The 72089-nt window shown below is 41.7% G+C and overlaps 1 protein-coding gene, 1 long non-coding RNA gene, 1 other non-coding gene and 1 pseudogene across 3 annotated transcripts; 3 read left to right on the forward strand and 1 right to left on the reverse strand.

Annotated features, from left to right (window-relative positions):
- The first annotated feature begins 4433 nt into the window (after positions 1-4433).
- LOC142427820 (uncharacterized) lies at positions 4434-8209 on the forward strand. Its single transcript, XR_012780099.1, has 2 exons — positions 4434-4522; positions 6459-8209. It is a non-coding gene; the product is annotated as an uncharacterized LOC142427820 (long non-coding RNA).
- A 246-nt stretch (positions 8210-8455) lies between these two features.
- On the forward strand, positions 8456-9602 carry LOC142427828 (heterogeneous nuclear ribonucleoprotein A/B pseudogene; annotated as a pseudogene).
- A 4716-nt stretch (positions 9603-14318) lies between these two features.
- On the forward strand, positions 14319-14482 carry LOC142428175 (U1 spliceosomal RNA). The gene has a single exon (XR_012780147.1). It is a non-coding gene; the product is annotated as a U1 spliceosomal RNA (small nuclear RNA).
- Positions 14483-61401: 46919 nt separating this feature from the next.
- Positions 61402-62009, reverse strand: LOC142427772 (large ribosomal subunit protein eL29-like). The gene has a single exon (XM_075532905.1). The coding sequence runs from the start codon at positions 61983-61985 to the stop codon at positions 61503-61505; it is 483 nt and encodes a 160-aa protein (XP_075389020.1). The 5' UTR covers positions 61986-62009; the 3' UTR covers positions 61402-61502.
- Positions 62010-72089: the final 10080 nt, after the last annotated feature.

Below are 72089 nucleotides of genomic sequence, written 5' to 3' on the forward strand. Positions count from 1 at the left end.
ATGGACATCCTGAAGCTCTACCTCATAGTGAAGGTCTACTGCTGGTCCTGCAAAATGAACTGTAAGATTCTTGCATCAAGAGCTGTCCAATGAAGATGACGACCAGGGCAAAGGGGACACAGTGACAGGTCCACACAGAGCTTTCCAGCCAAGATCGTGGAACAGGCCGGCAAGATCAAGAGGACAGTATCACTAAGGAGCTGATATAGATGAATTGAAAAAGATGGAACCAAGAAATGAGCTTATATTCAGAAGGCACAATGTCTGAGAGGGACAGAGAGAACAAGCCTGCTCTGAAGAAGAGCAAATCTGCCTACATGTTTCCTTAATATGAATCCCAATGTGTAGCCTATTGATTCTGTTAGCAAGTTATATTTTGTTACTTAATAAAACTTGTACCTGTGATTCTGGACTATAATTTCTATGTGGCCACTGAAAAAAAATGAATGATCTGAGAAGGAGAGAACTGTGTAAAAATAACTGCTGTCAGAACTGGAAAACCATTGGAGGGTAGATTTATGTTTAAGTTCTGCCTCATATGAATCAGGGCTAATGCTGATGGTTGGTTCTCTCTCCTACATCTATAATTAGAGGAAGTGAGAAGCCGTCAACCATTTTTAAATTAGTATTGCTACAAGGCCCATTTCAGATGCATTAATGAGAATGCTGCAGTTTGTGAGATTATTCAACACCACCTTCAGAAAGAAACATTACGGAAACTTACTCAGACAAAAAACCCATGGAATAATGGACTCTCCTAAAGAAGTGATCTTATTTCTCCTTAAAAACTGAGCATAGTGTTAAATTTGAATGATTCTCATGGGTTGGCCATAGAATAATGAATTATTAGTTGAAAGCTAATATCATCCAAAGAATCCTTAGTGATGTATTATGTTCAATGTCAGTAGTTTAGTGTTATTCCTGTGATCAACATATTCTTAATCTTCTCCATCTCAATGTTGAAGTCAGAGTCAAAGTTTATCTCTAATTTCTGCTATTTCAAATTTCCACTTTCCAAGGAACCAAATCAGTATTAACAGGCTTCTGCACTTCCAGTAGGAAATACAAAAAAGGAGAAAATGCAGCAGAATTACCTGAGCCTTGGTCATTTTCTTTGGTCCTTATAACACGGCCAGCAACTGGGATGCTCTATGCTTGTCTTAACTCTATCAGCTCCAATGATGCTCACAAATTTCAGTCTCTCATGAGGACATCCCAGAAATAATAATACCCAAACCAGGCACTTCTTCCTTCTTCCTCTAAGCTGCTGGTTGGTGAAAATCTGCAAGCTGCTACAATGCGAGAAATTTAGTTCCAGATGCTGTAAGGGTTCCTGTCCATCTTCTTAACACAGTCCCCAATACTGTTAACGATCTCCTTATTGAGTGACAGAAAACATGTTAATACCATGAGCAAGAAAAGTGAAAACTCATAATTTTCAGATCTGAGTAAAAGATGACTTTACAATAAATAGGGATTGGATAATCAAATATACATGTCAAAAAGAAGAAACAATAAATCTGGACCACTACCTCAAAGCACACAGAGAATTAATTCCTTACTGTGTGACTCTCAAGGAGAATGACAAATCAATGATGATTATGATGATTATGATTATGTTAATTAAAGCATCTGGAAAATTTGAAATGAGCTATATAACGAACTATTATAAACTGAAGATTATTTTGCTGGAGGAACTGTAAATTGTACAATCACTTTAGAAACACTTTAAAAATCACCATCAAGTAGAGTTACACATATAAGCACCCGATAGGACAAAGGAGAACGGTTCTACAGTGTTTCCAAGACTACAGAGCCACGACAGGCAGCTAATGGGTTAGCAGTCCAACACTTACCACTTGTCAAAACCACAGCTCCATATTAAACACATATATCACCTATTAGTTTGAAATTTAAATATGTATATATGAAGTAAGAAGTATACATCCCCCATAGTGAGTGCACTTTTGAACTCCAAGACAAATAACATTTTTAATGTAGCATTATTTACAATAACCCAATGCACTTAGTTTGCCTGTACGCCTTTCTAGCGATGGCCGCATAACTCCTTCCAAATGTTTAGGTGGGTGTGTCATTCGACAATGTGAATGAGGAAAAGGAGATCTGGTGGCATAGTGGTTACTGTTGGGCTTCTAACAGCAAGGTCAGCAGTTGGAAACCACCAATTTCTCCTAGAAAGAAAGATGGGGCTTTCTCCTTTCACGAGTGACATGGCTTTCTAGTCCACTAAAGAGTGACACTCTTGGAAACCCACATGGGGCAGTTGTACCCTGTCATATAGGTTTGCTATGAGTCAGTGTTAACTTGATGGCAGTGAGTTTGGTTTTTTGGTTTAAGAGAATTGTGAAAATTGCCAAACAATAGATTGGTACCCTTGAGACTTGGAGTTATGCAAATAAGCTGCCTGACAACCTAACCTGGAGCTGAGTCACACTGGACATCCTGTTAGGTTTAACTGAGACATTTCTGAGACACAAATTGGGATCTCACTACCATCCAAAAAAAAAAAAAGAGAGAGCGAGCCAGGAGTAGGGGCCTTTGGATCCCAGATTCTTGCACTGAAACTCTTCAATGTAGAAGACAGAGAGCTGTGCCACAAGAGAAGAAGTGATGGGGAGAAGCAGCAACACAGACATGGTGGCAGCAGAACCAAGAGACTGAGACAGAGCAGTGCAATTCCCAGGCCACAGAACAAGAGAGCTGAGTGCCTCTGGGCAGGAGGTTAATACATGAAGTTGTATACATCTGAGTATTTATCTGGGGAACCAGATCTGCCAACCTACACAGAGTTCCATGAGGCTAAGGGACAGAGTGGGCACTTATCTGCAGAACTAAAAGACCTTTGAAACACTTGCCCATTCAGGACAGAAGCCAAAGGGCTGCAGGGCCTGACTTTAGCTGCAGGTATGGCTGTCAAGATGCTGTCCCAAAGTAGAACTGTATCTTGAGTCATTTAGGATCCAAATTGTGTGTTAGGGTACAAAAGTTAACCCTATGCCAAATATAACTTAAGGAGAACATTTATTGAACTTTAAGAGAAAACAAAAGACAAACACACACCGTATGGATAAGTGAGACCATTAGCACGAGGTCAAAATAACAACTGAGTATTCACAGCCTGGGCCCTGGGTAACAGGGCAGAGAACAAAAGGCATGTCCCAGATCATGACTGGTGGCAGATCAATACATCACAGGTACAGGTGGGACTTCAGCAGCAGGAAAGGGACCATAATTAGGACGTGCACCTTATTCAATAGAAGAGCTTACAAGACTGGTCCAGGACCTTCATACACAAGCAATCAAGGCAAGACTCATGACAATGCCCCTTGTTCTGTCCTCAGTAAGGTGACCTCCATCAAGCATACACCTAGGCAGGCCCATGGAGAGGGCTGGCTGCAAAAGAGTGCAGGCAATCTACTTTCTCATGCATTCTCCCGGAGGGGGAGATGCTCTGTATCATTGGTTAATGATCAGAGAGAATTTAATGGCGGCTTAATCAAAGTGGGGACGCAGCAAATGGACACTGAGGTATCACTGTCGTCAGTAACCCAAACCTAAAACCCCACTCACTGCCATCGAGTGGATTCCGATTACAGCGCCCCTTTAGGAGAAGTTGGAACTGCCCCAGGTGGGTTCCCGAAAGTGTAACTCTTTACAAGGGTAGAAACCCTGCTTTTCTGTCCAGGTGTGACTTGTAATTCCGAACTGCTGACCTTGCAGTTAGCAGCCCAATCTGTAACCACTTAGGCCACCACTTTTTGCAAATTGTAGGGCTCAGAACTTAAGAAGCTCTAATACAATTATAAACGGTTGTCCATCCAGTGAATTCTGTCATTCAGGGAGAGGCGCAAAGCCCTCTGGCCCTGACGGGCAGGGCACCCTGGGTGATTGTGTGTGGGCGCTCTCCCCGTCGGACCCCAGAAACCATGGCTCCCGCCTGCTGCCCCCCCCCCCCCAGCTCCTCTGCCCCGCCTCGCCCTCAGGAGCCCGGGTCCTGACGCCGCACGTCCGCGCGTCGCTCGCCCTGTTTCAGAGGCAGACACGCACTTGTTCTCCTCACTTACCGTCGTCCCGACAACTTACACTACTTCCCAAAGGCTCCACCGCGCCGCCGGTGCGCAGGATCCTCCTCAAACTCCCGCCGCAGCTCCCGGCGCGACGGGGACGCTGTGCGTGACTATGGCGGCCGCCAAAGGCCAAAATACTCGCCAGATGCTGGCGACACGCACTTCCGGCCCCGCCCTTCACAGACTTGGTGGAGGGCGCCCTGCTTAGATACTTGCTGTACAAGAGGAAAGAGTGAGTGAGTGAGTGAGTGAGTGAGTGAGTGAGTGAGTGAGTGAGTGAGTGAGTGAGTGAGTGAGTGAGTGAGTGTGTCCCACTTGTTCTAATTTCATACACCTTATTTGCAGGGCCTTACCTATTCTTTGGTTGGGAAGGACAAAGCAGTGGACAGAAAGGCCATATAAAAGCAATCCATCACTCCACTCTGGTTCATGAGGTTAGTCACTCACTTTCAAATACATATATATTTTTTCTGCTGTGAAATATCAACTAGTTTTGGAATTTTATTGTTTGGGATCATTTAAATGATGTTTTCACTGACTTTCATATATTTTTTCAACATATATATGTACATATATGTACACACTATACTTTACATTTCTCATTATACAGTCATAGCTATAAAACAGGAAGTCTTGGTCATTATCTCTGATGTTCAATTTGGTAGGGTGGTAACACATGTCTAGCTAACACATGAAATGTGATCAATATAAATAAAAAACTGGATTGTAAATTTTAAGGTTTGTTTTTTGAATCGTCACAAAGTAGTGCCATCATGTTATTGCTAATTTATTTATGAATTAAAAACTCATAAAAAATTTAAGGATTGTTTAATAACCTGTGGGGAGATACGCGTTTATGGTGTAGTTTAATTATTTGAATAATTCACAGTGGAGTAGATTTGCAATCAGCATAAAGGTGAGTACTATAAGCTGGAGGTCAGATATACACTACCGTTCTCCAACTCCTTCACCATTTCTAAACCCATCAATTCTCTGTGCTTCACTCCCTGCTCAGCTGGGTTTGACAAATCCATCCACTAGCTGCACAGACTCACACCACACTCACAGGTATGTAGTTAATTGGAGGTTGAAAACAGGTTATACATTGGGATGAAACTTAATTTGAAATCAGGGGCTCGAGTGGGAAAAGAATACTTTGAAAATGATGATGGTGGCATATGTGCAAATGTGCTTGACACATGTGAGGAACATATGGATTGTGATAAGAGATGTAAGAGCCCCCAAAAAAGGTATTTTTTTAAAGAAAAATAAAAATTTGAAAGTAACAAGATACAAATTGTATGTAGTTGGCTAACCAGGGGAGCTTTCGAAGCAGATAAACCTTGGAACAAAAATATTCCCTGTTGATACAATTCTTGATCAGAGCATCGGACAGTTCTCTACCAGTGGGGTCTCTCTGCTGCTCACTGGTCTAACTCCAGGTCAGTACAGAAGTTCTGCATTCGGTCTCTGCACTAGCAACCTCTCTACTGCTATGTGACCTAGCTCACAGGCAGTGGATAGCAGGTTTCTCAGCCCTTTCCTGATATCTACATTGGGTAGCTCAGGTGCCAGAATCCCTGCCATCAGATTCTCTGTTACTAACTGACCTGGAAGATCTTCTAGTTAGACCTCTCCACTGTACTGCCACTTGACTCACTACCTTCCTGCAATCACGGGATCACATCCTAAACAATAAAGTTTACAGACACGGTATCACATTTGTGACCATTCTGCTTACACATGGCTCTGCATTATGGTCAACCTACTTCCCAGCCAGTATGCTTTCTGTCATCCAAATGACTCAACCACAACCATCACCCATTTGTTGTTGTTACCTGCCATCCAGTTGGTTACAACCCCATAGGGAACTGTACACAACAGAACAAAGCACAGCACGGTCCTGTGCTTTCTTTAACATTGCTCCCATGCTTCAGCCCATTGTTGTAGACACTGTCAGTCCAGTTCCTTGAAGGCCTTCTTCTTTCCATACCCCTTCACTTCACTCCAAGTTAGTTTGTCCTTTGAGCAATCCCAGGTACTTTCAACTGTCTTCTTCAGGACCACAGTTCAAATGGATAGATTTTTTTGGTCTTACTTTTTCAACGCCAAACTTTTAAAACTCACATGCAAATAATTTTTCAGGCACTAAGTTAAAATTTCGCTTTTGGGCACTGAAAGTTGTCAGTTCTCAGCAGAACTCTAGGTCTCTTGGCAAAGCAGAGCTGTGGTCTAAAGATGCTTTTGCTCTGTGTTCTCCTGTGCCAAGTGACAGTTCCCTAAGGTGGGAGATTCAGATATCTGACCTGGGTCTACAGGGATGGTTGTAACTGCAAGTGATTGACAGAGACCAATTATCTTTATTTACAGGAGTGCAGCCTCAGCAGTCGAGAACAAGACTGGTGAAGCCCTCCCAGAAGCAGTCCCTCACCTGCACTGTCTCAGTTTTCTCCATCACCAGAATTTCCTGCTGGAACTGGATCTGCCAGACCTCAAAAAAGGGACTGCAGTGGATGTGAGCGATATGCTATGGAGTAGTACAAGTTATAACCCATCCTTCCAAAGCCAGAGACACACTAGGAATCAGTTCTTCCTGCAGTTGCACTCCATAAACACTCAGGACACGGCCATGGATTACTGTGCAAGGAGCACAGTGAGGGGATGTCAGTGTGAGCTCAGACACAAACCTCCCCTGCAGGGGAGACATGGGCAGCAGGGGGCACACAGGACCCACTGAGCACAGACGTGTTAGAATGAGCACTTCCTCTCTTAGCTCTCAGCATCCCCCGGATAGTTTTTCTCTAAATTTCTCCTCACTGCAGGCTTAATAGGAGAAACTAGCATTCTCTGTTAGTAGTCCAAATATTAAAAGTGACCCCGACCCTTCATTGGCATCCCATATGATCAATTTTCCTTCTTGGCATACAGATTATCATGATTATTATCATTTATCTGTTCGTCAAAACTTGTTGAAGGGTCAGGTGTCTGACTGCTTTGCTCCCTCTGCAATGTGAGTAGTGACTGGCTGATTTTCTATGTCTGAGATAATTACTGTGGGGACACCTGGGGCTGAACTTGTGACATGTCATTAGTGATGCTTGCTACTCATTGTCTCGGTTTATGCAGACACAAGTGTTCCAGGCAGAGAGAGATCTCTAACATAGGAAACAGGGGAACTGGAATGACCCGTCTGGTTGGAGGTGTCATTTTTGAGATTACTCTTTGGAGCATAATGAAGCAAACATTCAATGGAAGGAAACTTTAATTTTAAAAATAGCAAATTTGCCACAAGAGGAAGAAATTGCAGACTAACATCTCAGAATGCTCTTTAGAATTGAGAATAGTGGGACTTCTCACATATTTTGAACCTGCGATCAGAGAATCCAGTTCCTAGAGAAGGACATCCTGCTTGACAGAATGTCAGCAAAATAGGGGAAAATGCTTAATTAGATATACAGAGAGTGGCTACAAAATTGTTCTCTAGGAATAAGTGGGGACAGTCCAAGATGTGGCAGTTTATGTTTTTTTTCTGATGTACATAGAACCATGATGATCAAAGCTGACACCAAAGCACCCAACAACATCTCTGATGAAGTGTGGTGCAGAATGTTTAGATTAATGCTGTTTAGTCAAGTAATTACCTAAATTAAGAATATATTATAGTTTTTTACATTCACAAAGTGTTAAATTGTTTAATGTTTAACATTCAGTATACATACCACTCCTTATTCAGTTTACCTGTATGGCTATTAATCAGGAAAACTATGTGCAATAAATACATAATAAATGTGATATACAAATGAATACAATTGGGGACTCCACTATCATCCACAGTTTCCTGCAAAACAGAATCTCACCATTTAGACAAATGCAGTCCCTCCTCCTCTTACTTTCCAGGCATCTTTGGGAAATGATTCACTAGACCTTACTCTCAGGTATCTCTGGGTGAGTGTGAATCACCTGTTATATGGTGAGCAGAATAGAGTGTAATCCTTCACAGAGGGACTCCACATAGACCAATGGAGTAAATTTTAAAGTAAAAATTATATGCTTATACAACTGAGGTAAACTTATTTTATATAAGAGTATTAATCCCTAATAAAATGTAAAAAAAGAAAAGAGGAGAAAAAAATGATTAGGGCAAAGACTGTACAGATGTGCTTTATACAATTGATGTATGTATATGTATGAACTGTGATAAGAATTGTATGAGCCCCTAATAAATTGTTAAAATTAATAAAAAAAGAGTATTAAATCCTCTTAAGTGAAGTAACCATTAAATAAATGATTCTGTAAGAATTAGATTTCCAAGGCGGCGGAACTACGCGGGCCGGAGGGAAGCTGAGCCGCAGCGCACCGGCCTAGCTATGTCGGAAACGGGTGACGAGCAGCCAATGGAGACGACCGGCGCCACGGAAAACGGGCACGAGGCCGCCCCAGAGGGCGAGTCGCCAGCCCGGTCCGGCACCGCGACCACGACCACGACGGCGACTGCGACTGTAGCCACCACGGCGACCACCGCCACCCCGGCCGGCAATCAGAATGGCGCCGAGGGAGACCAGATCAACGCCAGCAAGAACGAGGAGGACGCGGGAAAAATGTTTGTTGGTGGCTTGAGCTGGGATACCAGCAAAAAGGATCTGAAAGACTATTTTACCAAATTTGGAGAGGTCGTTGACTGTTCAATAAAAATGGATCCTAACACTGGACGGTCAAGAGGGTTTGGGTTCATCCTCTTCAAAGATGCGACCAGCGTGGAGAAGGTACTAGACCAGAAGGAGCACCGGCTGGATGGTCGGGTTATTGACCCTAAAAAGGCCATGGCCATGAAAAAGGATCCGGTGAAGAAAATCTTCGTTGGGGGTCTGAATCCTGAGGCCACTGAGGAGAAGATTAGGGAGTACTTTGGCAAATTTGGAGAGATTGAGGCCATTGAGCTTCCCATGGATCCAAAGTCTAACAAAAGACGAGGCTTTGTTTTTATCACCTATAAAGAAGAGGAACCTGTGAAGAAGGTTCTGGAGAAAAAGTTTCACACTGTCAGTGGAAGCAAGTGTGAAATCCAGGTGGCCCAGCCCAAAGAGGTCTACCAGCAGCAGCAGTACGGCTCTGGGGGCCGTGGAAACCGCAACCGAGGGAACCGAGGCAGTGGTGGTGGTGGTGGAAGTGGAGGTCAGAGTCAGAGTTGGAATCAGGGCTACGGCAACTACTGGAACCAGGGCTACGGCTACCAGCAGGGCTACGGGCCCGGCTATGGCGGCTACGACTATTCGCCCTATGGCTATTACGGCTACGGCTACGACTACAGTCAGGGTAGTACAAATTACGGGAAGAGCCAGCGACGCGGTGGCCACCAGAATAACTACAAGCCATACTGAGGCCGTGGCAGGCACGACAGCTGACCGCGCCGCTCCGTTTGGATATCAGTGAACACAATTATGTACCAAATTTAACTTGGCAAACTTTCTATGGCCTGTCCCATGTGCATCTTATTTAAAATTTTCCCCCTGGAAATCACTCTCCTGTTTACTATTTCCAGAGCTAGTTGTGTTAGCAGCGTGTGGTGTATCAGAGGCCGAGCAGCATCGTGGGCCTAATTTAACACCAGGTTCCCCCAAACCCGAGGGGTGGGTGTGCGCCCTGCTGCTGCTCTGTATCCTGGGCCTGCAGGCCCTGGTGGGTAAAGAGTAAACTTGTATCTTAGGAAACCAGTGTCACCTTTTTTCACCTTTTAATTTTATATTATTTGTGTCATACATTTCCTGTTAACGGAAGTGTTAATTTTACTGTATTTTTTGGTACCTTTTTGGGAATCTAGTGTATTGTAAGGTATTTTACACGTGTCCTGATTTTGCCACGACCTGGATATTGAAGCTATCCAAGCTTTTGAAATAAAAATTTAAACTCCCCCCTAAAAAAAGAATTAGATTTCCACGTGCAGAAGAATGAATCCGTGTATCAGATCATGTCCCCCACCCGCCACACACAGGCATACAACTAAAAATATCCAAAGATCTAAGCATGAACAATAAAGTCATTTTTAAGTAAGTATAAGAGTGTGATTTAAAATTTTTATTTAATGAGAAATAACCATATGACAGCAGAAGCAAGAAGCATAAACGACAAAGTAGGTTAAAGTCTGTCTTATCACAAAACTGGCTTGTGACCCAAGACCAGAGGCACAAGTGTGGGTAAAAATACTAATAATTATGGCTAACGGGGGCTGTATAATCTATCTGTGGGGTCAGTTAAATTAAAGACATAAAAGTTAACTCAGAAGCTTATGATGAGTAAATTTTGTTATCAAATTGTTAATCTTCAAAGACTTTTTTTAAACTAAGGAAATAGAACATGGAACACATTATGAACTCTGAACACAATGGAAACCTGCAATGATGGGCACATGTGTGGATAGAAGAACTGAGGAACTGTTCCCCATTGGGACATTGTGCTCACCTATTCTTTTAGGTATGAAGAGTTGTCCTCTGATAGTTTCATAGGAAAATCTTACAAATTTCACACTATAGCATTGAAGTAGCCTACCTCAAATTCTTTGTTTTTTCCCCCTAAGAGCTCAAAGAACATGGTCAAAGAGCATGAGGTGAGTCTCTGGGGGATACACAGCTGAAATTTTAAGAATTCCATTTGTAGTTTTACACCTATAAAGTTAAGATGGTAATGGTGCCTCTACCCACATTTGTGTATTTATTCAAAAATGCAATAAAGTGCTGTGTTCTCTCCATTTAGTATAGTAAAATTATACATACCTTACTTTACCCAGAATGCAGTGTCCTTCCAAAAGCACATCCAAAAAGCATCAGTGCCATTGAGTCATTTCCTCTCAAAGACACAAGGGGCCAGAGTAGCACTTCCCCTGTAGGAGTGTTAAGTTGCAAATCTCAGTGGGAGTGGAAAGCCTCATCTTCCTCCCAATGAACCACTGGTGGTTCAAACTGCTGACTTTGTAATTAGCAGCCCCACTCATCATAAACAACACGCCTGAGACTCCCTATGATACTTAGGACATTCTTATCTGCTCTTGTGATGACCTTCTCAGCAGTCATGCACTTCACTTACTGGTGTCAACCCTTCCTTCTGCTGATAAAACAACCCAGCCCTGGGAGAAGTGCCTCAACTCTGGAATTCCCAGGTGTCCAAATTCAATTATCAGGACTGAACACAAGTCACCTTTGAGTGCTGATCCGGGTTTTCCTTGTTACTATGTTAAAAAGTGATTTTACAGAGAAAAAGCAAGCGTGAATGTGCATGGTGGAGAGACACAGTGGATGTGTGTGAGGGTTTTGCTGACTGGAATGTCCCTATGTTTGCAGGTGTCCAGTGTGAGATGCAACTGGTGAAGGCTGCGAGAAGCTGGAGGCAAACTCTTGGGGGGAAAAACTGTCTACTTCTTGGACTAGTGGGGCAGGATCATCACTTCCTTCAGCTGAGGCAGGGCCCCATGGAAGGGTGCTGACAGCTCAAGGAGCGGATGCAACAAGTGTCGTGTCCTTCACCTAAGGGACAGTTGACAGTTCCCCCCTTGTTCCCTGTAACATCGCTGAAGCAGGATGACCTGCAAATCAGCTATGCTCCTTCTTCCCAGCTTCCGACTCCCCTCGACTAGCCATGAAATTCCTTATGCCATGCCCGTATAAATTAATGCGCTGCAGTTGCTGGGAAGCCTCCTTCCTCATCAGGGAACAGGCTCCACCTGCCTCAGCTTCTTGTATCAGGTCTCCTGTCTTTCTTCCATCCCCCACCATCCTCCTTCCTGTGCTCCTGGTCGCTGCAACCCTTGTGGATTTCCAAATGTAAACTTTGAGCAACAGGTTGGCCCCAATTTGACCCAACATGTTGTTGGCAGTAGCCTGGTTTCTATCTAATAAAGTCACTATTACTTACAGATCCTAAGCCAAACATCACAAAGAGGTGAATTCATTTCAAATAGAGATACCATCCCAAATGGACACTTTCTTATGTCTTTTTGAAAAATTGGTTGTTAGGACAGGGGCTCAAACTCACACTCAGATGTGTGACAATTTCCCCCTGAAAGCATTTTATTGGAGCTCTTACAGAAATCATACCAATTCACGCCGGTCTTTTCTTTCTTTCCAACTATTTGTATTTTTATCTCTGTAATATTATATTATCCTTGCAATTGAACTTTTTCTCTTTATACTGCTTCTGTTTGTTTTCCAGGTTGCTAAGCACAGAAGGAATAGGAGCACAAACATAAGAACTACTGCAAGGGTTTATAGGGGATGGAGAGGTTAGGGCGGGAGTTAGGGAGAGTAGGTTTGAGGGAGCAAATGATGCACGTGGGATGGGGAGGGAGCACTCTTTAGAACTGATGATGATTACACAACTCATTTTAAAAGTGCTTTAACCATGGAGGCAGGAGTGAACGTTCAAAAATAATTTGATTGGGCAATGAGTGTACAACTCTTATTATGATTGAACTACTGAACTGTGTGATATGTGGATTACATGCCTATAACACTATTAAATTGTTTCGAATGAATAAAACCATAAAAATAAATCCACAGATGATCATGTACTGTAGTTAGGAGGCTAGAACATAATATGTCAATAGTATTTTTTTTCTTTTTCTTTATTGTCTTTTATAATAACCCCTTACTGTATTGCTTGCCTCTCAATACATGATATTCTAGATATTATCCCAGTCATCAGATTTCCTGTAATTAGTGTTCAATGCATCGAGTCTGGTCTTCAGATGTTTTTGAGGTTCAAGTGGGATAGACTCAAAGGTTGTACTTTGGCTCTCCTGGACTTGTTTTCATTTGATTCCGTTTCAACCTGAATTTACTTATAAGGCCTGTCCCACAGTCAACATGGGCCTGGTTTTAGCTGCTGATAGTGAGCATGTCCATTGTCTCTTCTCACAGATGGAGTCAGTCTGTGCATTCCATCTGGAGAAGGTCATGTTATAGTCGCCTTTTGTGTTGTTGGCAAAAGGTATTTGCAATAAAGAAGTTGTTGATCTTGCAAAGTTCTGTCGTGTGATTTCCAGCTACATTTCTATCACCAAGATCATATTTTCCAATTACTCTTCCTTCCTTTTTCTTTCCAATTGTCAACAATTATCAAAGTATCTTGATTGCATGTGTGATTTCAGACTGCACACATTGGCAGAATTCTTCAATTTCTGCATCAGTAAATTTAGTAATTGATGCATAAATTTTAATGGAAGTTGTATTGATTGGAGTTTCTTATATCTGGATAGACATTATCCTATCACAGACAGCATTGTTCTTCAAGATAAAATTTGAAATACCATTTTTAATAATTAATGCAATGCCATTCCTCTTGACTTTGTAATTCCTGGCATAATTAAACTGTATGATTTTCTGATTCAAAATGGCAAATACAGACTATTGTAGTTCATTAATGCCTAGGTATCTGCCTTTATGTACACCATTTCGTTTTTGATGACTTCTAATTGTCTTAGGTCCATACTCTGTACACTCCAAGTTTCAATGACTAAATGATATTTTCAGTGGTTTCTTCTTATTTTGAATCCTGCCCCATCAGCAAATGAGGATTCTGAAGGCTTTCCTCCCTCAGGCTTTATCGATCGACAGCATTATGGTCCACAGTGCTTTGAGAAGGCACTTCTTCCTCAGTCGTGTTTTGAGTGTCTTCCAGCCTGAGGGGCTCGTCTCTCGGCACTATCTTTGACAATGCTCTTGTTCTATGCATGCAGATTTCAGTATCGCACACGGTTTCATAGCTATCCATATGTTTCCCTTGGCTAATTTATATGAAAGGGAAAACTTACTCCTTGTTTGCAGTCTGGAAGCTCTGTTGAAACCTGTTCCCTTGGTTACTTTGCTGGTACTTGAAATACCAGTGGCATAGCTTCCAGCATCACAACAACACACAAGGCGCCACAGGATGACAAACCGACAGGAAAGTGATGCCCCAGTGAGGGTCGCAGCAGTACATCAGTGCAATACCATGTGGAGTGTTTCCACAAGCTGCTGAAGCACGCATCTATGCCAAGAAGTTTGGAAGACAGTGACTCATCCAACTGACTGGAAAAGAGCCATGTTTGCACTCATTTCAAAGAAAGGTTATCCAACAGAAGGTGAAAATTATTTTTAAAATCACTGACATCAAATGCAAATACATTAACAGGAAACTCTCAGAGATTCAGGCTTGATTTAGAAGAGGTTGTGGAGCAAGGGACACCATTGCAGATCTCAGGTGGGTCTTGGCTGGCAGGGGAGAGATCATGATCACGAAGGTGATTTTCCCAGGGCGAGGCTTATCCATTGCACTCCGGATGTGCTGACCCCTGCGATTTCCCCAAATGTGGGAAACGCGACTGCATAATTTGTGGTAGTGGGGGACTGCGGTCACGCTCTTCCTTTGGTCATGCTTCAGAGCAGACCTGTCCTTGGAGAGGGATCTTACGCTTGGTTAAGGAGAGGGCCATAAACAAAGACCCTGGAAAAGATGGATTGACGCAGTGAATGCCGTCAATAGTATGTTTTATTGAATAAAATAGAGGGAAGGTTTGCGGGGGTGGGGAGAGGATAGGTGATTTGTTCTTCAGGAGAAAGGACTAAAATATTTCACAGGTTTAATATGGGGAGATTCCAGTAGATGAAATGTCACACTTCTCATTTACAGAGCTAAGGCACAGATTCAAGAGATAAGTGGATAACAATTTGGGGCCAAGTTGAGACCCAACAAAATAAAACCAGGGTCTTTAAGGTCAAGACTTCTGAGTACGCACTGTTGTATCTGAAAAGTTTGACCCTAATTATCCACTATTGATAAGTGCCAATTGGACAAGGCCACATAGACTTTCCCTGGTACCTAGAGAGTAAAGCTACTTCAAACATGTTAGGAAACTGAGAGCTACAGGCCTAAGTACTATGAGACCCACTGGATCAGATACAAATGTCCTCAGGAATTGTGGTTTCAAGGAGTCATAGCCATATCCTTTACATGGAAAACCTTATGTGTCCTTGTTTCAGACCAGGCTGCTAGTGGTGCCATTGACGAGTCACAATACATTGATCATAGTTCTAGTTAAGATTTCTAGAAATAATTTCATCACCTCAATATGTATGCGGTTCCTTGTGCAGTTAACAGCTACCAAATGCTCTGTCTCACGTCTCACTATCACTTACCAAAAACGTATTTAGTGTTCCTCCTGAAAGGAGTCTCTGCTCTTCCTTCAGAATGTACATTGAAATATTACTCATGGGGTCACAAAATGCCTCAAGCCCACAAAATGCCACAGGCCCTTAAAAACAAGTTGACACATTCTTTTTTTTCAAATCGTCTTATTAGGGACTCATACAACTCTTATCACAATCAATACACACATCAATTGTGTAAAGCACATATGTAAATTCATTGTCCTCATCATTCTCATAACATTTGCTCTCCACTTAAGGCCCTGGCATCAGGTCCTCATTCTTTCCCCTCCCTCCACACTCGCTCATGAACCCTTGATAATTTATAAATTATTATTTTGTCATGAATTTCCCTATCCGATGTCTCCCTTCACCACTTTTCTGTTGTCCGTCACCCAGGGAGGAGGTCACATGTAGATCCTTGTAATCAGTTCTAACTTTCCAACCCACTCTCTCCCTCTACACTCCCAGTATCACCACTCACACCACTGGTCCTGAATGGATCATCCACCCTGGATCCCCTGTGTTTCTGGTTCCTATCTGTACCACAGTACATCCTCTGGTCTAGCCAGACTTGCAAGGTAGAATTGGGATCATGATAGTGGGGTGAGGAGGAAGCATTTAGGAACTAGAGGAAAGTTGTATTTTTCATCATTGCTACATCACACCCTGAGTCTCCTCCCCGAAACCCTTCTGTAAGGGGATCTCCAGTAGCCTACAAATGGGCTTTGGGCCTCCACTCCACACTCCCCCCCCCCCCGCCCTTAGTCACTATGGTAAGATTTTTTGTTCTGATGATGCCTGATACCTGATCCCTTCGACACCTCGTGATCGAACATGCTGGTGTACTTCTTCCATGTGGGCTTTGTTGATTCTGAGCTAGAAGGCCGCTTGTTTACCTTTAAGCCTTTAAGAACCCAGACGCTATTTCTTTTGATAGCCGGGCACCATCAGCTTTCTTCGCCACATTTGCTTATTCACCCGCTTTTTCTTCAGCGGTTGTGTTGGTAAGGTGAGCATCATAGAATGCCAATGTAATAGAAGAAAGTATTCCTGCATTGAGGGAGTACTTGAGTTGGGGCCCAAGGTCCTTCCTCCACCTTAAACTAAACCTATAAATATATGCACATAGATCTATTTCTGCATCCTCATATATAAATATATATGCATATGTACATGTTTTTATCTAGGCCTCTATAAATGCCCTTTGCCTCCCAGCTCATTCCTCTATTTCCTTTGACTTTCCTCCTGTCCCACCATCATGCTCAGTCCCCACCAGGGCTTCAGCAATTCCTCTTGGTTACATTACCCTTGATCATGCCCTACCAGGCCTCCCACACTCTCCTCACCACTGACTTGGATCACTTGTTGTTCCCTTGTCCCTGGCTTTGTTAACACTACTGCCTTTCCCCCAACCTTCTCCTCTCCCATGTCCCCCGGAATTGTCAGTCCCATTGTTTTCTCCTCGAGATTGTTTGTCCAGCCTATCTTATTTAGACAGACCTGAGAAGATAATAACATGCACAAAAACAAGACAGAGCAAAACCAAGCAACAATATACAACAAAACAACAACAACAAAATAATGACAAAAAACAACAACAAAGTATAACAAGAAAGAAAAGCTTGTAGTTAGTCCAAGAATCGTTTGTTAGCCTTTAGGACTGTTTTCCAGTCCAGTCTGCTGGTACGCCATGCCCTGGCCCCAAAGTCCACCTTCAGCATTCCCTGGGGACCTCGTTGTTCCATTCCCTTGCTGCTCTGTTGCACCCCCTTAGTATTTTGCCTAGGTGTGGTGGGATCAGGTCAGGTGCAATTCCCACACTGTGTCTCCGGTGTTGTCCCCTGTAGGGCTATGGGTCAGTGAGGGGCGTCATGTCTCATAGTGGGACTGGCCAAGTGGTCCTTTCTGTGGACTGGCTGTTCTAGTTGGGAACATCGTCCTCATGCCAGATGTGAGGCCAGATGTGCTCCACTTTCTCCTCCTCCCACTTCATCTGCTCCCCTGTGCTCTGATTAGATATGTCCGACTCCGAAAGCTGCAGATTCAATGCCAACCTTTGAAATAAATTGTTCTGGTGAGTGGGTCAGGTGTCCACTTAGTAGTTGAGATTGGGGCTGGATCCCCAGACTTCTCCACTGGTTCCCTGCTCCAACGCCGACATGTTGCATTCAAATCTTGGAGCACTGGGTTGAAGTCTGGTTCCTCTTTCCCTGTGGAGATTTAAACAATACCCTCTCTTTGGGTGGGTTAGTGCCCTGTGCCCCCACTAACCATTTCTTTTTTATTACTCTTTTTTCCTTTTGCCCAGCTATTTTTTAGGTGTCTGTCATGTGTATCCCTGTATTTGGTCTGGTCCCTGCCATATTACCTGGTCCTCACCCCCCAGGAATGTTTGTATACAGTAGCTTTTTCCCTATGCCTTAAAAAAATTTTTTAAAGCTTACCTCAGCAGACTCATGTGGTACTTGTCCTTTTGTGCTTGACTTACTTGGCTTAGCATTATTTCCTCCAGTACTTCCCATGCAGCATTGTGCTTCATACGTTCATCACTGCTTCTTAGCGATGCATAGTATTCCTTTGTATGTATATACCACAGTTTTTTAATCCAATCATCAGTTGATGGAAATTTGGGTTGTTTCCAACTCTTTGCAATTGTGAACGGTGCCACAATGAATATTGGAGCACAGATGTCTGGCCTTGGTTTGTTTCTTGCCTCTTCTGGGTATATGCCCAGTAGGGGGATTGCTGGGTCATATGGTAGCTTGATTTCCATCTATTTAGATATGGCCAAATCGATTTCCATAGGGGCTGTACATCTTTACAGGTCCACCAGAAGTGGATGAGAGTTTCTGTTGCCCCACAGTCCCTCCAACACTTGTTGCTTTCTGATTTTTTTAATTGGGCTACCTTTGAGGGTGTTAGATGGTACCTCATTGTTGTTTTAATTTGCATTTCCCTTATGGCTAAAGATCGGGAACATTTTCTCACATGTTTGTTGGCCATTCAGATTTCTGCCCCCTGTGAAACTTCTGTTCAAGTCCTTTGCCCAGCTCTCAAGTGGGCAATCAATTTTGGGGGGTTTTTTTGGGAAGCAAGCAGAGTATTATAGATTTTAGTAATAAGGCCTTTGTCTGATGTGTCATTGCTTAAGATATTTTCCCAGTCCGTGGACTCTCTTATTATGCTCTTGGTGAATTCTTTCGATGTACACAGGTGTTTTATCTTCAGTATATCCCATTTGTCAATGTGTGCATCCTCTGTGTTTGTGTCCTTCCGTATTTCTTTTTTTTTTAATATAGTTAAAGTTTATTTTTTTAACAATTTATTAGGGGCTCATACAACTCTTATCACAGTTCATACATATACATACATCAATTGTATAAAGCACATCTGTACAGTCTTTGCCCTAATCATTTTTTTCTCCGCTTTTCTTTTTTTACATTTTATTAGTGACTCATACAACTCTTATCACAATCCATACATATACATATATCAATTGTATAAAGCACATCCGTACATTCCCTGCCCCAATCATTCTCAAAGCATTTGCTCTCCACTTAAGCCCTTTGCATCAGGTCATCTTTTTTTTTCCCTCCCTCCTCTTTCCCTCTCCCTCATGTGCCCTTGGTAATTTATACATCGTTATTTTGTTATATCTTGCCCTATCCGAAGTCTCCCTTCCCCCAGTCCTTCCGTATTTCTAATAGCCTGTGTATTCCCTGTGCCAAATTCTTAAGTTGGTCCCAAATCCCGCATTGATGGCCCTAATAGTTTGGGGTTTAACTTCAAGGTCTGTGATCCACCTTGAGCTTGGAGTGAGATAAGGGTCTTGCTTCATCTTTCTGCAGGTAAATATCCATTTTTTTCTGTTAAAGAGGGCATCTGCTTCCCATTTGATATTTTTGGGGCCCTTATCAAAGATCAGTTGTATATATGCTGATGATTTTATTTCTGGGTTTTCAGTTCTTTTCCATTGGTCTGAGTATCTGTCATTGTACCAATATCAAGTGGTTTTGACAACTGTGGCTGTATAGAATGGGCTAAAGTCAGGTAAAGCAAGCCCTCCCACTGTGTCCTTCTTCTTGAGTTTTCTGCTAATTCTCGGCTTCTTCCCTCTTCATATGAAGTTAGTAATCAGTTATTCCAATTCTTTGAAGAAAGATAAAGGTAATTGTATCGGGATGGCATTAAACTTATATAAGGTCTTTGGCAGAACTGACATTTATGACTATATTGAGTCTTCCAATCCACGAACAAGGGATATTCTTCCATTTGTTGAGGTCACTCTTGGTTTCTTGTAATAGTGTTCTGTAGTTTTCCCCATATAGATCTTTTGTTCTTTTAGTCAGGTATATCCCTAGATATTTCCATTTATATCTGGCTATTGTGAAGGGTACCACCTTTTTTATCTCTTCTTCTGTGGTCTTATCCAATGTGAATAATAATCCGGTAAACTGTGTTTGTTGATCTTGTATCCTGTCACTCTGCCAAACTCCTCTATTGCTTCCAGTACTCCCCTTGTGGACCTCTTGGGATTTTCTGTATATAAAATCATATCATCTGAAAATAATGACAGTTTCACCTCTTCCTTCCCCTGAAGAATACCTTTGATGTCTCTTCTTTGCCTTATGCTATTAACTAAAACCTGCAGAACGATATTAAATAAGAATGGGACAAAGGGCATCCTTGTCTGGTTCCCTTTTTCAGTGGAATTGTGTTAGTCTTTTCTCAATTGACTACCACGTTGAGTGTTGGTTTTTCATATAAAGCTTGTATTGTCTTGAGGAATTCCTATCTTCCATTCCTATCTTCTCAAGTGTCATAAACAGGAATTGGTGTTAGATGTTGTCGAATGTTTTTTTATGCATCTATCGATATTATCATGAGGTTCTTATACTTTTTCATGTCAATGTGATGAATAATAATAATGGTCTTTCAAATGTTGAACCATCCCTGCATCCCTGGTATGAATCCCACTTGGTCATAGTGAATTATTTGTTTTACATACTTTTGTATTCTGTTGGCTAGTACTTTGTTAAGGATGTTTGCATCGATGCTCATTAGGGATACCAGTCTGTAGTTCTCAATTCTTGTGGGATCCTTGCCCGGTTTTGGTATCAGAGCTATACTAGCTTCATAGAGGTAGTTCGGTAGTTTGCTGTCTTTTTCTATTATCTGGAAGAGTTTGTGTAGTATTGGTGTTAGTTCTTCCCCAAATGCTTTGTAGAATTCTCCAGTGAAGTCATCTGGTCCAGGAGATTTTTTTGTTGGTAATCCCTTGATAACCTTGTTTATTTCTTCTATTGCTATGGGTCTGTTGAGATTTTTGATGTCCATTGAGGATAGTCTAGGGAGTGATTGATTTTCCTAGAATTTGTCCATGTCTTCCAAATTGCTCAATTCATTGCAGTACAATCCTTCATAGTACTGTGTAAGTATCCTTTTTTGTTTCATTCGGGTCTGTTGTAATGTCCTCTGTGGTCCCTTATTCTTGCTATTAAATTTGTTCCCTCCTTTCTTTGGTTAGGTTTGCCAGTGGACTGTTGATTCTGTTTATCCTTTCAAAGAACCAACTTTTAGCAGCAATATTTTCCCCATAGTATTCTTATTTTCCCTCTCCTGAATCTCAGCCCTGATTTTTATAATTTCCTTTCTTTTTCATTAGTAGGATTGTCCTGCTGACTGCTCTAGTTGTTGTAAATTTTGTGCAAGCTTATCAATCATGAGTCTCTACTCCTTTCTCATGTGTGCATGTATCACTATGAAACTTCCTCTGATAAGTGCCTTCCTTGTGGCCCATAAGTTTTGGTACATCGTGTGCTCATTCTCATTGGTTTTTAGAAATTTCCTAATTTCATCTCTGATCTGTGGCAGTACACATTCCTTTTGCAGTAGAGTTATTCATCCTCCAATTGTTTGCTCTTGTTTTCTTTGTCTTCGTTTTGTCGATTTCTAGCCTTATGGCACAGTGGTCAGAGAGAGATCTGTATATCAATGTGCTTAAATTAATGTAGATTCACCTTATATGCCAACATATGGTCTATCTTTGAATATGTGCTATGTGGGCTTGAGAAGAATGTGAATTTGGATGAATAGCTCTGTAAATATCTATCGGGTCAAACTGTCTAATTGTAGTGTTTAGATCTCTAGCCTCCTTGTTGAGTTTCTTTCCCTATGATTTTTCTCAGTGAGCAGTGTGTTGAAGCCACCCACTATAATTTTTGAGGCTGTGATTTCTTTTTTCAATTTTTGGCGTGTTTGGTTGACATATTAAGCGGGTCTCTCATTCAGGGAATATATGTTCACAAAAGTTAGTGGTTCTTTGTCTACCATTCTCTTGAGTATTTTATAGTGTCCCTCCTTATCAGATACTTTGGAAATCATCAAACTGATATTAGCATTTATTTAAGACCACAGTGCATTAAAACACAAAACTAAAACAAGTGGTGCATATTCCTGACCAGATTTTAGAGAACAACTGTGTTTATGGCCTTTAAACAACTATCAAAACACTTAACAACATAAGGCATTATTAGGTTGTCCTTTATTGTTGCTTGATTCATTCATTTCAAAAATATGGTAACTCACTGTAAAACTTTACAATTCCCTAATGACAAAGACATTTAACATGTTATCATATCCTCACCAACATACCTTAATCTTTGGTGTCTGGTTTGAATTTTTGGTTTTCTGAGGCTTGTGTGTGAGGAAGTGATAGGTTGTTTTACTTTTTATTTTTTCTTATTTAATTTATACTTTCAGATATATGTGCAGCAATATTATCTTCTGGTTGTTCCTCTGTTCCCCTTGTTGTCATTTGTCCCCAAGGGCTCTTTTTTGTTTGTGTTTTCTTTGTGGCTTTCATTGATCACTATTGCAGTCCTATAAGGCAGAAGTGATATTTCCTCTATACAGATGAGAATTTTCCAATGACTAAAAAATTCTTAGTATCCATGGTGATGCAATGGCTTAAGTGTTCAGCCACTAATGGCATGGTTGTTAGTTTAAACCCACCAGCCACTTTGCAGGAAAGCGATTAGGCTGTCTGCTTCCATAAATATCTGAAGTCTCTAAAGCACTGTGGAGTAGTTCTACTCCATTTTATTGGTTCACTATGAGTTGGAATTGACTTGGTGGCATCAGCGTGTTTCAGGGTGACTGTTCTAATACCTTTTACCTACATGACACGTGGCCCTTTCCTCTCATTAAACGAAGATTCTCATCAGCTCTGGGGTTGAGAGAATTTCTTTCTTTTGACATTTTATTAGGGACTCATACAACTCTTATCACAATCCAAACATACATCAATTGTGTAAAGCACATCTGTACATTCTTTGCCCTAATCATTTTCAAAGCATTTGCTCTCTACTTACACCCTTTGCATCAAGTCCTCTTTTTTCCCCTCCCTTCCCGCTCCCCCTTCCCTCAAGAGAATTTCTTAAGAGGAAAAAAAAAATCTTATACTGTGTGCCAAATTTACTCTCTCCCCTTACACCAGATTGAACTTTACCCAGGTGGGCCCCTATCCTACAACAGTCATACACTGTTTTCACATGAGAATGATAGGTATTTGCCTCAAAGGAAATGTCTCCAACTCAAATCAGTACTCAGACTTAAATTTATACCATATTGAACATTTTGTATCAAAACTGAACACATTACTAGTAGTTACATTTTACTAGTAGTTTTCTATTTATTGGATTGTTTTTGCTCTTTTTCTTGCTTTGAATTAGTATTTTATAAATATTATTTACATTAATTGAATTATTAAATTATTCTTGCATGAACTTTTATAAATCTATCCTGTTTTATAACATGAATTTTTAACAATCTTATTTTATGTTTAGACAATAATACATTCCTTCCATTGAGCATAAGGATAATTTAATAACATATTTCCAATTCTTTCTTCCTTATCTTCTGTCCCTTTTTAAACAAAATCACTTGAATATAATAGATAAGTATACAAATTTGTTATTGTTTTAAATATTAGTTATCTTTAAAGACAATTAAAATAATAAACAATGTTAAATTTTCCTTAATTTAATTTATTATCCCTGAAGAAATTCTTTCAGTGTTAGTATCAGACATATACTATTGTAAACTTGATTATAGTGGATTTAATCATGGAAAAATATGGTACAAGGTCACTTGATTTCCCTCTTGACTCAACCTGAATTTTCTCTAGGGTTAAATATCTTTTTATTTTTCTATGAGAGTAAGTCCTTGTCTGTTTTAAACTTATTAGGAATAGACTTTTATTTCTTACATTTAATTTTTATCTTTATGTAATTATAATTGTCTAGAAGTGTTGGACACACAGAGACAATAACTGATTAAATCGTTTATCAAGGACAGGGGTGGGGACAGGACTGAGCAGCACTTCACACTGTTGTACAGAGGGTCACGTTAAGACAGAACTCAACTCAACAGCACCTAACAACAAGAAACCAAAGGAGATCTACACAAATGGAAGAATGTCCCTGGCTCATGATAGGAAGGCTCATTATGTAAATATCAATATTACCCAACACAAATTTTAAATACCATTCAATACTGATCCAAATAATAACTTCATTCCATAATCAAATGTTAACACTAATTACTAACTTCATATGAAGGGAGAAGAGACCCAGGATAAGCAAGAAAGACCAAAAGTGCAACAAAGTAGGAGAACTCACACTACCCAATCTCAAAACCTATTATACAGCCACATTAGGCAAAACAGCATAGGACTGATCAAATCATAGGTACACTGACCAGTGTGTGTGTGTGTGTGTGTGTGTGTGTGTGTGTGGTGGTGCGGGGGGGGGGGCAGAGACAACTTACAAATAAAGTCAACCACCTGTAGGCAACTGATATTCAAGAAAGTGCCAACAATTAAATGGGAAGAAACCATTCTCTACAACCAATGGTGATGGCAAAATTGGATCTAAATCTACAGAAGAATTACACAGGACCCATATGACTTCTCATGTACAAAACTGAACTCAAGATAGATCAAAGACCTACCTCCATGTACAGACCCATAAAGATCACCAGTGGGAAAACAGTTACATACTTAAGGGCCCAAATACAGGGCATACACGTTTCAAACACAGCAGAGGAGGTCCACATAAGAGAAGCAAAATAACTGAGTAATTCTTTGTATAATAAGACCCATATATACATCAAAATAATTCAATAAGAGAATTAACAAACAAACAAAAAAAGAGAATTAACAATTATTTCCTGGACTGGAAAACAATCATGACCAATGACACAGGGGCAATTATATACCACTAAAATATATAGAATGATGCAAGACTTTAATAAGAAAAAATCCAAATAACTCAACAATAAAGGCAGTAAAAATTATACCTAGACGGTTAATCAAAATAGGCATCTAAATGTCAAATAGACACATTAAAAATGTTCCTGATCGAGTGAGCACTCGGCTTGCAGCAACCATAGAAAATGTTCCTGATCATGAGCCATACAGAAGATGCAGATATGAAAAAAATGTAGATATATCATTTTACACTGAAAATGGTAGCCCATGAAAAGAAGGAAAGAAAAACAGAAATAAATGTACCAGAGAAGAAGCAGAGAGATTGGAACTCCCAGACACTGCTGCTGGTAGTTCTGTCCAACTACTCTGTAAAGTGATATGGTGATACCACAAACAAATGGGATAATAAACTGCATGTATTCCAGCAAGGCTTTTAGTGGGTATACTAAGATCACAAATTAAAGATAGACATATGAATGCCCATGTTCATCAAAGTACTCTTCAAAATATCATAAAATTGGCAATAACCAAAAGCCAACGAATAGAAGATTAGATAAAGCAACTTTGGTACATACACAGAATGGGATACTATATATGTGTAGGACACCGACAAAGCTCATCACTACACAGATAGACCTAGAGAACATTATGCTCAGTCAAAGCAGTCCATCTCAAAAGGGCAAACATTGCATAAGCCAACTATCAGCATAAACACCAACACAGAGTCTGAAACCTATTCTCAGATTAGGTAATCATTTCATATGATGCCCCAGGCAATGTTGTTACATGACTCTAGCTCAGCTCAATTTAATAGTATCACTTACTTTGCTGTTATTAAAGGAACGGAAATATTCCATTGGACTTAAAGCTGGAATATCCTGGAATGGAGGCGCAGATGACTGCTAACCCAGAGTCGTGGGCTTCAGAGTATGATGCAAGGATTTCAAATGGTAAAGCCAAATTCAGAGGAGGGAATGTTATTAGAGGTTCAATCCGTGGGTATCAGAGTTGAAGTTCTTTCTTTGTTTCTTTTGCTTGGCTTTGCACTCTCCAGAAACAAACTTAAAAAATCCCCCCAACCCCACTTGCCTTTCCAGCACTCTCAGGTGCATTCAGGGTTATTATATTTGATGATTGTTAGTTCTGTGATGTGGCTTTGTTAAAGGGAGTGGTGATTAATCTAATCTTCTGACTTTGATCATTTTTAAGGGAGCACTCTGAACCAAAGTCTGGCTTGGGACCTTAAAAGTATCCATGTCTCTCCCTCGGGGGAATTATGGGCCCAGGAGAAAATTTCTGACCCTGTCCAGGATAGAACTTCTTTTTCTCTTTTCCCTCACCTCCCCTCCCAACACACTCACATCTTTTCCCCAAGTTACAGTAGTTTACCACCTGTGACCATAACATCCTGTTTTGGTGTCATTCGCTTGTACACTTAGGCAATTATATCTTGCAGATGACAGGAGCTGTATTATGGGGGAAAATATTGTTCCCTCTGTTCCTCTTGGTGTTTATATGGATTAATCAGTACAGTAAACTCGTATAATCAGATATCATATTTCTCCAAACACTATAATTACCAGCTATTTGCCCCAGGACACCATATCTTCCCCTCAGATATCTTTCTAATGAAAGCATCTCCCAAAGAGCACATTAGTCTGCTGATGAAGAGCAGCCCAGGCTAACCCTTAAACTCTAGAAACGAGAGTGCACAGCCATGGGCTGCCCAGGTCTCCCCATTCACTGAACAGATATGATTATGCACAAATTCCAATTGAGTCTGCTGACCTAAGGTTCCCTGGTGGCAATTATAAAAAGGAAGAAAAGATGATGAACAAGAGAAACAGTGGATATCTGTGATAGTTTGCTGAACAGGATGTCTTTGTGTTTGCAGATGTCTAGGGTAAAGAGCAGCTGGTAGAGTCTGGGGGGAGACCCGAGGCTAACTAGACAATGTCTCTGCATTTACCAGCAGTTATGAATGGATTGCATCAGCCAGCTCCAGGGGAGGGCCTGCAGTGGGTCTCAATTACTAGTACTAATGTTGGTACTACACCCTACATAAGCTCAGCGGGTGGCTGATTGGCAGTCCCCAGAGATAATGACAAGAACATTCCCTATATTCAAATAGTCAGGCTCAAAGTTAAGGACATAACCTTGTATCACCATAAAAGAGACACTGTGAAGGGAATCATTAAATGTTTATACACAAAACTCCCTACAGTGGGACACTGGACTTCAATGATTGCTGAGGACCCTCGGACCCAGGGCTCAGTTCCAGCAGACCAAACAGAGAGGAGTTAAAAGCTGACTTCCTGTCAGTGTCTCAGGCTTCCTCTCTATCTTACCATTTCCCTTGAGGATCTCTCTAGATGTGTGGGTTTGTATCAAACACTGAATTAAAAACATTTCATTGTAATATGAGGAAATGCCCTTCTGTTCCCAAAGAGCAGAAGACCACACATGGAGGCACATCATGCAGAGGGAACAAGGCAAAGCTGAAGGACCTGTCTGCTCTGACGCAATCCTGTCCCCAGGAACTGCTATGAGGAGGAGAGGATATAGGATGGGTAGGGGTTCCCTGAAATGTGCTCAGTCCAGGGTAGACCAGCGAGAGCACAGTGGTATCCTCAAGCCACAATTGCTCATCAGAGCTGGCAGGTGGGTCTGAAAAACTGGTGGCCTAAATCCTGCTACCATCCTAAGCCACTGACTGGGAATCAGGACAGAAGAAGTGACTGGTTTCAGAGGACACATTTGGGGTCCTTGGAATAGTGTGCTCCTGTGCTTGAAGCAAGGAGAGGTACTTATTCCTGAGGAAACTCTACACTTTCCCTTGTGGGTTTGATTGTGTATAAATACCCAAAGTATTTATAATGTGTCAGCTCTTAGAGACCATGTTAATTTAAATAATTTCATTTCATAATTTTGATTTAAATATAAGTGAAAATCAATAAATTTTAATGTAGCTTTCATTTTATTTAACTCATGATTTTCAGGACACATGCAGGCACCATGTTGGGAGGAAGCGCAGTCAAAAGGAGAGATCCAGGTGCTAGAACAAGGTGCTGATCCTCAGCCCTGTATGCATTCCTAGCTTACAACCAGGCCAGCTGGCCAGACTTAAGACAAAGCCATCTTGGAAGAAAAGGCTCCATTCATCTGTTGAGCTTTTCAATCGGGCACTAGAAAAGATCTGGAATGGAACCATCTCCTCCATGCCATCTCTTAGTGATAGAGTCAGAAAAACAGAAACAAAATTTGAAGCTGCAAAGTTTTATTCTTGTTTACCAATTAACTGAACACAGCTAGTGAAAATTTGATTATATATTCCTTTGATCATAGTTTTATCATTTTGATGTTCCAGAATATTGAAGTACTTAGTGCACCTGAGTATATGACTGACCAAATCTAACCCCATGGTTGGTGCACTGGAAAACAAGCCCAGTATATCTGAGTTAAGAGTCTAAAATGTTCCTTGATAGTTCAGGGAGTACTCATGAACTCATTCAGGATATGTTTAGTAGACCTGACGTCCTTCTATTTTCAAAGGACAGAAAGCCATACACGGAGGCACATCATAAGAGGGAACAAGGCCAAGCTGAAGGACATGTCAGCCTTGATTCAAATCTGTCCCCACTAACTGCAATTGGGAGGAGAGGATATAAGATGGTTAAGATTTCCCTAAAATCTGCTCAGTCCTGCATAGACCGGCAAGAGCATAATGGAATCTTCAAGGCACAAATGCTCATCAGAGCTGTCATGTGGGTCTCAAAAACTAGCTTGCCTAAGTCCCGCTGCCGACCTCAGCCACTGTGAGTCAGGACAGAAGAGGTGATGGATTTCTGAGGATACATTTAGGTCCCCTCAGGTCGTGTGCTCCTGTGTTTGAAACTAGGAAAGGTGTTCTTTTTTCCATAAAACTCTTGTCTACAGTTTCCCTTGTGGTATTGATTGTATAGGCCCCCAAAGTATTTATAATGTGTCAGCTCTTATAGACCAGTGGTTCTGAACTGTATTAATGGCATGACCCTTTAATAGAATTCCTTATGTTGTGGTGACCCCCCCCAACCATAAAATGATTTTTGTTGTAACTTTATAACTGTAATTTTGCTACTGTTATGAATTTGGCGACCCCTGTGAAAGGGTTGTTCAATCCCCAACGGGGTCACAACCCACAGATTGAGGACCATTGTTAGACATATTAATCTAAATAATTTCATTTCAAAATTTTAAATTAAATATAAATGAATATCAATAACTTTATGTAAATTTCCTTTTCTATATCTCTTGACTTTCAGGAGACACTCAGGCATCATGTTTGGAGGAATTTAAGTCCAAAGGAGAGATCCAGGTTCTAGAACAAGATCCTGGCCTTCAGCCCTGTATGCATTCCTAGCTTACAGCCAGGACAGCATGCCAGACTTAAGACAAAGCCATCTTGGAAGAAGAGGCTTTATCCATCTGGTGAGATTTTCAGTCCGGCACTAGATAAGATCTGGAATGGGACCTTATCCTCCATGCAATCTCTTAGTCATAGAGTCAGAAAAACAAAACAACAAAGTAGTTAGAATTTTAATCTGCAAAGTTTTATTCTTGTTTATCAATTAACAGCACAACTGCATGAAATTAGATTATGTTTTCCTTGGAATCATATTTTCTGCCATGATTTCCACATTTCAGAATATTGGGGTTTTTTAGTGCACCTTCAGTATGACTGACCAAATCTAACTCCAAGCAGTGTTTATGACTATTGTTTGCAGATTCACAGTGAATCAGAACTGACTACAGGACACCTAACAAGTACACAGCATCAGCAAAACAGTATCTGCTATGTTTAAGACTAGTATTGCAGTCACTGTATCAATGCCTCTCCCTGAGGACTTTACAGAAGGAAGTGTCTTCTCCATAGTCATTGCAGTCAGCACAGAATATCTTCAGATTATCACACTGCAGTCTGAGGACACTGCCACCTATGACTATGTAGAAAACACTGTGAAAATTCACATCCTGAAAATGTCCCAGAAACCCAGGACAGAGGGAATGACTTTGACAATTTGCATGCTGTCTCTCTCTATTTTTCTCCACGTAATAGTTAAAGCTTTGAGGAAAAAAAAGCTTTCATTTCCTGTGCAATATTTTCCAATTGGGGGCTGTTAAACCAGGTCCACAAATGAGAAGAAACTTTCTTTGACTCAAATCATACAATTAGGCCATACACACAGTCACCAAGCCAATTCTAACTTATAGGAGCCTTGTAGGGTCTGGAATGCAAATTATTTGGAGGCACACCCTTTAATCATCCATCCTAGAAGCTGGATTTCAGGTGGTCAATGCCCTACCCACTGTGCATCTAGGGTTTGTTAATGCTCATAGCACTTAAACAAAATAAAACCAATGTAGTACTGTTTTAGATTCCTTGGGGGGTGATTCTGATGCACTGTGTCCCATTCTGCACAGAGCAGAACTGCATTTCTATTTTAAAGGCTGAGACCTTTGAGAACTAATTCATTAAGCCTGACTTACAAGGTATTCTGGGTGAATCACGATTTGGTTGAGTGCAGTGTTGTAAGGACTTAAGCTTGACTCGTGTGCCCCGATTTTAGAATTTAGAAAAAATGGTGTCCAGGTCTCTTTAATCACTAAAATAGGCAACCTTTCTCTTCCACACCCAGTTTTGCTCCTTCACAGTGTATTATTACCCAAAAGTCAATATCCTCCTTTTCTCAGAATGTGCCCTTTTTTCTCATACCCCATTCCACCCTACTTCACAAACTTAAGATTAATGCTTATCTTAGTTTCTATAAACTGCTTCCTGAAAGAAATGTGGAAGCCTCAACCTTTCTTTGCTTACACTTTGTAATATCCTCAACCCCTACTGATTGCCAAACCGACTATGGTTTTTGCTCTTATAAACCTACCAGAATATCATTTTGTGCCTTGGGGAATTTCAGAGAGTTTGAATCCTCCCAAAGTCCACTAGCTAAAATAAGGATTCCCAATCTGGACATAAATGAAATTACACCACTTATGCACATCAGAAGACTACATTAGAAGAGTGAAATGGAGGAGGGGTCAAGATGGCAACCAGGTGAGCCACACATACTGAAGGCTCTTTTGGACATGGTGGGTTAAGTGTCCTGGTAGTCGAATGGAAGGATTCTGGTGAGAGATGCCCCTGGATCTGCCCCCCACCCCCACCCCACACATCTGTCCTGAGCCGTAGACTCAGTGATCTGGGATCGATTCTTGGGAAATCTCGGCTCATCAGGCTGAGTGTCCCCAGTGCACCCCCACCACTGCTGTGAGCAGTGATTTACTCACTTCACACCCAGGCCGGGCCTCCACACCAGGAGCTGCTTGGCTGCCCCGCTGAGACACGCAAAGCTATGGTGGGACTCCCTACAACAGCTGCCCACACATGGGACCCCACTAGGAGAGAAATTTCCCTTTCTCGCAGTTCCCCTCTCCCCACGTGGCAGCAATTTGCCTGGGCCCGGTAACTGACCTGAAATCTACCAGTAGCTGGCTTGGTGACTTGCACTAGGGAAAATCCGCCCCCATTGTTGCCTGGGACCTCGCCACCAGCACCCTGGTCTGCCTGCCTGCTCCTGTCAGCTTCGCTACTGCTCCCTGTCAGGGAGGCTGCATGACGGTGCACCCTTTCAGGTACCAACGCTGGGAACTCTCCACCAGCATGCACCCGCTGCCGAAGCCCATCCAGCTTCTACCCACAGAGCCACTTCAGGCTGGCCCATGCCACTGCGGTGGCCTGAGGGGTCCCAGTGCTGGCAGCCCCAAGCGCTAAGCCTGCCTGCCCCAGCCCGTTCCCACAGTGCAGAGGGCTGTCCCCACTGCCCCGTGTTTCCCACCAGAACCACTTCTGCCCTTTCCTGGCCTGGCCCATGCAACTGCAGAGCCCTGTGCAGCCCTGCGGGGTTCACAGCACGGCCCGAATGATAAGCGTTCTTGCCTGCTAAGGAGGCTAATGACAATCTTTGGGTTTCCTGCTGGAGCTCTTTCTGTCCACTCCAGATGGCCCAAGCAACTGCAGTACCCCAAGGCATCCCCAGCACCAGCGGCCCCAAACGCCTTCTAGCCCCAGCCCAGTTCCTGCTGGCAGAGGAGGTGGGCATCTTGGTCTGGCATTTTCCACAGCACCTCTTGCTTCCCCAGTCCTTTCAGGCTGGTGCAGTTGGCTCGCTGCTGTGGTGCGTTTCCTGGATGCCTAACCTCTGCCTACTGGCTAAACAAAACAGACCTGCAGGGACCTTGGGAAGAGCATGCTTGATCTGAAGAGCATTCATTCCCACATAGCCTGGCTTTGGAGCCCTTGATCAGCACCCTTCGGGTGACAGTGCGCTCTCCCCAACATATGCCTTCAATTCAGCATCTTTAAAAATTGGAGGCAAAGGGGAAAATAATCTGTTTTTCTTTTTTTTTCTTTGACCATTTGCATTATTATCATTTCTTTTTCCTTTTTTTTTGATTTTATGTTTTTCCCTATTAAAATTTTTTTAAAACAAGGAAAAAGACTAAGTGTGCCCTGACAGACCAGGTCAAAGGATCCTAGGAGCATACATTTAGGCTCCAGCCTCCACTCCAGTCACTGAAACTTCTTACCACTGTTGGCCACTGAACCATCAATGGACTCTGCCTACTAAGGAGTCTGACCCACCTCTATAGAAGGTCATATGTAGCCCCCAGAAGCACCTTTAATAGTAACTAATGGAAGGTGTTAAGGGGCCCCTGGTGTCCCAGAAACATGGGGCCTATGAACCAATCGAGGAAAAATCAACAGACCACATCAGTCCCTACAAAAATCCAGAGACAAAACACAGTAGCAGAGTTAATGACTCTCATAGAAGAATCAGACACAGATCTGTCACAGAAGGAAATCTTCAGAAGTCTGCTCAGAGTAATACAGGAGCTGAAGGAAGCAATGCAGAATAAGGATAAAATGATAAAGGAGGTGAAGTCCACAATAGAGGGGATGAAGTCCACACACCAAAGGGAAACACAGGTGCTAACGGATGAAGTAGCAGAAGCCAAACACAAGCTTACAGAATTTACGATTACGCTTGAGGAGGCAGAGAACGGTATCGGTGATCTCGAAGACCCACAAACAGACATATGCAATTGGGAAAGACCGTCAAATAGGAAAATCAAAGAAGCAGAAAATAACCGGAGATCAATGACAGATGCTATGAAGAGGAATAATATTCAAATAATTGGTCTACTGGAGGAGAACACACCACAGAAGTCGACAGCCAAGATAGTGGAATAATTTCTGGAAGAAAACTTTCCCACCTTAATGTGTAAGAACCAGACACTCGTACAGGAAGCTGAACGAAACCAACTAGATTAGACCACAAGAAGAACTCACTAAGACATATAAGAGTAAAAAATCCACCTTTCAGGAAAAAGAGAAAATTTTAAGAACAGCAAGAGAAAGGAAGGCAGTCACATACAAAGGATATCAGGTAAGAATATGCTGAGACATATCAGCAAACACTATGAAGAGGAGAAAGTGGAGAAACATCTTCTAAAAGCTGAAAGAAAAAATGCCTCCTCCAGAATCCTTTACCCTGCCAAATTATCCATTAAGATAGATGGGAAAATAAGGGTCTTCCAGGACAAGGAAAGAATAAAAGAACATGCTGCAAAACACCTGACCCTGCAGAAGATACTGGCTGACTCATTGTGGCCAGAGGTTCAACCTCCACCAGAAACAAGCAGACCACCATATACCCCATCTCTATCCAGAAGCCAAAATGCCAGTAACAATTACCAAGACAACAGGGCCTAAGAGAGAAAAGAAGACAAAATAGAAAATCTCTACACTGATATGAAAGGATAGGAAAACACCCAAAACCCAAGACAGGGTGTAAGAACATTGAATGCACAGATTTTAATAATAACTCTGAAATCCAATGGACTAAATTCATACACGGAAAGAAAGGAGACTGGAGGACTGGCTCAGAAAACATAATTCATCAAGATGTGCCTTCAAGAGACACATCTTAAGCACACAGGCAAAAATAAACTAAGAATAAAGGCTGGCAGAAGTATACCAGGCAAACGACAACTTAAAAAAAAGCATGGTGGCAATCTTAATCTTTGACAAAATGGATCTCAAGGTTCAAACCATAAAAAGAGACAAGGAGGGACACTACATAATGCCTCAAGGCCCATTAAACCAAGAACCAGTTAGCATATTGAATATTTATGCACACATTGGAGCGACAAATTTCATCAAACTATTAAAAAGATGAAAAAATAAATCACATATTGAACCATCATAGAAGGTAACTTGAACACTATCAGGGAAAGACAAATTAATTAGGCAACTGGGCCTGACATTTGTACCACTTTCCATACAAATCCAAATAATTCACATTCGTCTCAAGGTCACATGGGTCATTTTCAAGAAGAGACTACATGCTGGGACACAAGTCAAGTCCGTGTAAATTCAAATACATAGATATTATTCAGACGTCTTTCTTGGATCATCACGTCATAAAGCTGGACATTAATAAAAGTACATCCAGAAGAGCGAGGGCAATCAATTGGAAGAGCAAGAGCAATAAAAAAGATAAACAATTATCTCCTGCGACATGAATGGGTAGGCCCAGATTAGAGAGGATATTAGGAAGTGTCTAGAAAGTAATGAGAATGAGAATACAACATATCAAAACTTATGGGATACTGCGAAGGCAGTTATCAGAGGTAGCTTGATATCATTAAATGCATATAAAAAAGAAGAGAGAGGGGTGAAGACGGTGTAGTATGGAAGAGACCAGACCAAAACCAGGGATGTACATGGTAGGCAATGGTGGAGGAGGAGGGGAAAGGAAAACAAAAGGATGAATACAAGGAAGAAAAGGATAGTGGGGTCATGGGGCATTCATCCACCCAAGGGGAGGGTATTGTTTATATCTCCACAGGGAAAGTGGGACCAGACTTCAACCCAGTGTCGCAAGGTGTGAATGCAATATCCCGGCGTGGAGGAGGGAACCGGTGGAGAGGTCTGGGAGGCTGGCCCCAGCACCATAAATTAAGTGGATTCCTGCCCCTCCCCCGAAAAGAATTTGTTCCAAAGGACGACATTGACTCTGCAGCTCTGGGAGATGGACATATTTGATCAGAGCACATGGGAGCAGATGAAGGGGCAGGAGGAGAGAGTGGAGCACAGCCTGGCCCACGAGGCCGTGAGGACGATGTTCCTGAGTAGAGCAGCCAGTCCACAGAGAGAACAACATGACTGGCCCCACTATGAGACATGATGCCCCTCAGTGACGAAGGGCGATACAGGGGACAGCACCGGAGACACAGTGTGGGAATTGCACCTGACCTGATCCCACCACACCGAGGCAAATCACTGGGGGACTGCAGCGGAACACCAAGGGAATGGAGTGGCAAGGTCCCCAGGGAATGCTGAAAGTGGACTTTGGGGCCAGGGCGTGGTGCCCCAACAGACTGGACTGGAAAACGCTCCTAAGGGCCAGCAAACGATCCCTGAACTAACTACAAGCTTTTCTCTTGTGAACTGTTTTGCTCTGTTCTTTGTCAGTGGTTTGTTTTTGTTGTTTTGTTGTCTGGTTGTATACTGTTGCTTTGTTTTCCTCTGTCTAGTTTTCGTGCATGTTAGTGACTCCACAGGTCTGTCTGAATAGGACAGGCTGGATGAACTATCTGGAGGAAAAACAACGGGACCGACAGTTCTGGGGGGACTTGGGGTGGGGGGTAGGGGGGGTAAGGAAGTGGTGTTAACAAACCCAGGGACAAGGGAAAAACATGGGACCCCAAATGGTAGAGAAGGGGGAGTGGCAGGCCTGGTGGGAAATGATCAAGGGTAAGGTTACTTAGAGAAGAGGTATACTCTAGCCCAGGTGGCGATGAAGCATGGTAGTAGGGCAGGAGGAAAGTCAAGGGAGATGGAGGAAAGAGCTAGGAGTCAAAGGGCATTCATGGAGGTCTAGACAAAGACATGTACATGCAAATATATGTAGGAGGATGGGGAAATAGATCTATGTGTCTATGTTTATAGGTCAAGTATTAAGGTGGCGGAAGGACCTTGGGCCTCTACTCAAGCATTCTTCAATGCATGAATACTTTCGTTTATTAAATTGGTACGCTATGATGCTCACTCTGCCGACACAATGGCTGGAGCCAAAGTGGGTGAACAAGTAAATGTGGTGAAGAAAGCTGATGGTGCCCGGCTATCAAAAGAGATAGTGACTGGGGTCTTAAAGGCTTGAAGATAAACAAGCGGCCATCTAGCTCAGAAGCAACAAAGTCCACATGGAAGAACACACCAGCCTGTGTGATCGAGTGGTCCCAAAGGGATCAGTTACCAGGCATCAAAGAACAAAAAATCATATCATTGATTGCACACCTCCATGATTGGATCGCTGAAGACAAATGGGTACATAAGCAAATGTGGTGAAGAAAGCTGATGGTGCCCGGCTATCAAAAGAGATAGTGTCTGGGGTCTTAAAGGCTTGAAGGTGAACAAGCGGCCATCTAGCTCAGAAGCAAATAAGCCCACATGGAAGAAGCACACCGGACAGTGCGATCACGAGGTGCCCAAGGGACCAGGTATAAGGCATCATGCAAAAAAAAAAAAGATATAAGTGTGTGTATGTATGTGTATATGTATATATGTATATATATATATCATATTAAATGAAGGGGGAAGTGCAGAGTGGAGACCCAAGGCCCAAGTGTCGACCAATGGAGATCCCCTCATAAAGGGGTTTAGGAGAGGAGATGGGTTAATTAGGGTGTGAGGTAGTATCGATGAAGAACACAGCTTTCCCCCAGATCCTGGATGCTTCCTCCCCCCAACTACCATGATCCGAATTCTACCTTGCAGGGCTGGATAGCACAGAGGCTGTACACTGGTGCATATGAGGGTTGGAGGTACAGGGAATCCAGGGTGGATGATACCTTCAGGACCAAGGGTGTGAGGGACGATGCTGGGAGAGTGGAGGGTGAGTGGGTTGGAAAGGGGGAAGTGATTACAAGGATCCACATGTGACCTCTTCCCTGGGAGAGGGACAGCAGAGAAGGGGGGAAGGGAGACTCCGGATAGGGCAAGATATGACAAAATAACGATGTATAAATTACCAAGGGCATATGAGGGAGGGGGGACTGGGGAGGGAGGGGAAAAAAAAAAGAGGACCTGATGCAAGGGGCTTAAGTGGAGAGCAAATGCCTTGAGAATGATTGGGGCAGGGAATGTATGGATGTGCTTTATATAATTGATGTATGTATATGTATGGATTATGGTAAGAGTTGTATGAGTCCCTAATAAAATGTAAAAGAAGAAAAGAGAAAAAAATGATTAGGGCAAAGACTGTACAGATGTGCTTTATACAATTGATGTATGTATATGTATGAACTGTGAAAAGAATTGTATGAGCCCCAATAAATTGTTAAAAAATAAAAAAAAATAATAAAATAAAGGAAGGAAAATAAAATAAATAAACAAGGAAAAAAAAAGAAGAGAGACTTATGACAGATAATATTATCACAAAACCTCCAACAAGTAGAATAGGGTCAGCAGAAGGACCCGTCCAATAGCAAAAGAAAAGAAATAATAAAATTCAGGACAGAGTTAACCAGTGGAAAGACAAAAGATAAATGCAACTAAAAGCAGTTTCTATGAAAGGATCAACAGAATTGACAGACCACTGTTGAATCTGTCCAAGGATAGGAAAGGGCAAGCATCCATAGCCAGGATGAGGGATAACACAGGGGTAATTACAACAGACCCAAATGAGATTAAGCGGATAATCAAAAACACTATGAAAGTCTGTATTCTAAAGAATTCAGAAAAGAGGAAGACAAGGATAGATACTTGAAAAAACAGTCCATCCCTACATTATCTCACACAGAGGTCAAGAATGTCAACAAATCTATTGCAAAAAAAAATAGAGGGTCATCAAGAAGCTACACAAAAATAGCCTATGAGCCAGAAGGCGTCACAGCAGAATTCTACCAAGAATTCAAGGAAGAGTTGACTCAGATTCCCCACAAAGTATTCCAAAGCATAGAAAACGGTGGCAAACTCCCAAACTCATTCTACGAAGCCAGCATAACTTTGATACTCAAACAGGGCAAAGACCCCAGAGGTATAGAGAATTACAGACCAATACCTCCAATGAACATAGATGTAAAAATCATTAACAAAGTAATAACCAATAGAATACAAAAGTATATAAAACATATTACCTACATTGACTAGGTAGGATTCATGCCAGGGATGCAGGGATGATTTAACATTAAAAAATCCATCAAAATTATACACCACATCGAGAAGAAAAATGATGAAAAAATATATGATAATATGCATAGATACAGAAAAAGCATTTGACAACACGCAACATCCATTCCTAATTAAAACACTCACGAAGATAGGAATGGAAGGTAAATTCCTCAAGCAGGTACAAGCTATCTACGAAATGCCAACAGGCAACATCATAGTTAATACAGAAAAGACAAAAACAATTCCACTGAAAAAGGGTACAAGACAAGGATACCCCTTGTCCCCATTTCTATTCAATATTCTACTGGAGGTTCTAGCTAACAACATAAGGCAGCAGAAGGATATCACAGGGATCCAAATGGCAGTGAAGGAGTGAAACCATCTATTTTAAGATGATATTGTATATTGAAAACCCCAAAAGCTCCACAATGGGAGTAATTACAGCAATAGAGGAATATAGAAGAGTGGCAGGATACGATATCTACAAAGAGAAGTTGGTATGTTTGCTATGCACATCGGACGGAACCATGGAAGAAAGCATCAAGAAAGCAGCACCCTTCACAGTAGCCAAGAACAAACTGAAATATCCAGGAATATATTCAACAAAAATCCTAAAGACCTATACAAGGAAATTTACAGGATCCTACTACAGGAAACCAAAAGCAAACAAATGGAAGAATATCCCATGCTCTTGGATTGGAAGGCTCAACATAGTAAAGATGGGGCCGGCCATACAAGCTCAATGCTGTTCTGATTCAGATACCAACAACCTTCTTCAAAGAATTGGAAAAACTGATCACCAAGTTCATATGGAGAGGGAAGAAGCCCAGAATTAGCAGAGAACTCTAGAAGGACAAAGTTGGAGGATTCACCTTATCTGACTTTAATACTTATTACACAGCTACAGTGATCAAAGCAGTGTGGTACTGGCACAATGACAGATACTCACACCAGTGGAAAAGAATACAAAGCCCAGGAATAAAACCATTAGCATATAGACAACTGAACTTCAATATGGGTCCCAAAACCATCAAGTGGGAAGGGGATGCCCTTTATAACAAGTGGTGCTGGAAACAATGGATATCCACATGTAGAAAAATGAAAAAAGACGTTTACCTCACCCCATGAAAAATAAACTCAAGGGGGATCACAGACCTAGAAGTAAAACCCCAAACCATCAGGATCATCAAGGAGGGAATCGGGATACACCTAAGATCATTGACCCAGGGAAGTCATAGGTTCACTGCAATAGGGAAGGGTACACACACAGGTGAACCGGAAATCAACAAATGAGACTTAATAAGAATAAAACCCCTGTGTGCCTCGAAACTTGGCCAAGAGGGTGACAAGACTACCCACAGACTGGAAGAGGATTTTTAGTAATGACACATTGGACAAAGAACTCATTACTAAAATCTTTAACACCCTCATGGCCTGCAAAAGGAGGAAAACAGTTAACCCCTAACATCATTACAGGTACAGTAGGCGCAATTGTACAGCGATAAGTAAAGATCATAGCAAAGTTATAGAGAGCATGAGAGATAGAAATATTGTAATAAATGGAGTAACACATGATTCATAGTAGCATGCTCACCTCAGCCCCACTTGATGGTCCACGTGGAGGGAGAGAGAGATCTTTAATGCTAGCCCAGGCATTTTATATTCTACAGGGACATGCAAGCCCCCTAATTACAGGTGAGTACAAATGTCACAGAAATGGGGTGTGTTATAGTTAATACAGCAATGAGAGGGGGTAGTCTAGGAACATACATGCAATAGTAAGAGGAGGGATTGGGGGTATACATGTGATAAGATGGGCGGATAACTTAACTTTGATGTCACACTCAGTTTGGCCTGTTCCCTGACTCAACTGATAGAGATCATTATAGGTAGGGTGAGAACACTTGGTTGCAGGCCTCAGGGAGGAATCGTTTATTGTCCCCAGTAGCAGGGAGTAAGGCTTGCCATATAGTCTGGTGTCTAACTGCCCTAGAGGCCTACCCTGTAGTCTGGTGAATAACTGCCCTAGTGACCTACCCTGTAGTCTGGTGACTAACTGCCATCAGGGAGGATGTCTGTAAGCCTCTGACCTCTCTCAACACCTAAGGAAGAGGGTAAAATAACTGAAAAGAACTTTCACTAGGGAGGAGACCCATGTGGCCAACAACCATATGAAAAACTGGTCCCAGTCGTTAGGCATAAGAGAAATGCAAATTAAAACAACCATGAGATACCACCTACCACCTTGAGGCTAGCTCAAATCAGAAAATCAGAGAGCAACAAGTGTTGGAGGGGTTGTGGTGAAATAGGAATCCTCCTCTACTGCTGGGGGTCACGTAGATATGCACAGCCACTGTGGAAAGCAATCTGCAGATACTTAAAGACAATGGAAATTGATCTACTTTATGACCCAGTCATCCTTCTACTGGGCATATACCCAGAGGAGGTAACAAATAAAACATGACCAGTCATCTGCAATGCAATGTTTATTGCGGCACAATTCACAATCGCAAAGATTTGGAAACAGCCTAAGTTTCCAGGGGATTAGTAAACTCTAGCACAAAGCACGGATGATCACATGGAACACGTCGTTTCATAGGAAGAGTTGGAAGGAATCACGTTAAGCGAGGTAAGCCAATGTCAAAAGGACAGGTATAACACGAGTCCCCTGAGGTAAGGAATACAAGAACAGACACTTATCTCGCAAATCACAGGAGGCATCACAGCTAGTCAGGGGGAGGTCAGACAAAACCCAGGGAGGTAATATATGAGTCCAACATAAAGAAGGGGAAAAGGGGAAGGCGGAAGGAGAATGGCGGTGGGGAGAAACCGAGATGATGATATGGGGGGAACAAGGCACTAAGCCACCCAGGAAGAGAGGATTGGTTGTGTCCCCACGCACCAAACCAGGGGGGCAATGTAACAGATGGAGGAATCCATAAAAAGACTGGTCTATAGGGCCGGCCCCAATCAGAACCAGCCTGACCACCACAGAAGGGTGTGCATAGAGAATAACATTAGACCTTCTGGTGAGAGAAAGGAACTGACCTACCATACCCAGAAGGAAGCAGAAGCAAATAAACGGGGAGTGGTGCAAACCGTGGCCCACCAAACCCTGAGGACAATAGCCCCGCTCAGGGCAGCCAATGCCCAGAGAGGACCATATGCCCGGCCACACGACATCCCACACTGACCCATAGCCATATAGGGGGCAACACTGGAGGCACAGTGTGGGATTTGTGCCCGAGCTGACCCCACCAACCAAGGGTGTGCAACAGAACAGCAATGGGAGCAGAGCAAGTAAGACCCAAGGGAAAATAAATAGACTCGCCCAGGGTGTGGTACCCCATCAGACTAGACAGGAAAACACGCCTAAATGGCAACAAACAGAACTTGAACTATTTACAGGCTTTTCTTTCCTGTTTTTTTTTTTTTTGCAAGTCATTGGATTTTCTGTATTGCTGCAGTCATTGTTTTTATGTGTCACTTTGTTTAGTGCAGTATTGTTTTTATGTGCATATTATCTCTACACATCAATCTAGATAAGCTAGGATGGATAAACAATCTGGAGAAGAAAACAATGCTAAAGATGGTTCCAAGGAACCTGGGAGAGAAGGTGGGGCAAAGGAAGTGGTGTTAACCAACCCAGGGACAAGAGAACAAGAGATCCAAATCAGTGGTTCATAATTGGTGCTTCAAAACTAGTGGCAAGGAGGGTTTGGGAGGCCTGATAGGGAGTGATCAAGAGCAATGTAATCGAGAATTACTTAAATGAAAATGAAGGCTGAGCATGATAGTGGGACAAGACCAAAGTAAAAAGAGAGAGCGCAAAGAACTAGGAGGCAAAGGGCATTTGTAGAGGCCTAAATACAGGCATTTAGATATGTAAACATATTTATAAATGATGATGGGGAAATAGATCTATGTGCATGTATTTACAGGTTTAGTATAAAGGTAGGAGATGGACATTGGGCCTCCACTCAAGTAGCCCCTCGATACAAGAACACTTTGTTCTATTATGATGATGCTCACTTGTCTGACATGAGCAGTAAAGACAAATGTGTGCACAAGCAAGTGTGGTGAAGAAAGCTGATAGTGCCAGGTTATCAAAAGATATAGCGTCTGGGGTCTTAATGGCTTGAAGGTAAGCAAGCAGCCACCTAACTCAGAAGCAACAAACTCACATGGAAGAAGCACACCAGCCTGTGTGATCACGAGATGTTAAAGTGATCAGGTATCAGACATTGAAGAACAAAAAAGCATCATTTTGTTCTCACCTTCCCCATATGAAGGCTGAAGACAAACGTGTGCATAAGAAAGTGTGGTGACAAATCCACCCAAGGGGAGGGTATTGTTTATATCTCCACTGGGAAAGTGGGACCAGACTTCAACCCAGTGCAGCAAGGTCTGAATGCAATATCCCAGCGTGGAGTAGGGAACCAGTGGAGAGGTCTGGGAGGCTGGCCCCTTCACCATAAATTAAGAGTATTCTGCCCCTCTCCCGAAAAGAATTTGTTCCAAAGGACAACATTGACTCTGCAGCTCCGGGAGATGGACATATCTGATCAGAGCACATGGGAGCAGATGAAGGGGCAGGAGGAGAGAGTGGAACACAGCCTGGTCCACCAGGCCGTGAGGATGATGTTCCCGAGTAAAGCAGCCAGTCCACAGAAAGAACAACATGGCTGGCCCTACTATGAGACATGATGACCCTCAGTGACTGAGGGCGATACAGGGGACAGCACCAGAGACACAGTGTGGGAATTGCACCTGACCTGATCCCACCACACCGAGGCAAAGCACTGGGGGAGTGAAGCGGAACCGCAAGGGAATGGAGTGGCAAGGTCCCCAGGGAATGCTGAAAGTGGACTTTGGGGCCAGGGCGTGTTGCCCCAACAGACTGCACTGGAAAATGCTCCCAAGGGCCAGCAAATGATCCCTGAACTAACTACAAGCTTTTCTTTTGTGAAGTGTTTTGTTTTGCTCTTTGTCAGTGGTTTGTCTTTGTTGTTTTGTTGTCTGGTTGTATACTATTGCTTTGTTTTCCTCTGTCTTGTTTTCGTGCATGTTAGTGTCTCCACAGGTCTGTCTGAATAGGACAGGCTGGATGAACTATCTGGAGGAAAAACAATGGGACTGACAGTTCCGGGGGGGATTTGGGGTGGGGGTGGGGTAAGGAAGCGATGTCAACAAACACAGGGACAAGGGAACAACATGGGACCCAAAATGGTAGACAGAGGGGAGTGACAGGCCTGGTGGGGAATGATCAAGGGTAAGGTTGCGTAGAGAAGAGGTATAGCTGTAGCCCAGGTGGTGACGGAGCATGGTAGTAGGGCAGGAGGAAAGTCAAGGGAGATAGAGGAAAGAGCTAGGAGTCAAAGGGCATTTATGGAGGTCTAGACAAAGACATGTACATGCAAATATATATATGAGGATGGAGAAATAGATCTATGTGTCTATATTTATAGGTTAAGTATTAAGGTGGTGGAAGGACCTTGGGCATCTACTCAAACAATCCCTGAATGCATGAATACTTTCTTTTATTAAATTGGAACTCTATGATCCTCACTCTCCCGACACAACTGCTGAAGCCAAAGTGGGTAAACAAGTAAATGTGTTGAAGAAAGCTGATGGTGCCCGGCTATCAAAAGAGATAGTGACTGGGGTCTTAAAGGCTTGAAGATAAACAAGCGGCCATCTAGCTCAGAAGCAACAAAGCCCACATGGAAGAACACACCAGCCTGTGTGATCGAGTGGTCCCGAAGGGATCAGTTATCAGGCATCAAAGAACAAAAAATCATATCAATGGTGCACACCTCCATGATAGGGTCGCTGAACACAAATGGGTGCATGAGCAAATGTGGTGAAGAAAGCTGATGGTGCCCGGCTATCAAGAGATAGTGTCTGGGGTCTTAAAAGCTTGAAGGTGAACAAGCGGCCATCTAGCTCAGAAGCAAAAAAAAGCCCACATGGAAGAAGCACACTAGCCAGTGTGATCACGAGGTGCCAAAGGGACCAGGTATAAGGCATCATGCAAAAAAAAGACATATGTCTATTATATATATATATATATATATATATATATATATATATATATATATATATATATATATCATATTGAATGAAGGGTGAAGGGGGAAGTGCAGAGTGGAGACCCAAGGCCCAAGTGTCGGCTACTGGAGATCCCCTCATAGAGGGGTTTAGGAGAGGAGATGGGTCAGTCAGGGTGCGAGGTAGTACCAATGAAGAACACAGCTTTCCCCCAGATCCTGGATGCTTCCCCCCCAACTACCATAATCCGAATTCTACCTTGCAGGACTGGATAGGGCAGAGGTTGTACACTGGTGCATATGAGGGCTGGAGGCACAGGGAATCCAGGGTGGATGATACCTTCAGGACCAAGGGTGTGAGGGGCTATGCTGGGTGAGTGGAGGGTGAGTGGTTTAGAAAGGGGGAACTGATTACAAGGATCCACATGTGACCTCCTCCCTGGGAGATGGACAGCAGAGAAGGGGGGAAGGAAGACTCTGGATAGGGTAATATATGACAAAATAACAATGTATAAATTATCAAGGGCACATGAGGGAGGGGGGGTGGGGATGAAGGGGGGGAAAAAAAGAGGACCTGATGCAAAGGGCTTAATTGGAAAGCAAATGCTTTGAGAATGATTGGGGAAGGGAATGTGTGGATGTGCTTTATACAATTGATGTATGTATATGAATGGATTGTGATAAGAGTTGTATGAGCCCCTAATAAAATGATTTAAAAAAATGAAAGTGTGGTGAAGGGTGATGGGGACCAGCTATCGAGAGCTATAGTATCTGGGATATTAAAGGCTTGAAGGTAAACAAGCGGCCATCTAGCCCAGAAGTAACAAAACCCATATGGAAGTAGCACACCTGCCTGTGTGATCACAAGGTGTTGCAGGGATCAGGTATCAAACACCAAAGAACATAAAAAGCCTATCACTGTGAATAAGGGAAAGTGTGGAGTGGGGACCCAAGACCCAGTGTAGGCAACTGGCCATCCCTAAGGAGATGAGCCAGTTATGGTACAGTGTAACATTCATGAAACACACATCTTTCCTCTAGTTCTTAAATGCTTCCGCTCCCCCATCCGCAGCTCCCACCCCCAGCAATATGATCCCAATTCTAACTTACAATCCTGGCTAGACCAGAGGATGCACACTGGTGCAGATAGGAACTGGAAACACAAGGAATCCAAGACACATGATCCCTTCAGGACCAGTACTGAGTGGTAATACCAGAGGTTGGAGGGAAGGTGGCGTAGAAAGGGGGAACCGAATACAAGGATCTGCATATAACCTCCACCCTTGGGGATGGACAACAAAAAAGTGGGTGATGGGAGACTTTAGGCATTGTAAGATATGATAAAATAAAAATTTATATATTACCAGGGTTCGTAAGGGAGGGGGAAATGGGGAGGATGGGGACAAATGAGGGAGCTGATACCAAGGGCTCAAGTAGAAAGCAAATTTTTTGAGAATGATGAGGGCAACATGTGCTTGACACAGTGGATTTGTATACGTATTGTGATAAGAGTTGTACAAGCCCCCAATAAAATTATTTAAATAACAAAAAAGACTGAGAGCCCACGAATTGGTAATTTTTTTTTAACCAATGACACACTGGAAAAAGAGCTAGTTACAAAAATATACAAAACTCTGTATTCCCTGTGTTTCCAGTTACCACCTGTATCAGTGTACAACCACCGGTTCAACCAGATTTTCAATGTAGAACTGGGATCATGATAGTTGGATGTATGTATGGATTGTGATAAGCATTGTATGAGCCCCCAATAAAATGATTTTTAAAATATATCCTTAAATATATATATATATATATATACAGAACTCTACAACATATCAATAAGAAAACAAGACCCAACGAAAAAAATGGGACAAACATATGAACAGACAGTTCACCAAAAATGAGGTACCTATGATTAACATATAAAAAATGCTCACAATCACTAGCCTTCAGGAAAACCACAATGAGATAGCACTTAAGTCCTACAATGCCAGCCCAAACCAAAGAAGCAAAACAACAAATGCTGGAGAGGATCTGGAGGAATTGGGATTCATATATACTGCTGGAAGACATAAATGCATAGAGCCATCATGGAAAACAATGTGGCACTCCTTAAAACAACCAGAACATGAAATCCCATATATCCAGCAATACCAAGATTAGGCATCATGGAATTCATAGAAATATATTTTTAAAATCAACAAAGTAAAAGAGATAAAGCTCAATCGAAGAGAAATATTAAAAACTACAATAGATTTTAAATGGGTCAAAAAGTATCTCAAAGGATAAAGGGTTATATTTTAACTTAACTGCATCTGCAATAACCTACCTTCCAAAGAATGCTGCATGAGAGCAAGGCTATTCGCATCTCTATTCTATAGCCACAGTATTTCTCCAGTTAATGTAGTTAACATGGGTCAAAAGAGAGATCAAATGTAAAATCAGATATTGGTCTTGATATCAATGCACATATGCACACAGCATCAGTCATTAGGCTTTCCCAGTCTCTGTATTCGTAGGATTTCCTACAGGATTTCCTCTAAAGTCATACAATGTGGCAGACATTTCGTTCAGCCTTTCTAGGCAGTTTGTGCATCAGCTTAGCCTGAGCTTTGCGGAACATCAAAGAAAATGTAATTGGATACTGGAGGCACTGTCAGTCACTAAATGCATACGCACTGCCACATTCCCTGTATTCATGTGGTTTCTCTGCTGTACAAATCCTCTATTGTCACATGACACCATTTGGGCTAAAGGCCAGCCAACCAGGACTACATTGGTTAAAATCCTAATGTAGTTTACTGACACACTGAGAGAAACCAAGGAGGGTATTTGCAAAGTCACTATATTGCCAGAGCTTTCCTTGTCATTGAGATCACTGGTAATGTGATGTCACCTGACTTCCTGTGGAGAGCTTTTCCATCTTGATTGAACTTAAGGTTTTTAAATTTTGTGTATTTGTCAAGAAGACTGAGAAACACAGGTAAAAGTTTGTTACCCACACTCATTACAGCTACATGGTAACTATCCTACATGAAATCATTGATGAGACATGAGCTCTTAATTTTTTTAAAACTTTATGATTTAAAACTTTACAGAGTAAATTGGTTTCAACAATTCATACATTAATGGCAATCCCCAAGACATACCAGCATTCTTCCCACTTCAGCCCTCCTTGTTTTTATATTATTTATCCTTCTTTCCTATCCCTTCTTGCTTTCAAGAGTTCTTATCCATAAGCAAACGCTGTTCTTTTTATTTAGTATGGTTGATTGTTCTAAGGAGTATACCTCAGATGTTAATCTTCCCCTCCTAGCTTATAGATTGTTGGGCTGAAAGCTGAGTCAGAGGCGTGAGTACAGGTCCAAGACTGAAGAGTCGCTGAAGTCCATAATTTGGGGATTCCAAGTCTCCATCAGAACAGTGATCTATTTTAGGATTTTGGTTTGTTCTTTCTTCTCCCACTCAACTCAGTACCCTCTTTTGTGATCACTTTCAGAGTAATTAGTAGTGGAAGATGGGCACCATCTAGTTCTTCTTGTCTCAGGGTTATAGAGGCTGAGGTTTGCTGTGGTCAATTCATCTTCAGGATGAATTGTTCCCACACATCTTCTATTTCTTTTATTCTTATTTTATGGTACTACTCTGCTGTCTGGGGAGGGAGGGTAAACAAAGAGCATGCAAGTGTGGCAGGCACAACTGGCATCTGGGTGGTTACTATACTGGTTGGTACATCTGTGATCAAGAAACACCAGGTTCAGCTCTCTTTTGGGCACTGAAAGAGCAATGAGGTACCCATGCACTGTGGAAGTCTGGAAGGTCATCTGCCCCCAAAATGGTGGGCCATGTTAGTAGAGGGACATCAACACAGAACATGGATACCCATATGGTAAATCACAACTGTTTCCACACATGGCCCAGGGCAAACTCTAGCACCTCTTCCTTTGTTTTGAAGGTTTTGTTATACTAACTCCAATGAAAGGTTTTCTTGTTGAGAATTTTCTCGTGTTTAATGAGACCTGACTTCCACAAAGAAGATGTTCCATATTTAATTCATGCAAAGGGCTTCTTTCATTTGTGAAATCTCTGATGTGCTGTAAGGCATCACGGCTGGGTGAAAGCTTTACCACACTCAACACATAAAATGTTTTTCTCCGGTATGATTCCACAGATGAGTTTTGAATAAAGCCTTTGCCACCTTCACTATATACATGGGTTTTCTCTCTCTCCAGGATAAGTTTGCTGATTAACAATGAGCTTATTCTTCCTGAGAAAGGATTTGCCACATTCACCACATACATGGAGTTTAGATCCTGTATGAAATCTCCAATATGCTAGTAAGGTATGGTTTATGGCTAACAGCTTTACCAAACTCAATACATACATAGGGTTTATCTCCTGTATAAATTCATAGATGTGGGAAACAGAAAGCTTTCTCCCAAATCATCTCCCCCAAACATGTTAAGACTTAGGACACTGCTTACAGCTAATGGTAAATGATTGTCAAGTTACCTCCCTGAAGGCAGTCAGCTGTCAGACTACTGTCTGGTCCCACCACAAGTAGGGTCCACTCCCTGCTGTTAAGAACGATGGGCAACTTCTCCCGAAAGGTTTTCAGCCATCACTTTGATCCCTGCAGGGTGGGTTTACACCCTACTGATAATGGTTTCTATTGTGATCCAGAGAACAGGTCAAACTGGATCAGTGAAATCCAAAATTAGGATGCCATCCTGAACCTAGGATCCACCCATCTTGTCACCCAATCCCTCCTCTTCCTATTGCGTATATATCCCTATATCACACCCCCCCACCCCACCCATTACGGTATTACCTATAGAACAACGCTTTCTTGTGACATGTCTTCCCCTGTAATTGGGGAGTTGCACATCCCCAGAGAATATAAAAGCCTTGGTTAGCAATAAATCTATCTCCACGTGGAATACCAAGTGAGGCTGAGGTGAGCATGCTAACATGAAATGCGTCCGACTCCATTATTTCAATTTCTCTTCTATCTCTCATGCTCTCTATAACTTTATCATAATCTTTACTTATTATCATTGTCCAATTGCGGCTACCGGACCTATGATGATGTGTTAGGGGCTGGTTTCCCTCACACATAAATTTTGAGATTTCCTTTCTGAATGAAACTTGTGCCATATTCACTACATTCTCGGGGTTTCTCTCCTGTATGAGTTCCCTGATAAACGCTGAGGTCCTTCTTCCTGATAAAGCCTTTTCCACCTTCATCGCATCCATTGGACTTCTCTCCAGTATGAGGTAACTGATGTTAAGTGAGGGAATTCTTCCTGATAAAGGCTTTTCCACATTCATCACATACTGGGTTTTCTCTAGAGCAGGGGTGTCTAAATTAAAATGAACAACTTTGATTTTGTGATTTCACTCATCTTCAGTAGTTAAAGCGTTAATGAAGGAATTAGGTGTACAGCATAGCCTTGATCTTCCCTAAGTGCTATTTCCTTCATAATAATTTTTCTATTTACATTTTATTTCAGATTTTACCTTAGGGGCCACACGTGGCTTACAGGCCACCAGTTTGACAACCCTCCTGTAGAATATGAGATCGCTGATGAACAGTGATGTCTTCCTTCCAAATAAAGGCTTTGCCACATTAATTACATACATAGGGTTTCTCTCCAGTATGAATTCGCTGATGGTAAATGAGAGAAGTCTTCCCGATAAAAGCTTTTCCACATTCACCACATTCATAGGGTTTCTCTCCAGTATGAGTTCGCTGATGATAAATGAGAGCAGTTTTCCCAGTAAAGGCTTTGCCACATTCATCACATACATAGGGTTTCTCTCCAGTATGCGTTCGCTGATGGTAAGTGAGGGCACTCTTGCTGATAAAGGCTTTGCCACATTTATCACATACATGGGTTTTTTCTCCAGTATGAGTTCGCTGATGATAAGTGAGAGCAGTCTTGCCGATAAAGGCTTTGCCACATTTATCACATACATGGGATTTTTCTCCAGTATGAGTTCGCTGATGATAAGTGAGAGCAGTCTTCCCAGTTAAGGCTTTGCCACATTGATCACATACATAGGGTTTCTCTCCAGTATGAGTTCTCTGATGAAGAGTGAGCCTGCTCTTCCAGTTGAAGGCTTTTCCACATTTATCGCATACATAGGGTTTCTCTCCAGTATGAGTTCGCTGATGATAAAGGAGAGCAGGTTTCCCAATAAATGTTTTTCCACATTCATCACATACATAGGGTTTCTCTCCAGTATGAGTTCGCTGATGAACAGTGAGCTCGTTCTTCCAGTTAAAGGTTTTTCCACATTCACCACATACATGGGGTTTTTCTCCTGTATGAGTTCGTAGATGAGTTTTCAGATGTATTTTCTGAATGAAGCCTTTGCCACATTCACCACATACATGGGGCTTCTCTCCAGTATGAGTTTGTAGATGAGCTTTAAAATGTATTTTCTGAATGAAGCCTTTGCCACATGCACCACATACATAGGGTTTCTCTCCAGTATGAGTTCGCTGATGAAGAGTGAGCCCATTCTTCCAGTGAAAGGCTTTTCCACATTCATCACATACATAGGGTCTCTCTCCAGTATGAGTTCGCTGATGAACAGTGAGCTTGTACTTCCAGAGAAAGGCTTTTCCACATTCATCACATACATGGGGTTTTTCTCCTGTATGAGTCCGTAGATTTGTTTTGAGATGTGTTTTCTGAATGAAGCCTTTCCCATATTCATTACATACATGGAGTTTCTCTGCAGTATGAGTTTGCTGATGAGCAGTGAGATCACTCTTCCTGGTGAAGTCTTTCCCACATTCACTGCATACATAGGGCATCCCTGCCCCATGAGTTTCACGATATCCCTTGAGGTAGGATTTACTGTGATAAGTTTTGTCACATTCCAAGCATTTATATAGCTTTTTTCTTTCATGAGCTTTTTGATAAAATTCATTGAGTTTGAACATTTTATTGAATTCTTGCCCACAACGACTGCATTCATAGGTCTTATCTGGTTTATCAATGATCTCATGCTCATAGAGCAAAGACTCCTTGATGAAGGCTGTCCCACATTTATCACCTGTGTGTGGTTTCTCAATTTCATCAGATTCCTGGTGTTGAATCCACTGTGACTTCAGAAGCCTGGATTGTTCACACTCAGGAAATTTCATTTCATTAAAAAATTGCTCTTGTTCAATGTGGAGGAAAGTTTCCTCATCTTGCTTGAGCACAAATGACTTCTGTGTTTTGTTGCTTCTGTCCTGATTTAATTTCAGAATCATTAAATCTGATTTAACAATTCTTTCATATAAACTGAACATCTCATAAGTTTCCTTTGGTAGGAAATTATTTTTGTGCTGATAAACAGTACTTTCCAATGTATTAAATTTATAGCATTGTTCCATTCTGTCCATGTATCTTTCACATTGCAAGTGCTCAAGCAAATGATCATTATCTTTCTGGATATCTATAAAAGAACAGAAAATTGACTTTTCAACAACTTGATTTACAATGGACCCCTTAAAATATGCATTGACACAAAGTAGATCTTTAGTAATAACCCTCTTGTATGAATATAAATAAACACTATGCTTAATGCTTATTGTTCATTGGATGAAATAAAATTGTGTAAATAATCCAAATGTTAAAAATAGTTCTTGTAGAAATCAGGGTTGATATGAAAGTGATGCATGGATACAGATTAGGTATTTGCTTAAAGAGGTACATGAAAATATACAACAAATGTACTAGAAGGAACAAATTGAAACCAATAGACTGAAGGTGTGATAAGGCTTGCTAGTTCCAATTGGTAGAGGTTAGATGTATTCATTTCATCAACCTTTACTGAAAGACAACTAAATACTAGATAAAGTAGTGAATGTGAAAAATGCCAAATGTTCTACTTGGGAGAAACGCATTTTTACAGGTATATAGGAAAGGTATTATGGTACAGAAACATATTCTTAATGTTTATGGAGTCTGTATTCTAGCTTACACCACTTATCTTACAGTGTTGTTCTGTGGTGGCTTGCAAGTTGTTTTGATGCCAGAAGCAATGCCACCCAGTATTTCAAATACAAGCAGGATCACCCATAGTAGACAGGTCTTAGTAGACTCTCCAGAAATAGGGATTGGGGGAAGACATAGTGATCTACTTCTGGAACATGCAGCCCTCAGATTTAATGGCAATGAAATAACAATGAACAAGTACTAAATCCTCAAAGTACAGTCAACAATAATGATGCAGATAGAAGAAGAGCTTTGGGAACCTTCAGTACTTGACATGACATGATTGAAAAGGAAAAAAAAATAGCTGTAAACATCCTCTAATAATTGGAAAATGGCATACATGAAAATCATGAAAAATTTGCAAGTTGTCAAAACAAAATGGAATGTTAAAAGATTGATAGTTTACGCATTATTCAAATTTAGTAGACCGGTACTGGCTATTTTTAATTAGATAATCAGGTGGTTTATAAAGTTGAGATTGACAAATTCAAGAAGATTGGCATCATATTCATTATCCAAAAGCACATTGAAAGATCTTCCCTGAAGGATTGGTTTGTCAGTGGTAGGCAAGACCACTTACTACCAGTGTTATTTAGATTTGTGCGCCAATTAAAGCAAACATAAAGTGAGGGATCCAGCCCCAATGTGGAATGGGCCCTTAGTAATTGCATATGCAATTAAAGAAGATAGAGCAGACAGCAAAAACGGTAGAGTTGCCTCATCTCTGGTGCCGGAATAAGAGCGCCAGGACGTTTAACAGTGAGTTCATATGGTAGCGAGGTATGCAAACCTCCAGAAGGCAAGACACAACATAACAGACAAGTGTGAATGTGGGAATAACCTGAATTTTTATTATAATCTGCCGACAACACTTCCAACCATGGGCCTTGACAAAGTCAGTTCATGAAGGAGCATTTAAAGAAGGCTCCACCAAGGAAGGTCCCTTCCGCGAACCCCGTGAACCCTTTGGAATTATTAGCCTGATATCATTATTGAAAATTGTAGCTGCTGTCTGGTTCCTGATAATTTTGATCACTTACCCTTTTAGGAAACAACAGATGTCAACTGAGGAATATTCCCCAGAAGTTGAGGTTACTTCCCTTCCTATGGTTTGGAAAGATCCATGTCCTGACTGCGAGCAAAGTGTATTGTATAATAAAACTAGAAACTGGATGCCAGAAACCCCACTTAAGGAATTTATGTTCGATCCTGAGCAGGCTGAGCTAGTGCAACCAAAACTCACAGAAATCTCAGAGGCTCTTTTGGAAGCTTCTGTGTAAGACTTTAAAAAAATTATCATCCTCTTCCCACAGTTTTTCCCTTTCCTTATATTGGTTACAGCATAGGGGTTAAAATACGGCATCCCCCTCCAGGAAATAACCCAAAGAGAAATAGAGCACCTGACCCTGATTTACCTTATACAGGGGCTTGTAATGAAAATGGCATAAGAATGGTTAACAAAGAAGGTGAACAAGTTCATTTTAGTAGTTTAAGTTTTATGGAAAGGTTAGCAAGAGGAAGGCCCCGTGGTGTTTGAAGTCCACGGAAACAAAGCTACCTATTGTGAGGCAACGCATATCTTGGTACAGAAAGACTTTTGGGAGTTTAATTTATGGGAACTTGGTGGAAAAGAAAGAACAAGAAATGAAAACCCTAGAGGAACAGCCCAAGAAGGAACATAAAGAACAGCCAAAGCCTGTCAAGTAATTTTTGAAAATGAAATGTATTAATGCTTTAATGATTTCATAGTTAGAACAATGCACCCTAGTTGGATGAAGTGTGCTCAGTTATTGTTAGAAGGTTTATGTCTATCACCCTTGTAGTTGAGAAAGTTGTAGTTTCAAGATGTACTAATTTTTAACCAAGAATCACGATGTGATTTATGTAACTTGTCATGGTCTTGTGGCCTGAGAATTTCCTGATGAATGATCTCAGGCCATAAGCTTTAAGGCAAGAAAAAGAATATATATGCTGAAGCTTTGCATGAATAAAATTGTAACAGTCACCCGTGACCTTTGAGTCGTGTGGTTTCTGTCTCCTCGCCCACCGGCCATTACCCACCTTGAGGGACCCCCGGACCTTGCTGCAGATAGACTGCAAAAATAATCGTTTTATTAGGGGTTCATACAACTCTTATCATAATCCATACATACATCAACTGTGTAAAGCACATTTGTGCATTCAGTGCCCTTATCATACTCAAAACATTTGCTCTCCACTTAAGCCCCTGGAATCAGGTCCTCATTTTTCCCCTCCCTTCCCGCTCCCCCCTCCCTCATGAACCCTTGATAAATTATAAATTATTATTTTGTCATATCTTGCCTGTCCAACATCTCCCTTCACTCACTTTTCTGTTGTCCGTCCCCCATGGAGGAGGTCACATGTGGATCCTTTTAATCGGTTCCCCCTTTAAAGCCCACCCTCCCTCTATGCTCCCAGTATCTCCACTCATACCACTGGTCCTGAAGGGATCATCCACCCTGGATTCCATGTGTTTCTGGTTCCTATCTGTACCAGTGTACACCGTCTGTCCAAGCCAGACATACAAGGTAGAATTCAGATCAAGAGAGTGTGGGAGGAGGAAGCATTTAGGAACTAGAGGAAAGTTGTATTTTTCATCGTTGCTACATCACACACTGTCTGGCTGATCACCTCCCGAAGACCCCTCTGCAAGGGGATATCCAGTGGTCTAATAATGGGCTTTGGGTCTCCACTTCGCACTCCCTCCCTTATTCACTCTGGTAAGATTTTTTGTTCTGATGATGCCTGATACATGATCCCTTCAACACCTTGTGATAACACAGGCTGGTGTGCTTCTTCCATGTGGGCTTTGTTGCTTCTAAGCTAGATGGCCGCTTGTTTACCTTCAAGCCTTTAAGACCCCAGATGCTACATCTTTTGATAGCTAGGCACCATCAGCTTTCTTAGCCACATTGACTTATGCATCCATTTGTCTTCAGTGATCATATCATGGAGGTGAGCACACAATGATATGATTTTTTGTTCTTTGATGCCTAATAACTGATCGCTTCGGCATCTCGTGATCACACAGGCTGGTGTGCTTCTTCCATGTGGGCTTTGTTGCTTCGAGTTAGATGGCCACTAGTTTACCTTGAAGCCTTTAAGACCCCAGATGCTATATCTTTTGGTAGCTGGTCACCATCAGCTTTCAGCACCACATTTGTTTATTCACCCGCTTTGTCTTCAGTGGTTGTGTCGGGAAGGTGAGCATGATAGAAGAAAATATTTTTTCATTCAGGACCTGAATTCTTTTAGAATACTTCATGAAAAGTATCAGGATGTGGGAAGGTGAGGGCCAAGAAGAATGGTGCAGACAAATTATTTATTCTCAGAATGAAGGAAGACTGCAAAGCCTGGTATCTAGGTGGAGAGGCATTCACACTTGTAAGCTGGAAGAGTCCCAGTTACATTCTCCTAATTAAAAATCATCCCCACAATATCCTCTCATTATAGTGTTACCTTAATGATACCTCATACCAGCACATGGCTAATTACTATCTGCCAGTAGCTTTAACTACAAAAGCAGATGTGTTGTTATTGTTCGCCCTGCTAAGGAGACAGTTACTCTACTCCACCTGCCCTCAACACTGGTCTTAAATTGCTCATCCAATTATTTCAGGCATCCCAGATTAAAGATCCTGCCTACCTTGTTAGGTAGGTAGGTGTCTGTGAGGTGGGGAGGGGGGCTGCATGCCCTGAGATTACATAAATTAGTGAAAAATACAAAGTCTTTTTATTGCTGCCCTTCAATTACACAACATTTTATGATACATTCAGAGGGCATTTAAGAGACAAAGGGATAGTTGATTCCTTGAGTGACAGCAACAAAGGGAAGCTGATTGTTTTTATAGCTAGGCAACTTTTAGCTGAGTAGCAAGAAGTCAGCTGCCTGTAGGAGCTGTACACTAACATCTTACTGGAGGGCAGTTGTGGGGAAAACTCTATCTGGGGATTGTGCATTTCAGCTCTAGCTTTATCCTTGGGGCTTGAGAAGGTTTTCTTCTAACACTAGTACTGGTCTTCCATGCTCTGTGGTCAGGAGTATAGAGATAAGGCTGCTTTCATCCAGGTTCTGTTTTCCACAATAAAGAAATTGAGGGTGGAGGAGGGAGAGGATAAAGTGGAGCCAATACCAAGGAATTTAAGAACAAAACGTTTCAAACTGTGGCAGCAATTGTATAGTACTCCTCCATGTAATTGAACTATGGGATGTTATGATATCTATAAGAGCTCCCAACAAAATATTGAAAAACATATATATTGAAAATTTCACATGAGTTTTGCAGCCTGATATTGATCAACCATACAATCATATACAGTGATGAATGTAAAATTTCTGGAAAGTATCAGTAATTGGAAAATGTAACAGTAGTGACAGGACATACAAGTTTACTGATAAAATTTTGAGACTAATGATGAATTCATACCAAATTTCTTATTAAGCACCAGAAATGGAAACTATACATATGGATCTTTCGGAATGGAACAAATGAAAATCAAATCAACCACATCTATAGAAAGAAATGGTGGAAAAGCTCATTAGTCAAAACATGCCTAGGGGTTAACTGTCGAACGGATCAATTGCTCAAATCCAAGTAAAAGCAAGGAAAAGTAGCTAGATCACAGAGCTGAGAGACTACGTAAAAATAAACTTGAGGAATAAAAGACTGATGACTGAAGACTAGTGACTGAGACCAGATGAGATGTGGGATGACACGAAAGACATCTTACATATGGAAGCCAAAAGGCTACTCAAAAGACAGAAAAGAGAGCAATGTTGAATATATTACTCATTTTTTGAATAACAGCAATAAAATCTATTGGAATATACTGCAAAAATGTTCTTTAGAAGCAGCAAAGGTCATCGTTCGTGTATTGGAACCTGTTAAGAAGGGGTGGGCCTAAGGAAGGCACACTGCATACTAAGGAATACACAGCAGACATGTGCACAATGAAAAAAAAAAACATGCCCTTTCCACTTCCAAAATTATTGGAGGAACAGACAACTTTAAAAAATCTTACAGGTAGAAAAAAATTTAAGGTATAGTACTAAAATATACTTTAAGCTGATAATTTTTTTGCTAGGAAGATAATTTTAGATACCTGAAAATAACAGAAGTCATAAACGTGTTTCACCAAAAGGAGTAAAATATGGAGAAACATGTCTGTTAAAGAATTCCAACAGAGAAGGCAATTTGACCATCTCTATAAGAAAACAGAAAGAACTTATATCACCTGCATGAAGAAAATTTTAAAAGAACAGGACAACAAATGAGAAAATGGACACCAAAACCTTTAGAGAAAATCCAAGGGGGGAAGCTAAGGAAGCACAAAGGAGACCTGTTTATGGTGGGAGTTCAAGATCCAAGATGGTGCTGCATACTGCAAAGGGAAATCCATTCTTACCCAGTAGGGGAGGAATGTGCTGTGCTCAGAGGACAGTCACAAATTCAGAATTCTCTGTTTGGAGATTGTCTAGCAAGATGGATTTTCATAGTAAAGTGGAAGCATGCAAAAGAGGAAATTTCAGAATGTTAAAGAAAGAAACTTATTCAAGCAAACATATAATAGTGTAAAACAAGTAAATGGAAATTTAATTTCATAAGAGCTACATGTCTACTTTACTCAACATCTAGAAGAATTCAAAGAAGTGTGCAATTTTATGCATTTTCTGACACCTATTATACATGTGAGCCTTCTACCAGTTGAATCAACTCGCCCAGTCAAATTGCCTTAAGGTATTTTGACCATGCATCTGAAAAAATTCCACTATAGCTTGTTTCTAATACCGAACACATTTCTCTTATTCCAATTGAGAGAAAGCTTCTGAGGTGACACTAGATAACCTGTTTATGAAAAATTACAGCATCTTAGTCACACTAAAATTAACCTAAAGTTTGTAAAGCCCGAAGAATGTTGTATTTCTAGGAAAATAATGTTCAAAGGAACAAAGTAAATAGTGTTTTCTCAAGGGTAGAAGGCCTAACCCACTAATCTTGGACCAGAGAATGCAATGAGAATCTATCGCTTTAAGAACACCACAGACACAGCAAGGATTTAAACACTTAAGATAGTAAAAGTCAATGACAGAGCCAATGACTTGAGAATTCTCCTCACCAATGGAAACCAGGTTGCGATAGTTCTCCAACATCACATCCTGATATAGTGTCTTCTGAGCAGGGTTCAGGAGCTGCCATTCCTCCCAGGTGAACTTTACAGCCACATCATTGAATGTCAGTGATTCCTGTAGTAATAGGAGTCTATTTAATGGTGTATTTTCCATTTGAAGATTTAAAAATATATATCTTACAGTAAAGAAATCAAAACAGTAATAAAAACTAACTGAGGACTTGGTAGAAAATATTTGACCTTATTTCTATATTCGCAACCATCAGCCCAGAAAACTAGCCCAATTTTCAGAAAGATCTCCATTGTTCTGAGAAATAAATGTTTTCAAATACACATTCTCCAGGCCAGCTAATGTGCCCCCACCCCCTACAATAATTCTCCATTAAGGAGCAGTCTTAAAGAAGGTACCATAATAGATTAATCATTTCTGTACGGGGCTACTTCACAATGCCTGAAGGTTATCTGTAGATCAGAGCAATCAGGTTCTGTAGCCGGTCCAACATAAATGTAGTAAATGCCTGGGGAGGGGCCCAACATAAATGTAGTAAATGCCTGGGGAGGGCTCAGGGCGGGTTTGCAGTCAAGTAGCACTAGCTCAAGATGGTAACTCACACTTTCCTTATTTATACTGTTACCCGCTGATGCTATTACCCATTGACTATGCATATGCTGACGGCATGACATGCACGCCTTATGGAAAGATCTGTAAGTTCCACTATATGTACATCCATTGGAAAATACATTCACGCTCAGTCCTGACCTGGGAAGAGAGTCCCTGTGTCCTACTGTCTGCTCTCTGTCTTTTAATATTTGTCACAATTGCAATGTCACTCCAGAGGATCACTTTTCGAGTGTTGGGGACCTCCATGCCCCAAAATAATGCACCCACTCATAACATTAGAATTTTGAGTTCCAGTGAAATTGCTCAGCGTTATACTCCCACAAAGTAGATAAACACCTGTTTATTATGAAATGGAATTAGGGCTTCTACTGGTATCACCATTATAAGAGGCTCGGAACCTTCAGTGGCAATAAGTATCAGGAACATTTCAGATGGGGGAGGTCAAACATACCTCAGCTCTCCAACATTTTTTGTCAACTCTTACACAAGTCATTCCTCTCACATGACTCTTTGTCTCAATTCTGGGTCTAGTAATCTGCTGCTGTGGCCACACAAAACTCAATAGAACAAAGTGTCTATTCATGAACAAGGTTCAACTTGGGATCAGGAACAAGCAGCTTTAACCAGAACCAAGATCAGAATGTTCACGGGCAATATCTCCCTTCCTGAGTGCAGAACAACTTTCTAAGTTATTAAAGGCCACTTTAGGACAAGCTCCTCTTGACAACCCTAAGACAAATTCTTCTCAGCCACCTTCAGACCGTATTGCCTTAATTTTAATTGCAAGGTCCTCTTGAACCTGCCATCTTTCACCACATGCTCTGCAAGGGCCACTCGTAGTTTTGTTGGGTGGACCTCTGGAGCCCTCCTTACCTTGCCTAGGCAGGGAAGGTGGTAGGTTAACCCAAGAAGCCATCATATCAAGAGGGAGAGAGAGAACTGCAGGCATAGTTTAAGAAGAGAGAGAGACATTTCCTGTCATCTGACTTGTTGATTTGGTTTTGTTAGCCCCTGTAGCCACACAGTTCAGAATGAACCCATGGATTAGGGATTTGCAGCTTCCAGAAATTCATGAGCCATTTCCTTGAATGACAACTGCAAGCCGCCTGTGTGTGCTAACTGGACAGCTCAATACACTCACTCTATGAGTCAACAGCTTGCTGCCTGACCTTCCCATTTGGGTTCCTCAGTCCCTGCAACCTATTATCTGACCAGATTCAACAACTTCACTTTGTGAGGCAGTGGACTGTGGTCTGACCTGGTGAGCTGGTTCATTAGCCTTTGCAAACACATGGATGAGGAGAACCTTACAGATTGATCCCTGACCTCTACACTGATTAGGGACTCACCAGCTTCCACATCATAAAGAGGGATTTATTTACTTGATGACTATTTAGTTTTGTAAAATGCTGGAGAGCAAATCATGGACCATCTTGAACCTCTACTTCATAGGGACCGGTCTACTGCTGCTCCTGCAAAATGAACCATAGTATTCACAGATCAAGAGCTGTGTAATGGAGATAAAGACAAGGGCAGATGGGACACAGTGAGAGAGCCAATGGTGACAGGTCCAGAAAGGACTTTTCAGCCAAGAAAGTGGCAGTCAAGATCAACAAGAGGATATCCCAAAGAAGTTGAGAGGATGCTATAAAGATGGAATTAAGAAATGAACCAACCTATAGAAGGAAAAATGTCTGATAGAGGACAGGGAAAACAGGCCTGCCCTGAAGAAGAGCAAATGTGCTTACATGATTCTTTAATATGAAAGCCAATGTGTAGCCTATTGATTCTGATATCAAATTACACCCTGTTATCTGTGACTCTGAAGTGTAATTAGCCCATGGCAACTGCAAAAAAAATTACTGAGCTGAGTAGGAGAGGGCTGTGGCAAACATACTGGTGTCATAACTGGAAATCTACTGGAGGGTACAGGTCTGTCTAAGCTCTGCCTCATACAAATCCAAGCTGATGTTGATTCTCTCTCCTGCTTCCATAGTGCGAGGAGGTGAGCTGCTGTCAACCATTTTTAAACCACTACTGCTACAGGGTCCATGTTAGATGCATTGATGAGAATGCTGCTGTTTGGGAGATTATCTAATATATAACCTTCAGAAAGAAGCTTTAAAGGAACTTACCCAAACAAAATCCCATGGAATAGTGAAAGTGAACTCTCCTAAAAAAGTGATTTTATTTCTCCTTAAAAATTATGCATAGTATATCATTTGAATGCTTCTCAGGAGCTGGCCATAGAATAATAAACTATGAGTTGGAAGATAATGTCATCCAAAGAATCCTCACTGATATATTATGTTCAATGTCAATAGTTTATGTTAATCCTATGATCAATATACTCCTAAACTTCTCCAGCCAAATATTGAAGTCAGAGTCAAAGTTTATCTCTAACTTCTAGTATTTCAAATCTCCACTTTTCCAATGAACTGAATCAGTATTACACAGGCTCCTACAATTCCAGTACGAAATACAGAAAAGGATAAAACACATCAAAATCACCTGAGCTTTGGGCATTTTCTCTGATCCTTATAACACTGCCGGCAACTGGGATGCTCTGTTTATTTTATCTGGATCAGCTAATGATGCTCACAAATTTCAATCTCTCATGAGGACACCCCCAAAATAATAATACCAGGCGCTTCTTCCTCCTTCCTCTACGCTGCTGGTGATGCACCATCTGCAAGCTGATGGGAGAATACAATGTGAGTAACACATAACCTGTAGGTCCAGATGCTGTTCTTTCCCTCTTTTTTTTTTCAGCGCCACGTGGGTTTATTTGTACAACAAACAGCACAAGAAGACACCAGCGCCATGCAGGCAGCAGCCCAGGGCTCACACCAGTCCCTCTCGCCCTCACAAAGAACTCTACTTTGTGGGAGCCTGGGGGCCTTTGGGAGCTTGAGCTGGAGCAGGGGCGCCTTTGGGAGCTTTTGCTGGTGTCGTGGCCTTGGCTGGAGCATCAGCTTTGCTTTGTGCCTTGGCCTTGGGCCGGCAGAGCCTCAGACCCTTGGCAATACGTGCACGAGCCCACTTGCCAAGCTTGGGGTGGGCAATGTAGGCCAGTCGGCTGAGCTTGCGGTTGACGCCCATTGGGATCTTGGCCTTGACCTCTGTGGGCTTCACAAGATCCTTGATGGCCTCAGCGCGAGCAGCCGCAGCCTTGGCGTTGTTTGCCTGCATTTTCTTCAGGCCCTTCTTGTTGTGCTTCTTGGCGAAGCGCATGTTCCTCAGGAACTTGGGGTCCACCCCCTTAAGAGATTCGTATCGTTGTGACCGGGGTTTTTTGATGCCGTTTCTGTGCCATTTCCGGGATTGGTTGTACGTGGTGTGGTTCTTGGATTTGGCCATGTCTACACCGACGCCTGCAGCTCCCGGAACGCCAGGGACCGGAAGAGAGAGAGAAAGTCGCGGTGCAGCCCGTTCTTTCCCTCTTAACACACAAAGTTCCCAATACTGTTAATGGTCCCCTCAATGAGTATTGGGAAGCATGCTTATAACATGAGCAAAAAAATATAAAACTCATTAATTTTAAAACATGTGAATAAAAGATTACTTTATAACAAATAGAGATTGGGCAATCAAATATAAATGTCAGAAAGAAGAAACAAAACATTTGAATCCCTACCTCACAGCACACAGAATTATCAATTCCTTACTGTGTGACTCTCAAGGAGAATAACAAATGAATCTTTAAGATAAATATGTTAATTAAAGCATCTGGAAACATTTTAAATGGGCTATATAAAGAGCTATTATAAACTAATGATTATTTTATAGAAGAACTATAAATTGTATAATCACTTTAGAAACACTTTAAAACTCACCATCAAGTAGAGTTAGACGTATAATCTGCAGATAGGACACAGGAGAACTGGTGTACAGAGCTTTCAAGACTTTAAAGGCATAACACGATGCTAATGGCTGTGTACCTCTGACCTTGAAGATAGAAGTCCAACTCTTAGCATATGTTAAAACCAAGGCTCCATAATAAACACTTACATGACATCTATTAGATTGAAATTTATATTTATATATATATGAAAAAGTATACATTCCCCAATAGTGAGTCCATTTTTGAATCCCAATATAGATAACGTTTTTAATGTAGCATTATTTGTAGTACCTAATGCAGTTAAGATTGGCGGTTTTCAATCTATGGGTTGAGACCACTTTGGGGGTTGAAGGACCCTCTCCCAGGGGTCGCCTGATTCACAACAGTAGCAAAATTACTGTTATGAAGTAGCAATGAAAATAGTTTTATGGCTGGAGGGTCACCACAACATGAGGAACTGTATTAAAGGGCTGGGGCATTAGGAAGGTTGAGAATCACTGAGTTAGACAGTTGGCCTATACACATATAGTCTTTCTAGCTATGTCCCCTTAACTTCTTCCAAATCATTTACGTGGGTTTGTCTCCTGCCAATGCGAACGAGGCAAAGAAGCCCTGGTGGCACAGTGGTGACTGTCGGGCTGTCCTGCAAGTTCAGCAGTTGGAAACCCCCAATTTCTCCTCAAAAGCAGGATGGGGCTTCTATCAACCACAAGTGACATGGCTTTCTACTCCGCCAGAGTTACAGTCTTGGAAACTCACGGGGGCTGTTCGACCCTGTCCTAAAGGCTCACTATGAGTCAGTGTTAACTTGATGGCAGTGAGTTTGGTTTTTTTTTTGCTTCAAGAGGACTGGGCATCTTGCCCAACAATACATCGGTACTTTGTGCATTGTGGTTACGTAAATAAACTATCTAAAATCTAACCTGAAGATCAGTCACACTGGAAATCGTCCTAGGACTAATTGAGTCATTTCAGAGACAAAAACTGGGATCTCACTACCATCAAAAAAGAAGAGCCAGAAGTAGGGGCCTTTGGATCCTACATTCTAGCACTAAAACTCTTCAATCCAGAAGACAGAGAGCTGTGACACAAGAGAGGAAGTGATGGGGAGAAGCAGCAACAGAGACATGGTGGCAGCAGAACCAAGAGACTGAGACAGACCAGTGGGATTCTCAGGTCACAGAACAAGTGACGTAAGTGCCTTTGGGCAGGAGGTTAGGAGGTGAAATAGGGGTACATCTGAGTACTTATCTGGGTCACTTGATTTGTCAACCTACATAGAGCTGAGTGTGTTTGGTGTGAGGCTAAGGTGCAGAGTGAGCATTTATCCGCAGAATGAAAAGACCTTTGTAACATTTGCCCATTCAGGACAGAAGCCAGGGGGTTGCAGGGCCTGACCTCACCTGCAGGGTGGCTGTCAATATGCTGTCCCAAAGAACTGTACCTTGTGTAGAAAAGTAACCCCTTTGTCAAATATAATTTAAGGAGGACATTTATTAAACTTTAAGAGACAACAAAAGACACACACACATAAATCATATGGATAAGGGAGGCCATCAGTAGTTCAAATGCAACTGAGGATTCAGTCGAGACCCTGGATAATAGGGCACAGAACAAAAGATCATGTCACAGATCATGATTGGTGGCAGATCAGTACATCACAGCTACAGGTGGGACAGTAAAGCAGCAGGAATGGGACCATAATTGGGACATGCACATTATTAGATAGAAGGACTTACACGAATCGTCCAGGCCCTTCAAACTGAGGAAATCAATTACTGTGCTGTCCTCAGTAAGGTGAGCTCCATCAAGGACACATGTAGGCAGGCCCTGGGAAGGGGCTGGCTAGAGAGGAGTACAGGCAATCTATTTTCTAAGGCATTCTCCCCAAAGGGAAGATGATCTACATTCTTGGTTAATGATCAGAATGAATTCAATGGAAGCTTAATCAAATTGGGGTTGCAGCAAATGGACAGAGTTGTCACTGTCATCAGCAACGAAAACCTTAAACCCAACTCAGTGCCAGCGAGTGGATTCTGATTATAGCAACACTTTAAAAGGAGGTGGACCGGCCCTTTGTCGATTTCTGAGACTGTAACTCTTTACAAGATCGGAAACCTTGTCTGTCTCCCCAGGGGTGACTTGTAATTCTGAACCTCTGACTGGCAGTTAGCAGTCCAATCTGTAACCACTATGCCAGCAACCTTTTGGAAATTGGAGTGCTCACAATTTAAGTTCTAATATAATTATAAATGGTTTCATAACAAGTGAATTCTATCTTTCAGGGAGATGCTCAAATTGCTCAGACCCTGACCAATGGGGCAGCCTGGATCCTTGTACACTGGTGCTTTCCTGGATTCACACTCCAGGAAGCCCAGATCCCTCCTCCTTTCCCTCAAGTTCCTCTGCCCAGTGCTGCCCCCAGGAACCTCAGGGATGCTCACCCTGCTTGGAGTCAGGTGAATGGATTTGGTTTACAACCCAGTCAGAAGTTGAAATCCTTCCTTGTGATGCTTCAATGTGCAAGACAGTAGTACCAGATTTCTAGCTCCCTAGACTGGACCATATTTCTCTGTGGCAAATCTTTGATCTGAATCAGAAGAGGAGGCAATGCTGAAAAAGGCATATCAGGTTCTTGGCCTGTACTTCTTGGGCTAAATAGTGACCTCCCCCACCAACTGGGATCCAGATCACACTCCAAGCTGAGGGTGTTTGCATTAAATAAAAGCCCACTCTCTTTACACAGCATTTTACTAATTTCTCAAATATCATCATCAACTTTGGATTCACATCCTATAAACACAATATTCCGTTTTAGAATAAAGCGCAAGTATTTAAGGCCTCAAAATTCTCAAGCTCCACTGAAGGTAAATATCTTCTTTTCATCAGCAATCTAACTGAAGAAAGGAATATTTTATGAAGAATGTTCTTTACCAGCCCATAGTGCACCTCAGACTATAACCCTTGACATATCTAGTGAAAGTGATCAAGCTGAATCATGTTCATAGATGTCACTCCAACGTAGGCTGAGCTTTTCATCAAGTATAACCTGCCCCAATCCCCTTGCATCCTGGGTATTCTTTATGATATCTATTGTGTGTGAAGAAATGCCTATGTTGGGTACCCATTTATGCATCATAGTGTGGAAAGTAGAGAACGTTGTACAGGTGGACAACAAGAGACAGAGGGACACTACTAGGACATCCTAGACGTACCTTGGCCAACACAGAGATATCCTAAACAAGAAAACCTGCCAGGGGAATCCTTACTTGCTACTCTCTTAAACTCTTGTGTTTATGGATGTCCAATTTTAAAGCCTTTGGGAAAGACTGCAGCCTACAGTCAAGGAATGGCAAGGGCTAAGGTAGATGGGCCATGGCAAGAACCAAGGTGTGGGCAGAAGCTTAAAAGTACAAGATGGATCCAGAAAAGAGATGACTGCTCAACCATTTTGTCATCTTGGCCTAAATTCTGGATTCCAAACTTTCTAGGTAATGCTGACTGATGGCAAACACACACTGGGGGAGTGGGCTTATTGGCTTGAGTTCAAGGATGTCCCATCCATAGTCTCAGGTGTGAGTGACGGGTTAGCTGCAAGACTAGAGGATCCAGCCAGAGCAAGTGATCCATGAGCGTTGAGTGGGTTTCAGGATGTTCAGAAGGTCTATAATCAACTGAATCACAATTAAATTCCATGAGAAACTTCAAGGCTAACTGGAAGACAGATTAAATTTGAAGATTCTGGCAGCTAGACACCAGAGTATTCACACAGTATGAATAAACAATTTATGCGTTTTGTCTAAGTTCACATTATTGGGTGAAACATAACAATGATTGTGAAAGTACACTTACTAAAATTTTCTATGAGACCAGTAATAACCTGTTAACAAGGTCAGATCATGAAACTTCAAGAAAACTGGAGACTAATATTGATAATGGATCTACATGAAGAAGTTCTTGAAAATATTGGGAATTGAGTCAAAAACACATGAAAATAATTACATATGATGAGTACTTGGAATCTATCCTAGAATTCATCTAACATGAAAATAAGCACTGTAATATACCAATTAATGTAAAAAAAGGATAATCTAAATAGACAAAGAAACATACTAAGCAAAGTCAAAGGCTTTTAATGCTAAGGAAAAAACCTCTACAAATCCAACATAAAGCAGATATAGTTCAATATATTAATATGCCAATATACATTCCTAAAAAGATAGTCAAAAACATCACCCCACGTCTGAAAAAGGACAAACATAAATGTCCAGTTTTACCAGTAATATTAAAAATTGACTGTATGTTCTAACTAGAGCAATCAGGTTAACATTCTTTTAAATAATAATTTTATTGGGGGGGGGTCTTGCAAATATTATAAAAATCCACCATTCGATGGTGTTAACCACACTTGTACATATGTTGCAATCAAAATTTCCAAAACATTTTTTATCATTTTATTGGGGGCTCATACAACTCTTATCACAATCCATACGTACATCCATTGCGACAAGCACATTTGTATATTTGTTGCCATCATCATTCTCAAAACATTTTCTTTCTACTTGAGCCCTTGGTATCAGCTTCTCTCTTTTCCCCTTCCACCCCCTTAACATTTTTTTAAGGAAGAAGAGCCTACCAAAAAGAAATAAAAATTCCTCTAATCATAATTTAATGATAATATCTATAAAATATTCACGATATGCCATAAATAGCTAATAAATATTAAAGATGTGGTAGGCTACATTTAAACACGCTGAAATAACTCTTGGTACTTAACTCACTAATTATTAATTGCTAATCAGGAGGATGAGGGGAAGGTCAGGGAGAAAGAGGGAACAATCACAATGATCTACATATAACCCTCTCCTAGGCATGGACAACAGAAAAGTGGGTGAAGGAAGACATCAGTCGGTGTAAGACATGAAATAATAATAATTTACAAATTATCAAGGGTTCATGAGGGAGGGAGGGAATAAAAATGAGAAGCTGAGACCAAGGGCTCAAGTAGAAAGAAAATGTTTTGAGAATAGTGATGCCAACAAATGTACAAATGTGCTCAACACAATGGATGGATGTGTGGATTTTGATAAGAGTGTATGATAAAAAAAGTGTATAATCCCACAATAAAATGATTTAATAAAAAAGATAAAGAAAATACAGCATGATCAAAATTACAGCATTTATCTTACAGAGAAGGAAATGCAAAATTATTCAAATTAGAACCCTGAAACAGAATTTGTTTCGACCCATTCTATGATGAAAGTCATGGATTTAGAGTCCTGCAGTTTTCTGTAGTGTTGAAGGTCCTCATATACTGATGAATTAATGAACTAAAGCAAGGGATTTTAGGCACATATAATATTAGAGTGACAATATAGTTACATATATAGACACACATAAATGTATATGATATACACACACCTATATTAAGCTGGACAGCAGAAAGGATTGATGTTCATCCAAAAATTGAAGTTTGAGGACTTGAACACACTGAGCCATGGATGTTCCAGCTAGAATTGGACCCACGGGCTTCAGTTGGACTGGGCTGGGATATTTTCTTGATAAAAATCTCTTTCTTATGTATATGTTAGTGTCTATAGTTGTATTTTTCTAGATACTCCAGCCCAAGGCAAGTCCCCATCACATTAGTGACATATGTGGGAAAAAGAGTGTATCTGACATGCTGCTCTTAAAGAAAGACACATCACAAGGAAAGTGTGAAAAGATAATCACCAATTCCCTGACACCAAGTCAGCCCTATGTTCCTCTAAGTCTGTGGATTTTGGGTGGGTGAAAATCTATTTATAACAACAGTATCTGAGGGGCCAGCCTCAATCCCAACTACGAGGACATTTGCCCCCTTCCCCCCCTACCCCTGGAAAAATTTACTTCAGAGGACAACACTGAAGCTACAGCTCAGGGAAAGGGACATGTAGCACACAGGAGAAAATGAAGAGGGAGAAAGAGAGAGTGGAGCACATCCTGGCCAATCAAGCCTTGAGGACAATATCCCCCGCTCAGCGCAGCCAATGCAAAGGGAGGACCTATGGCTGGCCCCACTATGAGACATGACATCCCTCACTGACCCATAGTCCTACAGCGGACAACACTGGAGACACTGTGTGAGAATTGCATCTAATCTGACCCCACCACACCAAGGCAAAACACTAAGGACATGCAATAGAACATGGGGAGCAGAGTGAGGAAGTCCCAAGGGAGTACGCAAAATAGACTTTGGGGCCGGGGTGTGGCAGCCTATCAGACTCCACAGGAAAACACTCCTAAAGGTCAACAAACACACCTTTAACTTTTTACGGTTTTTCTTTTTTGTCATTGCTTTTTTTGTTGCTGTTTTTTTGTTTTCTTTGGTCACTTTGTTTTGCTGTCTTTGTGTGTGTGTGTGTGAACATATTATCTCTGCATGTCTATCTAGATAAGATAGGCTGGACAAACAATCTGGAGGAGAAAGCAATAGGACCCATGGTTGGGGGAAGGGGGTGGACATGGGATTGGGGGAGGTGGGGGAAAGGAAGGAAGTGGTGTTAACCAACCCAGGGACAAGGGAACAATAAGTGATCTAAAATTGTGGGAAACAAAAAGATTTCTCCCAAGTTGTTTCCCCAAATATATGCTAGACTTAGGACACTGCTCGCAACTAATGGTGATTGTAAAGTTACCTCCCTGAAGACAATCAGTTGTTCCACCACAAATAGGGCCCACTCCCTGTTGTTAAGGATAATGGGTTACTTCTCCCTAAAGGTTTCAGTTTGATCCCTGCAGGGTAGGTTTATATCCTACTGATAATGGTTTCTATAGTGAGCCAGAACAGGTCAAACCTGCTCAGTGACATCCAAAGTTAGGCCACTATCATGAATTTTGGGTCCCCTCATCTTGTTACACGTATACCCTTATTCCCTCCTCTTCCTATAGCATATGAACCCCTAGATCATCCCCTGCCATAACTGTATAACCCATAGCACAACCCTTTCCTGTGACGGATGTCTTCACCTTTAATTAGGGGGCTTACATGTCCCCAGAGAATATAAAACCTTGGTTAGCAATAAATCTCTCTCTCCATGTGGACCAAGTGAGGCTGAGGTGAGGATGCTACTATGAAATGTGTCTAACTCCATTATTTCAATCTCTCTTCTATCTCTCATGTTCTGTGACTTTATTATAATTTTTACTTATTATTGCTGTAAATTGCACCTACAGGACCCATGATGATGTGTTAGAGTGGCAAGGAGGGTGTAGGACGCCTGGTAGGCATTGATCACTGGCAAGGAGGGTGTAGGACGCCTGGTAGGCATTGATCAAAGGCAATGTAACTGAGAGGAATTACTGAAACCCAAATGAAGGCTGAGCGTGATAATAGAACAACAAGAAAGTAAAAGGAAGTAAAGGAAAGAACTAGGAAGCAAAGGGCATTTACAGAGATCTAAATACAGGCATGTACATATGTAAATATATTTTTATATGATCATGGGGAAAAAGATTTATGTGCATACATTTATAGGTTTAGTATTAAGGTAGCAGATGGGCATTGGGCCTCCATTCAAGTGCTCCCTCAATGCAAGAACGCTTTGTTCTATTAAACTGGCATTCCGTGATGCTCACCTTCCCAACATGATCACTGAAGACAAATTGGTGCATAAACAAATGTGATGAAGAAAGCTGATGGTGCCCAGCTACCAAAAGATATAGCATCTGGGGTCTTAAAGGCTTAAAAGTAAACAAGTGGCCATCCAGTTCAGAAGCAACAAAGCCCACATGGAAGATGCACACCAATCTGTGTGATCACGAGGTGTCAAAGGGATCAGGTATCAGGCATCAAAGAACAAAAAATCAAATCATTGTGAATGAAGGGGAGTGCAGGTTGGGGAACCAAAGCCCATCTGTCAGCAACGGGGCATCCCCTTACAAAAGATTAGCCAGTCAGGACACAATGTAGCAACGATGAAAAACACAACTTTCCTCTACTTCCTAAATGCTTCCTCCCCCGCCACTATCATGATCCCAATTCTACCTTACAAATCCAACTAGACCAGAGGATGGACACTGGTACAGATAGGAACCTGAAACATAGGGAATCCAGGGCAGAAGATCCCTTCAGGACCAGTGGTGAGAGTGGTGATACTGGTAGGATGGAGGGAAGGTGAGGTAGAAAGGGGAAACCGATGACAAGGACCTACATGTAATGCCCTCCATGGAGGATGGACAACAGAAAGTGGGTGAAGGGAGATGTTGGACAGTGTAAGACATGACAAAATAATAATAATTTATAAATTATCAAGGATTCATGAGGGAGAGGGGAACGGGGAGGGAGGGAAACAATGAGAAGCTGATATCAAGGGCTCAAGTAGAAAATAAATATTTTGAGAATGATGAGGCAACAAATGTACAAATGTGCTTGACACACAATGGATGGATGTATGGATTGTGATAAGAGTTGTACAAGCCCCCAATAAAATGATTTTAAATAAATGAAGCTATCATGTTAACCTTGTAAAAAACACAGAGCTCTTACAAGGCACAATGCACACATACTCTCTGCACAAAAGGTCAACACTCACATTTATAACATGTAAGGAAACTTAGTAGACTCATAGTCACACTAGATATAAGAAGTTACTATAACACTAAGCTTTAGATTCATGGGGGGGAACCATGACATGCATGCTCCTGAGAGGAAATTCCTATACTTGTTCATATAACAAAGTATTCCCATTACTCAGCCCACATACTGCAGTAGCATCAATGAGTATCACACACACATTTTGCTTTTTTAATGAAAATATTCATACCGACTGAGGTCAGGTTTCTAAAAGTTTCTGTCATCACATGTTGTCTCTATAGTTTCCTTTAAGAAAGGTCCAGCAATGCCCATTCTTCCTAAGAGAAATCCACAGCCACCTCTTCAACAGCCACAGTGTCCTAAAATATCCATTATATTCGGGTTCAGCAAGGTGCCATGCATTCCACTATATGAAAGATGAAGATGACAGTCCTGGGAAATAGAGACTTCATTTCACATGGATTAGACACAGGGGTCTTGTTCTACTAAAGATTTCCAACAGGGTTTAGCTAACCCACCTCACCCACTAGATCAGGGGTTCGCAACCTGTGGGTTGTGACCCCTTTCGGGGTCGAATGACCCATTCACAGGGGTTGCCAGATTCACAACAGTAGCAAAATTACAGTAATGAAAATAATTGGGGGTGACCGCACATGAGGAACTGCATTAAAGGGCCGTAGCATTAGGAAGGTTGAGAACCACTGCACTAGACACACTTCCTGACTAATTACATGCTATCCCAACGACTGCATGCTTCTAGCATAATGAGTTTATCTCTGTACAGTTTGTGACCAACTGCAACCTTATTCCTATCTCTTTTTCAGAATAGAGAACAGTCAGAACACACAAATCAGACGAATGACCAAAATAAAAGTCTCAATTCCACATTCATATCCTCTCTTCCATTGGAGGGAGGAGACAAATTCACCTCCTTGCACAGGACCAACCAGAATATTTATTAGAAGAACATGAAGCACAGGGCGAAGGCAAGATAGCAACCAGGAAACAGTGCAGAATTTGTGCTTCTCCCTGTGGCCCCTCCTTA

Source organism: Tenrec ecaudatus, chromosome 15, assembly GCF_050624435.1.
Source record: "Tenrec ecaudatus isolate mTenEca1 chromosome 15, mTenEca1.hap1, whole genome shotgun sequence".
Taxonomy (NCBI): Eukaryota; Metazoa; Chordata; class Mammalia; order Afrosoricida; family Tenrecidae; genus Tenrec; species Tenrec ecaudatus.

Coding starts and splice junctions, on each gene's coding strand:
- LOC142427772 (XM_075532905.1), bottom strand. CDS start 61,985: ATGGCCAAATCCAAGAACCACACCACGTACAACCAATCCCGGAAATGG.